The sequence below is a fragment of the Palaemon carinicauda genome, chromosome 44 (assembly GCF_036898095.1).
Source record: "Palaemon carinicauda isolate YSFRI2023 chromosome 44, ASM3689809v2, whole genome shotgun sequence".
Lineage (NCBI taxonomy): Eukaryota > Metazoa > Arthropoda > Malacostraca > Decapoda > Palaemonidae > Palaemon > Palaemon carinicauda.
Window position 1 is genome coordinate 40,589,487 of NC_090768.1, and position 72,089 is coordinate 40,661,575.

Here is a 72,089-nt window from a genome sequence, read left to right on the forward strand (position 1 = left end):
CTTGGAGTTTCATTGTGGTGGTTAAATTATTTTTGGATGTAAGCCCAATGGTGAAAATGTCTGAATTTTACTGGAATTTCTTATAGGCCACAGCTTTGAGTTGCCCGAATTAACCTTGAAGAGTTGGTACAGTCAGGAGGTTGAGGTTGACGATAAATACAGCTATTGCAATGTCATGTTCACGAAAAGTGGTAACCTTCAAAACTTTATTATATATAAATTTGTTTTTTTGGGGGGGGGGATTTATACTATTTGTAAAGATTCAAAAAGGGATTCTCATTTCATAAAGAAGTCGGGTATAATTTTACGTGTAAATCTAAAAGCTTTTGTTACAGCAAACAAGACAAAGGCTAAATCAATCACCAGTATGCACAGATGGACTAGATATGAAGTAAATACTAAGTCTTTCCTTTGCTTTTGAGAGATTCAAGAAATTCCATTTTAGCTGTAACTAGAATACGGAATATTTTCCAAGCACTTCACCTGAATCGATGAAACTTCAGAAGTTAATATACCATTTTATAGGAGACTGGTATGGGTAACTCCTTAACACTCAAATAATTGTTCTTATTTTCTTACATAAATTAATTCTTACTCTTATAGTTTAGTACAAAGAAGCTTGTTCTTCCGAAACCCTTGGTCCTATAGCATTTAAATCACATGGCAATAACAATAATAGTATAAAAAAACGATACAATTGCTAATTAATTTGTAGCCAGGTTTTTTTTTCTTTTTTTTTTTACAGACAACTGAATAATAGTAGTTTTTTTTTTTTTTTTTACAAAACTAACCTTGGTCTAGTCATTAAGTACAGTACATCATTATCAAGGGCTTATCATCTAAGAAGATCCACAAGGTCAGGATGATTACACTATACTGTACAAGAACGCCCCTTCCACTGCATGGTTGAGTTGGTCTGCTGAACTCAAATGAGCCTGTAAAACCTTCAAAAATGATCCTTGTTAATTGAAAGCCTACTAACATCTGACAGGAAACCATTAACAAGCACACACCAACAGTTAACTGAGAATTACATTACAGTTTATCTTCATAAAAGAGTCCAAGGTATTACCTACAATGGCCTCCAAATAAATGAAAGTTTTGGCAGGTTTAAAAACTTTTTGGACCTAATCAGAAATTGCAAGTCTTCAATGGCAATCTTGGATACTGTAGTTTTGATACTGATCTCTACGGATTTTTCCCGTGACTTAAGACCATACATGAGACTTTTATTCACCACTTTTAGCAATCTTTTTTGAGATGGAGATGGATTACATCGCAACGGGAGCTTACTATGATAATCTCTCGAGCCATCAACAGGAAACAATTATCGTGTTCACCTATGGCTACGCCCCAGATCACATATTGCAGAGGCACTTGCTGTTATTCAATTCTGTAGCTTCAACCTTATTAGAATCCTACCTATTCACTAGATTTGGGCCCTCAAACTTCTATCTATTACCAAAGCTTAAAAAAAAATTGTTTAATGGTTAACATACTGTAGTGTATACTATACAAATTATAATGATGCCACTGATATTGCAAAACTATTCAGAGCACCTAAATGAGTGATTCTACAAAATAGTGATCGTATGTCCACTGAACAACATACATTTATGAGCGGACTATATTGAAAAATAATGATCAATATACAGTATTGGAATTACAATTAATATTGAAAATAAATCTTTGTACCTTGGACTAACTTATCAATAATATCTGTTAATAATACAGTATTTATTTTAGGAAAATATCACAAAAATTTCCTAACAATCCATTCGTTACTTGTCACATGCATATACTAAATGAAAATGAAACTAATTGTATTTTAATGAATCTTTAATCATTAGCGAGCAATACAATCGATGAAACCATCTGTATTGGGAAACATGTGGACTAGTCTGCTGTGGTGCATCTGAGAAATAATAACAGCAAACCTTTTACGTGGCTACAAGAGTCTGGAAAGGGATACAGGAAAATCAAATATCTTTAACTATACTGAAGAGAAAATTACCTTCCAAGTTATCCAACAAAAAAAGTGCCAAAGTTTTCAAATTCATAATACCAAATTATGGAATTGAAAAAAACAATTACAATATGCTGACATAGCTAAACTAAAGAAAAAACTAAGTCACCAAGACTATTGAGAATTATGGTATGCTGACAAAACTATAATAAACTATCAAGAGAGTCAGCACCAGCATATAATACACCCATGAGAGTCAAATAAAATTTTTCAAGAAACTGTGAGGGGCTGAAAAGGAAAGTACTAAACTGACTAATCAATATCTACTATGAACCAAATGAGAAAGTATATAAAAAAAATTTGTGACATCCAATTTTAGCTTTATGTATTCATAAGAAGCACCTGAAAATTAAAAAAAAGGCAAAAAATTAACTACACAAACAGCCACGTTGCTAAATATTAATACAATGAGCAACAGCACAGGAGAAGTTTTTCTTGAACAAATACAGATTTCACTGGCAAGTGGTGGAGGAAAAAAATGCAGTGCTTTGGCACCCACAGAATAATTTTTCCATCTAATTTTATATAGGAAGCTGTGATGTACTCCAAAAAAATACTGATACATCTATAATCCCACACAGAATACTTTGTTTGCTAAATCATCTAATCATTGTAAAATCTATTCCAATGATAACAAAACAGTGATTTAATCAATGTTAATACCTGAAGACGTATCATTGGTATCAAAGTTCTATATTGCAAGAATATCATCATGGCAGGCACATTCAGTATGTAATCCAAACTTTACTGTACATATAAATCAGTGAAAGCAACTAACCCTCGTTAGAAGCAAAGTGGAGTTAGCTGCTTTAATAAACCAATAAATTATATTTTCCCAGAGTTTTCCTGCATACCATCAATTTTATGATCAGCTGATGACTGACACATTTTCCATACTTTATATAACTCAAGTGACACTGAATATCACTTAAGACTACTTATTACATAATTAAAGTATAGTACAATCCATGTACTTGATAAGTCACCTACAATATTCCCTGTCATTGAAGGTCTGGGTAAAGACTTAAACAATATAAAGGTACCTTACATCTATTATGATATATAATATTGGCTGTCTCCTACTCAAAGATATTAAGTGTATGCAACCTGTGTGTTACATTTACTTTCAATTACTTCAAAAGTTGGGCTGTTGGGTATATGAGAAAGTTTACAAAATAAACATTTGCTGTATCCTTCTGAGTAAAACTCCCTTGCGTATGAGCAGTCAGTGCCTTAGTCCTATCTACATAAAGTTTCAAGGTACTTTTATAATGGAAAGATCTGTAAAAAACTATCAATATTTATATATGTATATTTTGAATACCTGTATTACATTTTAAATTTACAATGGACCCTCAAACTCCCTTTTCATTCACTCGGTTCAAATTTGCATTGGAAATGGTAATAGCCTACAAACCAATAGCAATGTGTATGTAACAAACTTATAAAAAAAATTCCAATAGCGTAATATGATAATATACATCCTAAAGCACTTTGTATAGCCCTATCATTTCAAAATGAATACTATTATTCAGTAAGCTAACAATTGCATTCCCAGTGATGCATTGCATCTGACTGATTAATATATGAACTCTACTACAACCCAAAAGTGCACCAAGCAATCATAGCCATAAGGACATATAAAAAAAAGCCTTCCATCGCAGTCCAAGAATCCCAAGAGCTCAAATGTGGAATTGCTGATAAGTATTTGTTTACTTCATAATCTGGTAGAGCAATTCCAAGAGAGGTAGGATAAACACTCAAGTTATATAACGCATCTTGATGGAACAAAAATTTATATTATAACAAAGGGCACACAGTGAATACTTCCATGTAACTGGAAATATTAATCCCACTAGAATATAAAGGAGGCAATAGATATATTTCATGTTGAATCAACAGGAGAATAAATGCAAACTGAAACGTCTGATATTAAGAATTCACCCGTGAACAACATCTAAGAGTGATTTTATCCATTAATGTAGCTTCTCTCTCTCTCTCTCCTGGTAAGTACTTATAAAATAATTCAAAATGATCAAAGGATGTAAGAGAAGACATGCTTTATGACTGCCAGCAGTTGCTATAAATGTTACACATTTACTTCAATTTGAAGCCTACATCCTTCAGACAGAAATAAATATATTCTTTCAATGCTAATCATAATTTTCTGTGGTTAGCAAACATCCATGCTTGTTTCACCTTAGTAGTTGAGTACCTATGATAAAAATCTTTGGCTCTATCCGTAACTAATAGACAATCAGTTAGTTATTTCATGAATTAAAGTCACTACATCACCAAATAAATATAAAAAAACACAAAGAAAAATACTGTATTTCAATTAAAAAAAAAAAAAAGTCCTTGGCCAGTATTCATTTGATAAAAACCATGTTAACGAAAAAGAAGTATGCTGCCATTTCTATAAACAGGAAATGTGCATCTCAATTTATTGAAATCTTTATTCATGGAATATAAGTTAATTATCTCATTAAAACTGCCTTAACTGTGCATAATTCATGACAAAAATCATGTGATTTTATGAATCAATTGTAACCAAATAGAAAAGGTTTTATGCTATAGTTCATTTCTTTTAGAGAGGCATATTTGCACCGACTCGCAACAGTGCCCTTTTAGCTCGGAAAAGTTTCCTGATCGCTGATTGGTTGAAAAAGATAATCCTAACCAATCAGCGATCAGGAAACTTTTCCGATCTAAAAGGGCACCGTTGCGAGTCGGTGCAAATATGCCTCGCTAAAAGAAATGGACTAGTATTAATACTTCTGTCTATTATATAATTTCACTAAAGTATTTAACATTATAAGTTACTACATCTGTGGACTATGAAAATGAGTAAATGACGCAAATACTAACCACTTTTTTTCTCTTAAAATAATTTTACGGAATATGAGCTATTATAAACAAGGAAAAATTTAATCTAAGGTCAAGATCCTTGAATTTCAACTACTGTAACCCTATTGATCAAAATTGACCTTGATACTTTCATAAGGAAAGATGAGCGTTTCATCATTATTCTAAGTTACCATGTGTGTCAAATAAGAAATGTACTGTATTTGATGATGAAGTATAGCCACAAGCACAATAAGTTTAAAGAAAAACAAAATGCTCAAGAAAAATACTCAAAAATTCACTTCCTGATTCCAACTTGCAAAAGAAAAATTGGGAACTATTTCAACAAAAGTCTGACAATAATCTGGGTATGAATTAAAAAGGAATACCAATGAACATGAATAAAATCAGTTAACAATTACAAAAGAAATTATCAACGAAAATCACCAACACAAGAATAATTTCATGATATGGATATTGTTTATCAAACTATATTTCAGATTTAGCTCTTAATAAACAGAAAAAAATGTTTACTGTAAATGACTGAATTGCTTTTATTTCCACACAAAGAAGTTCCTGATAACTGATAAACTAAACAGAAAAACAACAGTCCACATTGACAATATATGCAAATGTACCATTAACAAAAAGGAGAGGAACCGATATAAAATTAAAGATACATAATATACTGGTAAAATTCTCTTGCTAATAAGACTGACAATAAATTCACCCTTCCTTTCAGAGATTTAAACCTCACGGGTATAAATAAGACTATTGAACAAAATTCAATGTCAATCTCTTCCCCAAGGTCAAATTATGTACTGTATATGAACACTTACCTAGCCCCACATCACAAGAGTTGAGGAGTTGACCCAACAGTAACAGCTCATTCTTGTCTTGTAACATTGTCTAGGGAAATTCTTAAAATTAAAGGTGCATTCTCCAAAAATAATCAATACAAATACTGGATAAAACTAGTCAACTTAAGATATTCCATATTATCAAATTATGAAATCTATAGTAATCACTTATCTGCTTTCAATCTAGTATTTTAACTAAAGATACTAATTCCATTTCATAAGTTCTCCCGTCATAAATACTGGGATCTGTATAAACTAATTCTCGTCAAATGACTTTTATTTTAAGCAGCAGAGCACTATTCTTGCCTTCACAAACTATAATCTATCTGATTACTATGTTGAAAGTCTAAAAACTTGCTTAATAACTTCTATATTGGGTACAACACTGAAATAAACAGAAAAAGGTTTCAAAAGATTAATTAATTATGGGTTTGTAACAGTAACCTAAAGATATCTACCTAAAAGAAAATCAATAATGATAAAATTACTTCCAAAAAAGAAATAAAGTCCAGTAAATATTTACAAGTTCAAAAATGCATCATACAACCACAGTTGAAATAAATAAGAATTTTGGCATGAAAATTAACATGCTGATGATGGGAGAAGCTTTTCCTGATACATATTTAAATCAATAATTCATTTCAAATTACTTCTAAATTGTAATGAAAATGGCAATAAAGCAAAAATTTATCATGGGTAATTTTCATTACTAAACAAGTACACAATATAAGTTCACCGAACTCTGTCTTATACACAAAATAAAGACCCTGACAAAAATATCATGAAATAACCATACATTCGAAATAAGCTAAGGTCAGTAAAAATAATCCTAAAGGTTGTAACCACTGAACCCTTCCTAAAAAAAAATATTACAAAAACTACTTTTTTTGTGATGCATTCTGTACGGAACATCAAATCTATTAATTTACAAAATGAGTTTTAATACAAATGATGAAATTCAAGGTTAAAAAAAAATAAATTCTGGTTGAGTTCCAGATAATAATTTATTTCCATTTAACCCGAAACCTCACTGAAGATGGTACTGAAGGTTCTAGATCCCTACTTTCAATATCCCATCTTAATAAGCTCTCTGCTTTTCTTTTCTTTTCCAATAGTATATTTCAGTATGTTCTCATCTACCTGTATAGAGTCCTTCATTTTACCTCGATTCAATCAGAATTTCCTACTCAAAGGCAACTCACTCAGGCAAGTCCCATGAATCAATAAATGATTCAGTAGTGATATGAAAATAATCATTCCTAATAATAATAATAATAATAATAATAATAATAATAATAATAATAATAATAATAATAATAATAATAACAACAACCAATGGGATGCAATGTGCACCACAAAGTGGGCTTTCTAACACCCCACTGGCACTGCTTTACCATTTCTTTTTTTCCTAACATCTGACTGGACAACTTTCACTTTCTTGCTGAAATTTCCTCTCCTAACTTGAAGAAAAATCCTTTGGACTTGTACAAAATATATCTCAAGAGGCTGACAAGAACTATGGTTTTTCAAAACAACAAAAATAAGTTTAAACAGCGATGAACACAAGTGGAAATAAAAAAGAGAGAGAGAGAGAGAGAGAGAGAGAGAGAGAGAGAGAGAGAGAGAGAGAGAGAGAGAGAGAGAGAGAGAGAGAGAGAGATCCACACAATTTATTTCTCATAAACAGATTGGTATTAACATTAGCTAAACCTGCCATGAGAAAATATGCAGCAAGTATGGAGGCTTCCCAAGCATATACTCATCTATTCTTTTGTACTTTTTCAATTAAATTTAACATTCAGTGAAAATTCAATCATAAATAATTTTGGATTTAAGAGAAATTAATCTACTTCGAGTCCAAACTAAATTGGAGTATCTGCACATACAATCAACATTGTGTAAGACTTTTTTGGAACTTTATAAAAGTAGTCTATAAGAACTAAATGTAAATTCTTACGTCGCAGAGAATAAATACGATTGGATAAAAATTATAACAAACCTAAAAAGGAAAAAATTATGGCTATCATTACTTGGGGAAACACTTTTGGATAATGTGGGAGGGTGGGCTGTGACACCCTAGCAGTACCAGCTGAACTCGGTTGAGTCCCTTGTTAGGCTGGGAGGAACGTAGAGAGTAGAGGTCCCCCTTTTTGTTTTTGTTTCTTGTTGATGTCGGCTACCCCCCAAAATTGGGGGAAGGGCCTTGGTATATGTATGTATGTATCTAATAATTATATAATTTTGTTTAGATGGAATATTCATTAGCCAAGAGGAAACCCTTATTTCAGGAACACGACATTTTACTTAAGGTGGGAACAAGAAGTGGTTCATCACAAGCAAGCAAAAATTAGTTTTCTAAGCTTAAACACTTTCCTACATATAACAAAATGTAATTGGATTCCAAGCATATTCAGGGAATAGAAGATACGTTACATTCACCTTTCATTATCAAATATCCCCAGTTGTATAAAATAGCATCCTCTAGTGTGTTCTGCCATACACATGCATACACATACACAGAAACATAATTTGGTTAGAAAAATAAATTAGAATTGAACAATAATAAACATATCTATGCATAATACATGATATATAAATCCCCACAAGATTATATCACCACATTTTCAATTTGCACATAGTTATTATATGCTGCGTAATATATTCAATGCATGAATACTCCTAAGAAGCAATGAGAACAATAAAGTCATTGCACTTAAGCCAAAATATTATCTTAGATGGCCCATTTTTTTTTCCAAAACCCTAAATACATTTCACATAACACTCACAAATGCAGTGACACTAAAGGCCCAGGTAATCATTTCCTAGAAGGAGCACTATAAGTTCTGTTCTCACTGGGAACAAAGCAATATTAAGACTTTCAAAGACCTATTGCATTAAGAAAATTTCAAGGTTACTGCATTAAAAAATTTTGGTGATAAGTTAAACTTTCAAAACAGCAATAATTATGATTCAATCACATTTTTCAGGTTAACATCTTGCCTCCAATTTCCGGGAGAATTTCCTTTGATCATCGCCGTTGAATGGTTTCGACCCACAACTCATATACACTGAGCCAGGCAAATAAAGCACTGGCATTTTCACTCTTTACCATGATACTGTAAAGTCTGAAAAGGAGTTTCTTATCATCCATCAGTCCCATGTATACTGTATTTCCAGAGAGCAATATGCTACTCTTATGAAATTGCATCCTCTTTCTTAATCAAAGGATGATAATATATCCCATCCATTAATATAAATTAAATATACATAGATGAAACAAAGTACAGTATTACAAAGAAAGTGAATGATTCTATACAGTGAAAATGAAGTTAATGTACATGACTCAAAGTCTAACAGGTTTGGCATTTCAGGTTCGATTTTTATTCTATCATATATTAAACAAACCAATAACTCCTAAGGAGCAACAAATAACAAATGTGTTGTACCAAAATTTTTACGGACAACGGAATCTCGCTGACAGCAATCTTATCCAACACATTACCGGAATAGAAGGAATGCTATCCCATTCACACACAAGATTTCACTTAATTGGTCGATAAAATAATACAAGGTCTTGAGAAGTGTTACCCCAGATGAAGTGCTGCACTGTTCTGAGGTCCATGTTGGGGTCTAAAACCTGAAATTGAAAAACCAAAATTAGCATTAAACTTGTATAGCATTTCCAGTACACAGCAAAAGCTACTTAGTAATGACTTCAGGTGTCAGTGGCAAGGTTAAATTGTATGAACTGACTCTCATCTTAAATTGTTAGGCAAACCTTTCGCGGTTTATTAAATTCCTAATTCGCGACCTGGATATTAATCTTTGAAATGGTGATTTCATTTAATCCTTGTGCATGCTGTATACAATTTTTCATAATTCTGACCATCCCCAGGATTCAAATCTAACCAGATTATACAATCCACTTTTAATATTCAGTTAATTCTAAATCTTTTTTTTATGAGAATGAATGTTATAGGGTATTCTGGAAGTTTTATTCCAGGTGTGACCAAATGGTGGGATGGTCTTTCTAATTAAATAGTTTAATCCGTGACATTTTTTCTGTTGCTTAGGTTAACATACCACTTGTTTCATAGTTGATCTGTTATTTATTCAACTTAGTTACTTATCTTAATTCTTTTTCAATACTTCACTTTAATAGTTTACCCTTTAATTTTCCGTTTCTTTCCTGCACTGGAATACGATCTTTATTGGGATGGAACCCTTAGGTTTGTATTATTCTGTTTTTTTTCCCCGGAAATGTCAGTCAACCTGTTCCCATAAGGGAGCAAAGTAGGAAAAATCATTACCTTATCATTACAAAGTAGCTGAACACGATCTTCAGCAATGGAAGCTGTCTCAGCTTTGTCATCGCTACCTCGATCATTATTGTTGGTTGTTGAGCCAGCATCACTGCCACCTCCAAGAACCTTTTCATACACATGTTCCTGAACCTTCCTAATCTGAATGAAATCATTAGCACTCAGACGATCCCTGAAAATGAAAGCAAAATTTTAAAAATGTATTTATACAAGTAAAACATGTGAAAAACTTCAAATACTTTACCTAAAAATTTATGCCCATCTAATAAAACATGATGGTACAACGTAAAAGCAAACAAATATTTATGTATCAGTTCATTTGTTATTTTCCACTGTTATGTTATTCTTGCTCTCATGGTTTTTATATCTTTTACCACAATGGTGATTTTATTCAAAGAAATGTCTACACATATCAAATTATTCAAGCAAGACAAGTGTAGATTATTACATTTCACTAAATTTACTTAACACTTTCACCTTCTGTAACTATCATATTTTTTATCAAATTATAAAAATATATACAATTATCAAGTTGCAAAGCAAGCTTACAAGAAAAAAATAAAGTTTGAAGGATTGTGTGCTTTTACCACCAGTAATGCAAATGATACAGAACAAAGTATCATAATTTATTACAGAAAAAATTCTTCTAATGAAAAGGGTCTTAAATCATACAGCAGCTAACTCAAGACTTGAAATCAATCTATTACACTGCATTAATGGCTTCTTAGACTCATTTCTAAAATATATTTCATAAAATCCCCTCTAGTCCAGATATACCAAGGAGCTTGAATTGCAAAATACCTAACCCCGACTTTACTCGATTCCATTGACAATGAATTTACCAATTTTCTTAATACTTACTTCTTTTCTCTTTTAATCCCCGATGATGCATGAGGAAGCAGAAAAAAGTATACTTTGTTTTTTGGCTTAGGAGTATTCTTCTTTACAACGATGTCCAGTACCCATGGTGGAACTGATTCATTTAGGAGAACTCCTTCAGTATCCCCACCAGCATCACCACACAGCAATCTATATAATGTGCGACCTTGAATTTCACTGAAAAATTTAAACGGTAAAAATTACTAAGGTTTAAAGTAACACACACTGTATAATTTGTAATATAAATGCTGTAATTCAAACAAGAAACAATAAAAAACTTTTGGTTTAAAAACCCCCATCATCATCATCATTTAAATTGCACTCAATCTTCCTAAAAAATGAGGTGTGATGATGAAATGTATGATTAGGACTTGGTTCACATAAAGACTGCAACTAAACTGGATGAACCACTGAATAATACTTAGGCTAAATAAATTTGTATATGCATTTTGAAATTGTCTCATGCCAACAGCCCACACAATGACATAAAGCAAGCTATGCTAAATAATCATTGCCCACATATTTTAATGACTATAAATATTGTAACTTTACAATAGAATTTTATACAGTATAACATTAACAGAATGAACTTACATAATAATGCAGTAAAACACAATATCAAACTAAAATAAAGTTAACAAAGAATCACTGAATGGTTGGCACAAAACATAGGGAATGATAAGAGCATGGGAGAATAAAAGAAAAAAGAAAAGAAAAAAAAAAAATTAGGTGACTCGGGTAACAAATTTATCTACACCTCATTCATAACTTGTGTCCCATGCAGCTAGCTGCTATGTTGACCTCAGTGTTCATCATGTTGCAGCCCATTCATTTTGATGTAATGCTGCTCAGAACTACTGATGGCTCAGAAAGGTTGTGCAGCAGATAAACTGTCTTGAAGGCAGACCTCACACCTTGGTCCTATGGTTGTCATAAGAATGTTTTCTCGGGTGACAATGTTTGACCTTCATATTTTCACATCATATAAATTTTTTGTTCTAACCCAATCAATGTGCAATTGATAGTCCACCTCCAAGTCTCCCTTTCCATTTGTTGGTTGGGCCCACTTGCTACTATTAACCAAATATGTTATTTTTATTAATAAAATAAATTTTTGAATATACTTACCCGGTGATCATATAGCTGCAACTCTGTTGCTCGACAGAAAAACCTACGGTCAAAATACGCCAGCGATCGCTATGCAGGTGGGGGTGTACATCAACAGCGCCATCTGTCGAGCAGGTACTTAGTACTCCAAGTAAACAAAGAACCAATTTTCTCCTCGGTCCACTGGGTCTCTATTGGGGAGGAAGGGAGGGTCCTTTAATATATGATCACCGGGTAAGTATATTCAAAAATTTATTTTAATAATAAAAATAACATTTTTCAATATTAAACTTAGCCGGTGATCATATAGCTGATTCACACCCAGGGGGGTGGGTAGAGACCAGCATTACATGTTTACATTATTATGAGCTAAGTATTTTGTATTTCATTTTAGCAGTTATTCAAAATAACAAACATAAAATAAATAAGTACCTGGTAAGGAAGTCGACTTGAACAATTACTCTGCCTTTTTAAGTACGTCTTCCTTACGGAGCCTCGCGATCCTCTTAGGATGCTGAGCGACCCCTAGGATCTGAAGTATCAAGGGTTGCAACCCATACAACAGGACCTCATCAAAACCTCTAATCTAGGCGCTTCTCAAGAAATGACTTTGACCACCCGCCAAATCAAGTAGGATGCGAAAGGCTTCTTAGCCTCCCGGACAACCCAAAAACAATAATAAAACATTTCAAGAGAAAGATTAAAAAGGTTATGGAATTAGGGAATTGTAGTGGTTGAGCCCTCACCCACTACTGCACTCGTTGCTACGAATGGTCCCAGAGTGTAGCAGTTCTCGTAAAGAGACTGGACATTCTTAAGATAAAAAGACGCGAACACTGATTTGCTTTTCCAATAGGTTGCGTCGATTATACTTTGCAGAGATCTATTTTGTTTAAAGGCCACGGAAGTTGCGACAGCTCTAACTTCGTGTGTCCTTACCTTCAGCAAAGCTTGGTCTTCCTCATTCAGATGGGAATGAGCCTCTCGTATTAACAGTCTGATAAAATAGGATAAAGCATTCTTTGACATAAGCAAAGATGGATTCTTAACTGAACACCATAAAGCTTCAGACGGGCCTCGTAAAGGTTTTTAAAATAGAACTTAAGAGCTCTTACAGGACATAAGACTCTTTCTAGTTCATTTCCAACCATACGATAAGTTTGGAATATCGAACGATATTGGTCAAGGCCGAGAAGGCAGCTCGTGTTTGGCTAGAAAACCAAGTTGAAGAACATGTAGCCGTTTCAGATGAGAATCCGATGTTCTTGCTGAAGGCATGAATCTCACTGACTCTTTTAGCTGTGGCTAAGCATATCAGGAAAAGAGTCTTAAAGGTGAGATCTTTCAGGGAGGCTGATTGTAGCGGTTCGAACCTGTCTGACATAAGGAATCTTAGTACCACGTCTAAATTCCAACCAAGTGTAACCAAACGACGCTCCTTCGTGGTTTCAAAAGACTTAAGGAGGTCCTGTAGATCTTTATTGTTGGAAAGATCTAAGCCTCTGTGACGGAAGACTGATGCCAACATGCTTCTGTAACCCTTGATAGTGGGAGCTGAAAGAGATCGTTCTTTCCTCAGATATAAGAGAAGGTCAGCTATTTGAGTTACAGAGGTACTGGTCGAGGATACGGATACTGACTTGCACCAGTTTCGGAAGATTTCCCACTTCGATTGGTAGACTCTAAGGGTGGATGTTCTCCTTGCTCTAGCAATCGCTCTGGTTGCCTCCTTCGAAAAGCCTCTAGCTCTCGAGAGTCTTTCGATAGTCTGAAGGCAGTCAGACGAAGAGCGTGGAGGCCTTGGTGTACCTTCTTTACGCGTGGCTGACGTAGAAGGTCCACCCTTAGGGGAAGTGTTCTGGGAACGTCTACTAGCCATCGAAGAACCTCGGTGAGCCATTCTCTCGCGGGCCAGAGGGAAGCAACTAGCGTCAACCTTGTCCCTTCGTGAGAGGCGAACTTCTGCAGTACCTTGTTGACAATCTTGAACGGAGGGAATGCATATAGATCTAGATGTGACCAATCTAGTAGAAAGGCATCTATATGAACTGCTGCTGGGTCCGGGATTGGTGAGCAAAATATTGGGAGCGTTTTGGTCATCGAGGTTGCGAAGAGATCTATGGTTGGCTGGCCCCAGGTGGCCCAAAGTCTCTTGCATACATCCTTGTGGAGGGTCCATTCTGTTGGAATTATTTGTCCCTTCCGACTGAGACAATCTGCCATGACATTCAAGTTGCCTTGGATGAACCTCGTTACTAGTGAAATGTCTAGACCTTTTGACCAGGTGAGGAGGTCCCTTGCGATCTCGTACAATGTCAGAGAGTAGGTCCCTCCTTGCTTGGAGATGTACGCCAAAGCCGTGGTGTTGTCCGAGTTCACCTCCACCACTTTGCCTTGAAGGAGAGACCTGAAGCTTTCCAGGTCAGACGTACTGCCAGTAGCTCCTTGCAGTTGAAATGCATTGTCCTTTGACTCGAGTTCCATAATCCCGAGCATTCCCTACCGTCTAATGTCGCACCCCAGCCTACGTCCGATGCGTCCGAGAAGAGAACGTGGTTGGGAGTCTGAACAGTCAGGGGAAGACCCTCTTTAAGGTTGATATAGTCCTTTCACCAAGTCAGACAAGACTTTATCTTTCCGGAAACCGGGATCGAGACCGCTTCTAGCGTCTAGTCCTTTTTCCAGTGAAAAGCTAGATGGTATAGAAGAGGACGGAGGTGTAGTCTTCCTAGTGACACAAATTGATCCACGGATGACAGTGTCCCTACCAGACTCATCCACAGCCTGACTGGGCAGCGTTCCTTCTTCAGCATCTTCTGGATGGATAGCAGGGCTGGGGGTTGATCGTCTTGTTCAGCAACGTCCTCATCAGAGGGTTCCTCATCCGAAACTGATGAGGAAACGGCAACGGAGTGGGCAACGTCTGACTCGCTGAATCCGGTCGCACTGGTGGATGCGTGACGGAGCCGGACGCAATATCATGGCACTGCTGCACAGTCTGTGAACTGTCAACAACCATGGGTGCGCGAGGAAGTACAGCGTCAACCCGAAACTGTCTAGACTGTCTGGGTTGTGCAGTCAACACCCTCCCGGGTTGCTGAGGTTGACGCACTGCGTCACAACAAGTCACCTCTGCTGGTTGTTGAACGTCTTCCTAGTGACACACTGAACGTCAACAACCACCTCCGAGCGTCGCTTAACGTCAACGTGCGACTGGCAACCCACACTGGGTCGCATCGGTGGAGGAACCACCTCAACTGGCAGACGCGAGTAGGATACCTCAGCGTCAACAAGGCGTACAACCAACCGGTTGGAAGGTTGTTGGCCAGAAGGTTCTTCTCCGCATTTAAGTCCTCTATCAAGGACACAAGCTTGGACTGCATGTCTTGCAGCAAAGCCCATTTAGGATCTACGGGAGCAGGTGTGGCAACAGACGGGGTTAGCGACTGAGGCGGAACCATTTACCATCCCTGGAAGCCTTGTTATGTGTGACATAATAGTACAGCAAAACTTCAAAGGCTCGACAAAAGTTGAGAAGTTAACCTGTAAACAACTTGGAGCGTCTCCTGGCTAGGCGCCAGGGCGAGTCTACCAGAATTGAGAAGTCTATCTGGGCAGAGGCATGAACTCCCAAGCCGAGAACTTCTCTCGTGTCCTATCAGACTCTCGCTCTATAAGCCAGTTTAAAAGAAGGGAAATCAAAGGCTGTATCCCTAAAACTCCTCCTGGTACAAAAACCAGTCGCCTAGCTAACGTAACGCTCTCTAGGAGAGCGAGAGAGCACTAGCTTAACAACAATGGCTTCGAAGTAGCTAGGCCTAGTGTAAGTTCTGACGTTTAGGCGAACGAGGAGCAGCAGTTACAAGATCCGGACGAAGATCCTTAAAAAATCATCATGATTTAATTAAAGTCCATAGGAGGCTAAGCAGCTAAAGGCTCCTCTCCAAATGACAGAGTCCTCAAAGGAATATCAGTAGGAGGGAGAACAGCACTTTCTCATCTACAGGAACCTTGTCCGATAAAAGCTAGGTTATCTCAGTGAGTCTCTCACTGGTGCATTAGTAGCAGACCAGAAGGCAACGTCATGTAACTGCTTGACAGTCTGTGAACTGTCAACAACTGAACTGTCAACCACAACAGGTGCGTGAGGACATACAGTGTTCACTCGAGACTGCTTTGACTGTCTATACTGAGCAGTCAAAACAACTCTAGATTGCGGAGGTTGACGCACCGCGTCAAAACAAAACAACTTAGGTTGTTGTTGTAACTCGCGAACGTCAACGGAGGGTTCCGTGCGTCGCTGAACGTCAACATGCGGCTGGCAGGGTACACTGCGCATGGGTGGCGGGACTCTCCCAGCTGGAGTGCGGGAGAAGGTAGCCTCAGCGTCAACTGAACGCACAACCGTGGTTGGTTGTAGGCTAACGGGTGCAGCGTCAACCTTCTCCGCACGAAAGTCCTGCATTAAAGATGTGAACTGTGTCTGCATGGTCTGCAGCAAAGACCACTTAGGGTCTACAGTAGCAGGTGCGGCAACAGACGGTGTTACTGCCTGTTGCGGTACCGCTTTGCCTCTCTTAGGAGGTGAGCAGTCGTCGGAAGACTGCAGCGAGTCCGAACTGACCCAGTGGCTACAACTGGGCCGTTGGACTTGCGCGGAAGGGACCGACTTGCGCTTAATAAGCTGCGAGACCTTGGTCCATGGTTTCTTACGAGAAACCTCTTCCGCAGACGAGAAGTAAATGGGCTCTCTCGTCTTTGTGTGGGTGGGGCGATCTTGGGTAGATACGCCCGAAACCACGGAGGGAAACGTCTGTTCGTTGATCAAGGCCTGACGAACCCATAAGTCGTTCGACATTACTTCTCCCCTGGGCTTGGGAGCTTGCAAGAGGTCCCGGACTAGGTGAACGACAGGCACGAACAGACGAACCCTCGGACGCAACACTGTAACACTTTGCGCATATCACTTTATCACTTCGATTTTCTGTTTTGCACTTATTTCACTGAAATCGAAACTTTTACTGATTTCTACCTGAAACACGCAATTCTACCCTTCATTAAAAGGTAGTAATTGCGAAAACAGTCGTATAATGCAGCTCATTAATACTAGCAAAAACAGAAAACATATATAAAGATAAAGAATTCAGTGGCTGGGAAAGAGACTAAGCACTAGTTCAAATAAACTACGTTTACAATCTCTCACCGCACATAGCCTGGGGACAAGAATAAAACCCTAGAAACGTTTTACCTTCTTCCCCGTACAGCGACTAGGGAGGAGAGTAACACGAGAACAACGTTACCCGCTTGAACGGAACGTTTTTTCTCCTCTCTCTCCCTCCGTCTCTATCTCTCTCTCTCTTTCTCTCTTGATTTCGCACCTGAGAGAAGAGCCCAATTATATATCGTCAAAAAAACATGTTATTTGGCTAAAGGAAAAAACTGAAAGGTTTTCCAAATAAAAAGTTCCTTTAATTTAGAATTTAAACCATTTAAGCTAAGAAAGAATGAACGAAACGTCAGAATCGATTTACTCTTACTGCAAAGTGAAACCGTGATACACTCTCTCTCTATCGTAACGATAGAGCGCATGTTGAACGTCCTGAACGTCAACAACTGCGTAGTCTAAAAAACTAAACGTTAGTTCATCTTTGAAAACAGTACGAAGACTATCAAAGAAATTCTTTCATAAAACATTAAATTTAAAAAGTTTTAAATTCTTTAAAGGCTAAATACGATATAACGGGCTCAACGTTGATTAACTTCGGTTCCAAGTTAGGACCGCCTACTATCAGGAAAGGTCGCATATAAACAAAACATAACAATTTATTTTTATATGTTTATAATAAATGGAAAGTTAATCGAAGAGGCCTAATAAAGGCGGAGAGATATAAAATATATAGATCTATAACGTGTTAAGCAAAATTACTAAAAACCTAAACACACTTCCGTCTAAGGGAAGGGTCGGCCATTTAAAAGTGAAAGAGAGTCCATACTCTCTTTGTCACCATAATTAAATCTATCCAAAACGAGTTCAAGTTTTGAGATGAAGATAAAACCCCTGCATAGCGAAAGCTCAAAACTAGAATAGTGTACTTCACCAAATAGTTGTGAAAACAAATCCAGTTAGTAACAGCGTATTAGTAGGTCTTGTCAGTAGCCCGACAGAGAGAAAATTGGTTCTTTGTTTACTTGGAGTACTAAGTACCTGCTCGACAGATGGCACTGTTGATGTACACCCCCACCTGCATAGCGATCGCTGGCATATTTTGACCGTAGGTTTTTCTGTCGAGCAACAGAGTTGCAGCTATATGATCACCGGCTAAGTTTAATATTGTAAAATAACAATTACTGTACTTTACCTAACACAAAATAAAACCTGATTGAGGTATCAAGTGTGGTCACTGATGCAGGTAAGTGGGAATTAACACAATCAAAAGGCAAAATGGGTTGATTTGAGGTAATGCACACTACAACTCACCATGTTTTCTTACCTGCATATTCTAAACTTCTACCATGGTTCGTATTATTTATATTTTTTAGGTAATGATTTTCCAGGAAAAAAATGTACATGAATTATGTACATCAAGGTCTGATTATATGGAAGTGCATTGTCTCCTTACTTGGCAAATCATATACCCAGAGCAAATTTTTTTTTAGACTATACAAATTGTATAAATATAGAGTACCTTATTATAACAGGTGTGTGTGGAGGAATGGAGAAATATTCGTTGCCTGGTCGGGGAGTATGGCCATTGTGATTTGCAACACCCCCTTCTGCTTCATCACCGCTTTCACTTTCTTCAGCAAGATAAGTTCTTGGCCAGTGTTCAAATAAGGCTTTCAAAAGCAGTTCTCCATAGTTTACTAGAATAAAAAAATAATTAAAATACAGTATGGTCTTGACAACAGCATTAATGGAACATCAAACAAATCCTCAATTTTTTCCCCAACATAATTTAAATTATTTTTATGTCAAATGTCCACCTTACATATTACATTCTGTTTAATTTCCATGAATGTAGTTAAAATTCCCATCAAGCTGTCTTAATTCTTTCCCTTTATTTCAAACAATTTTTTTACCTTGTACTCAAATCACATCCTTTGGGCTACTCTATTTCTAAAAATGAGACTCGGCATTATTAAACCACTTAATAAAGGGTGGTGAAGTTACTTTCCTGGAAGGAAACAGGCTTACTCTAAGGTTCTGATGCAGATTTATCATCTAACATAGAAAATCTTAACACACAAATAATAAAGAAAAAATGCCAACTTTTACTTGGTGTTCAATATGATATTTTAATTATAAAATAAATTTTTGAATATACTTACCCGGTGAATATATAATAGCTGAGCCTCTGGCGGCTCGACAGAAAAAAACACACAAAAACTCGCGAGTGATCGCTATGAAGGTTGCGGGTGTGCCCACTAGCGCCAACTATCGGCCAGATACCGCATATACATGTAAACAGACCCAATTTTTCTCATCCCGCTGGGTCTCTATCGGGGAGGAAGGGGGGGCCTTTAATTTATATATTCACCGGGTAAGTATATTCAAAAATTTATTTTATAATTAAAATATCATTTTTAAATATTTAACTTAGCCGGTGAATATATAATAGCTGATTCACACCCATGGTGGTGGGTAGAGACCAGAGTTAATTAAGTTTACAGCGTATATGCTTAGAGTTTTTGACAGTTATATCATAACAAAACCCAAATATATAAAGGTACCTGGTAAGGAAGTTGACTTAGACGATTACTCTGCCTTATTAGTCTGTCTTCCTCACGAAGCCCAGCGATCCTCTTAGGATGCTGAAAGACTCCCAGGAGGTGAAGTATTAAGGGCTGCAACCCATACAACAGGACCTCATCAAACCCCTAATCTGGGCGCTCTCAAGAAATGACTTTGACCACCCGCCAAATCAACCAGGATGCGAAAGGCTTCTTAGCCTTCCGTACAACCCAAAAAACAATATTAAAAACATTTCAAGAGACAGATTAAAAAGGATATTGGAATTAGGGTAATGTAGTGGTAGAACCCTCACCCACTACTGCACTCACTGCAACGAATGGACCCAGTGTGTAGCAGTCCTCGTAAAGAGTCTGGACATCTTTTAAGTAAAATGACGCGAACACTGACTTGCTTCTCCAAAAAGTCGCGTCCATAATACTTTGCAGAAATTTATTTTGCTTGAAGGCCACGGAGGTTGCTATAGCTCTAACTTCGTGCGTCTTAACCTTAAGCGAACATCGGTCTTTCTCATTCAAGTGAGAATGAGCTTCTCGTATTAAAAATCTGATAAAATATGACAAAGCATTCTTTGACATAGGCAATGATGGTTTCTTAACTGAGCACCATAATGCCTCAGATTTACCTCGTAATGACTTAGTACCAGCTAAATAGAACTTAAGAGCTCTAACAGGACATAATACTCTTTCCAGTTCGTTGCCTACGATCTCTGATAAGCAAGGAATATCAAAAGATTTAGGCCAAGGACGAGAAGGCAGTTAATTTTTGGCCAGGAAACCAAGTTGAAGTGAACAAGTGGCTTTTTCTGTAGAAAAGCCGATGTTCTTACTGAAGGCATGAAGTTCACTGACCCTTTTAGCCGAAGCCAAGCACACTAGGAAAAGTGTCTTGAGGGTGAGATCCTTCAGGGAGGCTGAATGTAATGGCTCAAACCTGTCTGACATGAGGAACCTTAGGACCACGTCTAAGTTCCATCCAGGAGTTGCCAAACGACGTTCCTTAGAGGTCTCGAAAGACTTAAGGAGATCTTGGAGATCTTTATTGTTGGAAAGATCTAAGCCTCTATGTCGAAAGACCGAAGCCAACATGCTCCTGTAGCCCTTAATCGTGGGAGCTGAAAGGGAGCGAACCTTTCTCAGATGTAAAAAAAAATCTGCGATTTGGGCTACAGAGGTACTGGACGAGGACACAGATGCTGACTTGCACCAGTCTCGAAAGACTTCCCACTTCGACTGGTATAATCTAATGGTAGAAGCTCTCCTCGCTCTTGCAATCGCACTGGCTGCCTCCTTCGAAAAGCCTCGAGCTCTTGAGTGTCTTTCGATAGTCTGAAGGAAGTCAGACGAAGAGCGGGGAGGCTTTGATGGATATTCTTTACGTGGGGCTGACGTAACAGATCTACCCTTAGAGGAAGACTTCTTGGAAAGTCTACCAGCCATTGAAGTACCTCGGTGAACCACTCTCTCGCGGGCCAGAGGGTAGCAACCAACGTCAACCTTGTCCCTTCGTGAGAGGCGAACTTCTGCAGTATCTTGTTGACTATCTTGAATGGTGGGAATGCATATAAGTCCAGAAGAGACCAATCCAGTAGAAACGCGTCTATGTGGATTGCTTCTGTATCTAGGACTGGAGAGCAATAGATTGGTAACCTTTTGGTCAACGAGGAGGCAAAGAGGTCTATGGTGGGTTGACCCCAAGAGCCCAAAGACTCTTGCACACGTCCTTGTGGAGGGTCCATTCCGTGGGTATCACCTGACCCCTCCGACTGAGACAGTCTGCCAAGACGTTCAAGTCCCCCTGGATGAATCTCGTCAACAGGGAGATGCCTCGATTTCTTGACCATAAGAGAAGGTCCCTTGCGATCTCGAGCAGCGTGAAGGAGTGTGTGCCTCCTTGCTTGGAGATGTACGCTAAAGCTGTGGTGTTGTCTGAGTTGACCTCTACCACTAAGTTTTGAAGAAGCTTTCGAATATCATCAAGGCCAAGTGGACTGCTAATAGCTCCTTGCCGTTGATGCGCATGCTCTTCTGACTTGAGGTCCACAGACCCGAGCATTCCCGACCGTCCAGGGTCGCACCCCAACCCAAATCCGACGCGTCTGAGAACAACACGTGGTTTGGGTTCTTGACTGCTAGGGATAGTCCCTCTCTCAGACTAATATTGCTGTCCCACCATTTCAGGCATGCCTTTACTGGTTCGGAGACTGGGAATGATACCGTCTCTAACGTCTTGTCCTAGTTCCAGTGAGAGGCTAGATGGAACCGGAGAGGCAGAAGGTGTAGTCTCCCTTGTGAGACAAACTGCTCCAGGGATGAGAGAGTCCCTACGAGACTGTTCCAACTCCTGACTGAACAAACGTTCTCTTTTCAGCAGTAGGACTTCGAGCAGGGCTTGTTCTATTCGGATGGCAGACGGAAAAGCCCGAAAAAACTGGACTGCGAATCTCCATCCCCAAATATAGAATAATCTGGGATGGGATCAGTTGGGACTTTTAGGTTGACCAAAAGTCCCAACTCCCTGGCCAGACTCAACGTCCAATGTAGATACTGCAGACAGCGAAGACTGGACGATGCTCTGAGAAGCCAGTCGTCCAAGTACAGGGAGGCTCGGATCCCCGATAGATGGAGGGATTTTGCCACATTCCTCATGAGCCTCGTAAACACGAGAGGAGCAGGACTGAGGCCAAAGCACAGGGCTCGAAACTGGTACCCCACATTCCTGTAAACAAACCTCAGAAACGGTTGGGAATCCGGGTGTATAGGAATGTGGAAGTATGCCTCCTGAAGGTCGAGAGAGACCATCCAGTCGCCTTCCATTAATGCTGTCAAGACAGCCTGGTAGACTTCATCGTGAAGTTTGTCTTGACAATGAACACACTGAGCGCACTTGCCTCTTACGTACTCCTGCAGTGAACATGGCTGCCAGATCATTGGAGCCATCCCTGAGGGACTTGTTCCTGCAGAGAACGTGGCTGTCAGATCATTGGAGCCATCCCTGAAAGCCTTGTTTATGCATGACATAATTGTACAGCAAAACTTCAAACGCTCGAAAAAACTCCAGGAGATGGTCTAGCTCTGGAGTCGACCATAAAAACTTGGAGCGTCTCATGGCCAGGCGCCAGGGAGAGTCTATGAGGTTTGAGAAGTCTATCTGGGCAGAGGCAGGAACTCCCAAGCCGAGAACTTCTCCCTTGTCATATCAGACTCTCGCTCTATAAGCCAGCTTAAAAGTAGGGAAAGCAAAGGCTGTCTCCCCCAAACTCCTCCTGGTGATTAACCAGTCGCCTAGCAAACGTAAAGCTCTCTTAGAAGAGCGAGAGAGCACTAGCTTATAAAACAACGGCTTCGAAGTAGCTAGGCCTAGTGTAAACTCTGACGTTTAGGCGAACGAGGAGCAGCAGTTACAAAAAGATCCGGACAAAGATCCTTAAAAATCAGCATGATTTATTTAAAGTCTATAGAGGGCTGAGCAGCTTTAGGCTCCTCTCCGTCTGACAGAGTCCTCAAGGGAATATCAGTAGGAGGGGGAACAGCAACTTCCTCATCTGAAGGAACCTTGTCCGACAATAGCCGAGTGTCAAGCAAGGGAGAGACCTGCCGTGGTGGCAATGCTTGACAAGCAGAGTCCACACGCAAAGGAGCAACAGTAGCAGTCAAGGACGCTATGTCATGTAACTGCTTAAAGGACTGACCAGTAACAACAACAGGTGCGGGAGGACGTTCGACGTCAACTCGAGACTGCCTTGACTGCTTAGACTGAGCAGTCAAAACAACTCTTGACTGCGGTGCTTGACGCTCAACGTCAAAACAAGTCAACTATGCTGGTTGGTGAACGTCCTGAACGTCAACAAGAGCAAGCGGCAGCGGCTGAACGTCAACAAGAGCAAGCGGCAGCGGCTGAACGTCCACAAGCGGCTGAGAGTCAACACGGGACTGCATCGAGTGAGGCTCTACAAAACACGACTGACGTGACTTTGTAACGTCAATGTCAACAGGACGAGCAAAGGCTCGTTTGGGCGGCTGACGGCCAAGATCTCGATCAGCTAAGCGGCGAGGATCATCGTGAACCTGCTCAACAGAATAGTCCTCCATAAGAGAGGCAAGCTTATTCTGCATGTCTTGCCGTACAACCCATTTAGGATCAACGGGAATGGTTGCGGTAAGAGACGAGGGTAACGTCTGTGACTGCAAAACCTTACCTACAAAAAGACTCTCGGAGCCTGTGTTACGCTTTTGTTTAGGCGGCGAGCAGTCTTCCGATGACTGCATAGGGTCAGAGCTGTCCTAATAGTTAAAACCAGGACGCTGGACCTGTCCTGAAAGGACTGACTTTCGCTTAAAGGGCCTCGAAACCTTGTTCCACGGTTTCTTATGCGAAAAGCCTTCGGATGACGAGGAGAAAATCGTCTCGCTCGTCTTATGGCAGGGGCGGTGTTGATGAGACACGCCTGAAACCATAGAGGGAACGTCTGTTCGCTGATCAAGTCCTCTCGAACCCATAAGTCGTACGACATTACTTCTCCCCTGGGCTTGGGAGCTTGCAAGAGGTCTCGGACTAGGCGAACGACAGGCACGAACAGATGAACCCTCGGTCGCAACACTGATAACACTTTGCGCAATTATCACTTTATCACTACGATTTTCTGTTTTGCACTTACTTCACTGAAATCGAATTTTTTAACAATTCACATTAGGTATGAATAAAACTGATTTCTACCTGAAGCACGCAATTCTACCCTCATCAAAAGGTTATAATTGCGAAATCAGTCGTATAATGTAAGCACATTAATACAAGCAAAAAACAGTAAACATATTAAGATAAAAAGATCAGTGGCTGGGAAGGAGACTAAACACTAGTTCATTCAAAACTAAGTTTTCAATCTCTCACCGTACAGTGCCTTGGGACGAGAATAAAAACTAAAAACATTTTATCCTTTCTCCCCGTACAGAGACTAGGGACGAGAGTAAAAAAAAACTGACTCGAGAACAACATTACTCGCTTGGGACGAGAATAAAGATCGGAACGTTCTCTCTCCTCTCTCTCTCTCCGTCTCTCTCTCTCTCTCTCTCTCTCTCTCTCTCTCTCTCTCTCTCTCTCTCTCTCTCTCTCTCTCTCTCTCTCTCTCTCTTGATTTCGCACCGAAGAGAAGAGCCCACTTACCTTTCGTCAATAAACAGGTTATTTGACCAAAGGAAAAAACTGAAAGGTTTTTCAATTAACAAGTTCCTTTAAAATAGTATTTAAAACATTTAAGCTTTGAAAGAAGAATGAACAAAACGTCAGAATCGATTTACTCTTTCTGCAAAGTGAAACCGTGATACTCTCTCTCTCTATCGTAACGATAGAGCGCAAACTGCGTAGCATAAATAAACTAAACGTTAGTTCATCTTTGAAACAGTACGAAGACTATTCAAAGAAAATCTTTCATAAAATATCTACTAAAAAATATTCATTTAATAAGTTTTAAATCATTTGCTCTGTAAAAGTTATTTACGATTGAAAGGGCTCAACGTTGTTTAACTTCGGTTTCCAAGTTAGGACCGCCTACTCTCGGATTAGAGGAGGAATAGGAAAGGTCGCATATAAACAAATCATTAAAATTTATCTTGATGTTTATTATAAATGGAAAGCTAATCGAAGAGGCCTAATAAAGGCAGTTGAGATATAAAATATATAGAGGAAAATCTATAATTAATTTATAACGTGATAAGATAATTGCTAAAAGCCTAAAACACACTTCCGTACTAAGGGAAGGGTCGGCCATTTAAAAGTCAAAGAAAGTCCAAAAAACAATCCAAAGTCATCAAAAATTAAATCTATCCAATAACGAGTTCAAGATTTAAGTTGAAGATAAAACACCTGCACTGCGAAAGCTCAAACCAAAAGGAAGTACTTCACCAAATATGTTGAGAAAACTCCAGGTTATACAGCGAGTATTGATACGTCTTGTCGTTAAGGCCGACAGAGAAAAATTGGGTCTGTTTACATGTATATGCGGTATCTGGCCGATAGTTGGCGCTAGTGGGCACACCCGCAACCTTCATAGCGATCGCTCGCGAGTTTTTGTGTGTTTTTTTCTGTCGAGCCGCCAGAGGCTCAGCTATTATATATTCACCGGCTAAGTTAAATATTTAAAAATGGCAAGATGGAGGAAGTTTTTCACATTTATCTTTTATGTAGGCTGCACAGTTGACTGCAATGCTATGCCAAGCACCAAAATCTGGATAAATTTACTACAGAAGCACAGAATTAAATTAAAGATAATTCTTTTCCTCCACAATCCTCATTAGAGTTTTGATAACAATCATCAATATTTTCATTCTTTTTCCTATCACAGGGATACATGACAGTTCTTCTCCAAGGTCTATCTTGTTATTTTACTGGTTAAATTTCTTATTTATAATTTTCTACATTTTTCTTACTTAACTTCATCCTAACATCTTTTACTTCCAAACTTACTGCTCCTAACTTCTCATTACAAGTTCTTATTATCTCAACATCAAGATATGAAGTACTGTAAACTTCCATACTTCTTGATATATATTTCAGCAACATGTTCCTTAATATTATCTGTAGTAAAAATGCAACTATTTCCCTAAAATACTGCATATACAAGGTATGCAACATTCTATTACTACAGTAACCCCACAATTCAATAAGTACATTAGCAGCCAAGCCTTCTGATAAGTGACAAAGACCTTATATCATAACCTATACTTCAAGAATTTTATATATATTCTGTCACTAACAGTAATTTCACATTGTTTCTAACAAAAGCTAAATTACACCTTATTCTCAACATTAAACTTAGGAGATTCATCCAAAAGAGCATCATCTATTTTCAGTGGCCAAGCAAAGAATTACTGAGTTGATGCATTAATGGCCAAATAAGACCTACATGACTGATATGCATTACCAGAATATTTTGAGCTACATATCTGTACTATAATAATTATTACTTTTCTGATCAACGCCGTCTTGTGTGGGGAAATCTGCATCCTTAGCCGATACCCATGCAGAAAGACAATCCACTTCATCTCTCTTTTCTGCTAAATGAATCGTCAGCATCTGAAGAAAAAACAAATTAGAACTTTTCTATAAAAATTACAAGTTCATAACATTTTTCTCACACAAATAAATCAATCATACTAGCCCTCATTTATGGTTACAATGTCTCCAGATGCATTTAGAGACATAAAAAGCAGCAGAAGCACTTATAGCTACAGATCACATATGTATGCCTGTAACCAATCAGCAGGTATATCTATCCTGCTAAAGGTTTGAAAGAGCACTTTATATACTATTGATGGATTATTTGAAAATTTTTATATCTAATAAAAAAGTCAATTTGTTTCATAGAAACCTATCAATCATATAGCCCTATTTACAATTTTACTACGTCATGAAAATTAGATATTCCCAGACTCACTAAAGGACTTCAAGACTATAAGTTTGAAATCAGGGATCAAAAGGTGTTCTCATTGGGTACAAGAAGTAGCAGAACACCCCAGAGTGTTTAGCAAAACATTTGTACTGCACTCTGCAGATCAATACATACATCATACATATACCAAAGGCACTTCCCCCAATTTTGGGGGGTAGCCGACAACAACAAGAAACAAAACAAAAAAGGGGACCTCTACTCTCTACGTTCCTCCAGCCTAACCAGGGACTCAGCCGAGTTCAGCTGGTACTGCTAGGGTGCCACAGCCCAACCTCCCACATTTCCACCTCAGATGAAGCTTCATACTGCTGAGTCCCCTACTGCTGCTACCTCCGCGGTCATCTAAGGCACCGGAGGAAGCAGCAGGGCCTACCGGAACTGCGTCACAATCGCTCGCCATTCATTCCTATTTCTAGCACGCTCTCTTGCCTCTCTCACATCTATCCTCCTATCACCCAGAGCTTTCTTCACACCATCCATCCACCCAAACCTTGGCCTTCCTCTTGTACTTCTCCCATCAACTCTTGCATTCATCACCTTCTTTAGCAGACAGCCATTTTCCATTCTCTCAACATGGCCAAACCACCTCAACACATTCATATCCACTCTAGCCGCTAACTCATTTCTTACACCCGTTCTCACCCTCACCACTTCGTTCCTAACCCTATCTACTCGAGATACACCAGCCATACTCCTCAGACACTTCATCTCAAACACATTCAATTTCTGTCTCTCCATCACTTTCATTCCCCACAACTCCGATCCATACATCACAGTTGGTACAATCACTTTCTCATATAGAACTCTCTTTACATTCATGCCCAACCCTCTATTTTTTACTACTCCCTTAACTGCCCCCAACACTTTGCAACCTTCATTCACTCTCTGACGTACATCTGCTTCCACTCCACCATTTGCTGCAACAACAGACCCTAAGTACTTAAACTGATCCACCTCCTCAAGTAACTCTCCATTCAACATGACATTCAACCTTGCACCACCTTCCCTTCTCGTACATCTCATAACCTTACTCTTACCCACATTAACTCTCAACTTCCTTCTCTCACACACCCTTCCAAATTCTGTCACTAGTCTGTCAAGCTTCTCTTCTGTGTCTGCTACCAGTACAGTATCATCCGCAAACAACAACTGATTTACCTCCCATTCATGATCATTCTCGCCTACCAGTTTTAATCCTCGTCCAAGCACTCGAGCATTCACCTCTCTCACCACTCCATCAACATACAAGTTAAACAACCACGGCGACATCACACATCCCTGTCTCAGCCCCACGCTCACCGGAAACCAATCGCTCACTTCATTTCCTATTCTAACACATGCTTTACTACCTTTGTAGAAACTTTTCACTGCTTGCAACAACCTTCCACCAACTCCATATAACCTCATCACATTCCACATTGCTTCCCTATCAACTCTATCATATGCTTTCTCCAGATCCACAAACGCAACATACACCTCCTTACCTTTTGCTAAATATTTCTCGCATATCTGCCTAACTGTAAAAATCTGATTCATACAACCCCTACCTCTTCTAAAACCACCCTGTACTTCCAAGATTGCATTCTCTGTTTTATCCTTAATCCTATTAATCAGTACTCTACCATACACTTTTCCAACTACACTCAACAAACTAATACCTCTTGAATTACAACACTCGTGCACATCTCCCTTACCCTTATATAGTGGTACAATACATGCACAGACCCAATCTACTGGTACCATTGACAACACAAAACACACATTAAACAATCTCACCAACCATTCAAGTACAGTCACACCCCCTTCCTTCAACATCTCAGCTTTCACACCATCCATACCAGATGCTTTTCCTACTCTCGTTTCATCTAGTGCTCTCCTCACTTCCTCTATTGTAATCTCTCTCTCATTCTCATCTCCCATCACTGGCACCTCAACACCTGGAACAGCAATTATATCTGCCTTCCTATCATCCTCAACATTCAGCAAACTTTCAAAATATTCCGCCCACCTTTTCCTTGCCTCCTCTCCTCTTAACAACCTTCCATTTCCATCTTTCACTGTCTCTTCAATTCTTGCACCGGCCTTCCTTACTCTCTTCACTTCTTTCCAAAACTTCTTCTTATTCTCTTCATATGACTGACCCAGTCCCTGACCCCACCTCAGGTCAGCTGCCCTCTTTGCCTCACGTACCTTGCGCTTTACTTCCACCTTTTTCTCTCTATATTTTTCATACTTCTCTATACTATTACTCTGCAGCCATTCTTCAAAAGCCCTCTTTTTCTCTTCCACTTTTACCTTCACTCCTTCATTCCACCATTCACTGCCCTTCCTCATGCTGCCTCCAACAACCTTCTTGCCACATACATCACTTGCAATCCCAACAAAATTTTCTTTTGCTAACTTCCACTCCTCCTCTAAATTACCAGTTTCTCTCACTCTCACCTCGTCATATGCCATTTTCAACCTTTCCTGATATTTACTTTTTACCCCCGGTTTTATTAGCTCTTCAACCCTCACTTGCTCCCTTTTACATCCACCTACTCTATTCCCCCACTCTTTTGCTACAACTAATTTTCCTTCCACCAAGAAATGATCAGACATACCGTTAGCCATACCCCTAAACACGTGCACGTCTTTCAATCTTCCAAACATTCTTTTAGATCAATGATTGATGCAAACCTCCCATCACATACAGGGCCACAAATTATCTCATTGGGGTATTACGCCCATTTTCATTATTTATCAAGCTAATCATGTGCTTTACGCTAAGGTTTTACAGCAGCCTTGCACTGCCAAGGCAGAGCATTATTTCCTTCATTATATTTCATAGTTCTCTACATCCTTTTTGGACATTATAGTGCAATCAAGAGATAGGTTATGTATCAAACTGCATGGTAATTTAATATGGTGTTATATTTTACAGAAGTTTTTAGTATTATTCCAGTTAAATGATCAAAATAAGGTAGCTTCTTCCCAACCCTATTTATAAAATCTTGACAAATATGTCAGTAAAAAATTATCATCATCAACTAAAAACTTTAAAACTATCATATTTCAAAAGAAAATTATAAAAAAAATTTAATATTCAATGAACAGTAGATATTTTTAATCATCTGATTTCATCTACACACTTTCTCTAAACTCATCTAAAAATGCAAATTACCATGATTTATAAGTATTTTGCAATAACTATTTTATACTGATTTTATATATATAAAAAAAATGATAATACAGCATGACTACTGAAAACCCACATATCAATCATTCTTGATTAAAAATGCCATAGAAGCATACAAACTATAATACACTTACCCCAGTTTTCAGATCAACTGTAAACCAACTAGGAACGTATATGGATTTATTTCGCTTTTCTTTTTCACTGTCAAAATCAATTTTTCCGAGTTCTTCTACTTTTCCCGCCTGCAAATGAAAAGAACGTAATTAGAAAATTAACCATAATTTCACCATAATGTATGCAAATCTATCTATGCATTGTTAACTAACCTATTGGGACATTATATATCTGGAACAGTAGATCACTCAACAAGAGAACCAATAAACCACAAGATACCAGGTGATAAGTTTGACATTTTGCACAACATGCAATCACTGCAGGACAAATACAAATGTTTACACAATCTTATTAAGATTGTATAATGTAGTATTATGCACAATGTACTTCACATAAGGCCATCTCTAAAGGTGAAAAGAGCACCTCAACGGTTTACTGTACACTGCTGGAGATTGGTTCGGTTAGAACTGTTCACCTGCTATTGATGAAACAACAGTGGCTGTGACACCAGGCTCACAACTGCTAACCATTCCTGAAGTTACCAGCCGATGAATGAGCGCCATATCAGCAGAAGGCAGAAGAACCAACAATACTCCTATTGGCTCCCTTTACAGTCCTTGCGAACATCCTGTGTAGGACCATTCACTTGCAACTGATTAAAAAGCAGTGGCTTTAACACTCAGGACCCAACTAAAAAGGTACCAATCTGTGGGCTAGTCCTGTATGTCAAAGAGCATGCACCTGGGTAAGGAACAACCCTTCACATAACAACAGGAATGAGAAAGGTGGGTGCATACGATCCCACCCTCTCCTGGCTTACAGTACTGATGTTTGGTCCATGGAGGATCGCTGACCTGTTCCCAGTGCAACAGCAATAACAGTAACACCAGTGAGTACCATCACTCTCCTGGAGGAGGATAGCAATTGTTATAAGCCCCAAGGAACTTTTAGTGAAAGGCCTTCCCACTCAAAATCTTCTCAAGGATAAAATGTCTGACAAAGGGAATGATGGAGGGAGAAGAGATTGATAGAGGAGCAAGATAGAGATGGTAACTCTCCTTCCCCTTACCAACAATTCTTTTTTACTGTCATAAAGAAGTCAAGGTCTGGGAAACTAAAAATGACTGGTAATAATAATCATAACAACAGAGGATCACCGTCCATGGAACATTGCTGCCGCCAAGTGAGAGTGCTAGACGAATGATTTTGTCTATTGCAAATGCAATTATGGGCAAGTCATTCTAAATCAAGCAACTCTCACACAAGGCAAAACACTACCATGAAGCTTTGAGTTCATAGTCTACCTCATCATACGAGCAAGAACAGTACTTCAAATGGCTGGGGGAGGGGGGACTAGTGCTTACAATCATTCCACAAAGGTATAATACACATGGGGTTTCAAAAGGTTTGTTTGTATCCCCATCGGAGCAATATTCACTTTACCATATGCTTACTTATCACAAACAAATGTAAGAAAATATCCAACAGTTGATAAAGAGGCGTGATGGTATGCTTGTACCCTTTGCTAACAAAGACAAAAGTGGGCGGGGATCAACACTGCACCACCTGTCATTGACCAACTACCTTGGTAATGACTCGATAAACATTCCAGCCCCACAAGAGACAGCCTATCTTAAATAATTCCTACTCACTCCTTCCAAAAGCCTTCCCCAACTAGCATGCTATGGTTGGGCACTCTGTGGTACTCAATGGTAAACAATTTCAGGGTGGGTATGCTTCATTAACACGAGGGACAATTTAATACTAGCGCAATAGTCACCAAGATATAAAAGGGTTTGACCTTGATGAATTAAATGGAGAACTTATGTCTGAATTGATTAAAATGTTATTTTTATTAGTAAAATAAATTTTTGAATATACTTACCCGATAATCATGTAGCTGTCAACTCCGTTGCCCGACAGAATTCTACGGGAGGGATACGCCAGCTATCCCTATACTAGAAGGGGGTGTACTCACCAGCACCACCTGTGGCCAGGTACTACAGTACTTCTTGTTGACACCTCCTCAATTTTTCCTCGGTCCACTGGTTCTCTATGGGGAGGAAGGGAGGGTCAATTAAATCTTGATTATCGGGTAAGTATATTCAAAAATTTATTTTACTAATAAAAATAACATTTTTCAATATTAAACTTACCCGATAATCATGTAGCTGATTCACACCCAGGGGGTTGGGTGAAAACCAGTGTACATGACTAAAGGATAGCTAAGTATCCCGTATTTCATATAATCAGTTATCTCAAAATAACAATGAAATAATAAGTACCTGGTAAGGAAGTCGACTTGAACCGTTACTCTGCCTTTATTAAATTCGTCTTCCTTACTGAGCGCAGCGTTCCTCTTAGGAGGCTGAATCAACTCTAAGGTGCTAAAGTATATAGGGCTGCAACCCCTACTAAAGGACCTCTACACAACCTCTAACCCAGGCGCTTCTCAAGAATGAATTGACCACCCGCCAAATCAAAAGGATGCGGAAGGCTTCTTAGCCTACCGTAACAACCATAAAAACAACAATAAAAGCATTCAAGAGAAAGGTTAAAAAAGGTTATGGGATTAAGGGAATGTAGTGGCTGAGCCCTCACCTACTACTGCACTCGCTGCTACGAATGGTCCCAGGGTGTAGCAGTTCTCGTAAAGAGACTGGACATCTTTAAGATAAAATGATGCAAACACTGACTTGCTCCTCCAATAAGTTGCATCCATTATGCTCTGCAGAGAACGGTTTTTATTAAAGGCCATCGAAGTGGCTACGGCTCTCACTTCGTGGGTCCTTACCTTCAGCAAAGCAAGGTCTTCCTCCTTCATGTGAGAATGGGCTTCTCTAATCAGAAGCCTTATATAATACGAAACCCCGTTTTTGGACATGGGCATCGAAGGTTTCTTGATTGCACACCATAAGGCTTCTGACTGTCCTCGAATAGGTTTTGACCTATTAAGATAATATTTCAGAGCTCTGACAGGGCAAAGAACTCTTTCTAGCTCGTTACCTACCATGTTGGAAAGGCTAGGAATTTCAAACGATCTAGGCCAAGGACGTGAAGGAAGTTCATTCTTAGCTAAAAATCCGAGCTGTAAAGAACATGTCGCAGATTCGGATGTGAACCCAATGTTCTTGCTGAAGGCATGAACCTCACTGACTCTTTTAGCTGTTGCAAGACAGACGAGAAAAAGAGTCTTGAGGGTAAGGTCCTTGAAGGAAGCTGACTGGAGAGGTTCGAACCTAGGCGACATAAGGAACCTTAAGACTACGTCTAGATTCCAGCCTGGAGTGGGTAAACGACGTTCTTTAGAAGTCTCAAAAGACTTAAGGATGTCTTGAAGGTCCTTGTTGGAAGAAAGGTCCAAACCTCTGTGGCGGAGAACTGAAGCCAACATACTCCTGTACCCTTTAATCGTAGGAGCTGAAAGGGATCTCTCATTCCTTAGATGTAATAGGAAGTCAGCTATTTGGGTTACAGAGGTATTGGTAGAGGAAACTGCATTGGCTCTACACCAGCTCCGGAAGACTTCCCACTTGGATTGGTAGACTCTACGAGTGGATACCCTCCTTGCTCTGGCAATCGCACTGGCTGCCTCCTTCGAAAAGCCTCTAGCTCTAGCGAATCTTTCGACAGTCTGAAGGCAGTCAGCCGAAGAGCGTGGAGGTTTGGGTGCAACTTGTCTACGTGAGGTTGACGTAGAAGGTCCACTCTTAGAGGGAGAGTCCTGGGGACGTCGACCAGCCATTGTAGTACCTCTGTGAACCATTCTCTTGCAGGCCAAAGGGGAGCAACCAGCGTCAGCCGTGTCCCTTCGTGCGAGATGAACTTCTGAAGGACTTTGTTTATGATCTTGAACGGTGGGAATGCGTAAAGGTCGAGATGGGACCAATTCAGCAGAAAAGCAACCACATGAACTGCTGCTGGGTCTGGAACTGGGGAACAGTACAAAGGAAGCCTCTTGGTCATGGAGGTGGCAAACAGATCTATTGTCGGCTGACCCCACAAGGTCCAAAGTCTGTTGCACACGCTCTTGTGAAGGGTCCATTCCGTGGGGATGACCTGATCTTTTCTGCTTAGGCGATCTGCTGAGACGTTCATGTTGCCCTGAATGAACCTCGTAACTAGGGTGAGGTTTAGACTTCTTGACCAAATGAGGAGGTCCCTTGCTATCTCGTACAGGCTCCTCGAATGGGTCCCTCCCTGCTTGGAGATGTAAGCCAAGGCTGTGGTGTTGTCGGAGTTCACCTCCACCACCTTGCCTAGCAGGAGGGACTTGAAGTTCAATAGGGCCAAATGAACTGCCAGTAGCTCCTTGCAGTTGATGTGGAGCGTTTCCTGTTCCTTGTTCCACGTTCCCGAGCATTCCTGTCCGTTCAAGGTCGCGCCCCAGCCCGAGTCTGATGCATCCGAGAAGAGATGAAGATTGGGGGTCTGAATCGCTAACGATAGGCCCTCCCTGAGAAGGAGATTGGTCTTCCACCACAAGAGAGTGGTCTTCATCTCTTTGGTGACCGGGATAGAGACTGCTTCGAGCGTCAAATCCTTGTCCCAATGAGCTGCTAGATGGAATTGGAGAGGGCGGAGGTGGAGTCTCCCTAGCTCGACGAACAGGGCTAACGATGAAAGGGTCCCTGTGAGACTCATCCACTGTCTCACCGAGCAACTGCTCCTCTTCAGCATGCTCAGGATGCAATCTAGGGCTTGGCTTATCCTTGGGGCCGATGGAAAAGCCCGAAAATCCTGACTCCGAATCTCCATTCCCAGGTAAACAATGGATTGGGAGGGAATGAGCTGGGACTTTTCTAAGTTGACTAACAGACCCAGTTCCTTGATCAAGTCCAAAGTCCAGTTGAGACTCTCCAGACAGCGACGACTCGTGGAGGCTCTCAACAGCCAGTCGTCTAAATAAAGGGAGGCTCTGATGTCCGATAAGTGGAGGAACTTTGCAATATTCCTCATCAGATGCGTAAACACCATAGGAGCTGTGCTTAGGCCAAAACACAGGGCTTGGAATTGGTAAACAACCTTTCCAAAAACGAATCTCAGGAAAGGTTGGGAGTCTGGATGAATAGGAACGTGAAAGTAAGCATCTTTCAGATCCAACGAGACCATCCAGTCCTCCTGCCTGACCGCTGCTAGGACCGACTTCGTCGTCTCCATAGTGAACGTCTGCTTGGTGACATAAGCATTGAGCGCGCTGACGTCCAGCACCGGTCTCCAACCTCCTGTCTTCTTGGCCACCAGAAAGAGACGGTTGTAGAAGCCCGGGGATTGATGGTCCCGGACTATAACCACTGCCTTCTTCTGTAACAGGAGCGACACCTCCTGGTGCAACGCTAGCCTCTTGTCCTTTTCCTTGTAGTTGGGAGAGAGGTTGATGGGAGAAGTGGTCAGAGGGGGTTTGCGGCAGAATGGTATCCTGTAACCCTCCCTCAGCCACCTGACAGACTGGGCGTCTGCACCTCTCTTTTCCCAGGCTTGCCAGAAGATCTTGAGTCTGGCTCCTACTGCTGTCTGGAGAGGAGGAGAGTCAGTGTTTGCCTTTTGAAGTCTTGGAACCTTTCCTAGACTTGCTCCTGGAAGAGTCTGGACGGGAGCTTCCTCGGCTGGGGGCTCTACCACGAAAGGGCGGAATAAACCTCGTAGCAGGAGTATCAGCCACTGGGGTGCGATAAGTCCTGGGGACTGAGGGAGCAACCTTAGTCTTACGAGCTGAAGAGGCCACAAGATCATGAGTGTCCTTTTGAATCAGGGCCGCAGACAAGTCCTTGACAAGCTCTTCGGGAAACAAGAACTTAGAGAGCGGAGCGAAAAGGAGTTGAGACCTTTGACAAGGTGTGATGCTGGAAGAAAGGAAGGTACAAAGTTGCTCCCTTTTCTTAAGAACTCCTGACACAAACATTGAAGCAAGCTCGCCAGATCCATCCCTAATTGCTTTATCCATGCAGGACATTAAAAGCATGGCCGAGTCCTTGTCCGCAGGGGAGGTCTTCTTGCTAAGGGCCCCCAGGCACCAGTCTAGAAAATTGAACATCTCAAAGGCACGAAATACACCCTTTAGGAAGTGGTCTAGATCGGAGAAGGTCCAGCAAACCTTAGAGCGCCTCATTGCTGTTCTACGAGGAGAGTCGACCAAACTTGAGAAGTCAGCCTGGGCAGAGGCAGGTACTCCCAAGCCTGGTTCCTCTCCTGTGGCATACCATACGCCCGCTTTAGAAGTGAGCTTAGTCGGTGGGAACATAAAGGAAGTCTTTCCTAGTTGCTGTTTAGACTGCAACCACTCCCCTAAAATTCTTAAAGCTCTCTTAGAGGACCTAGCAAAGACGAGCTTAGTATATGTTGACTTAACAGGCTGCATGCCCAGCGAAAACTCAGATGGCGGAGAGCGGGGGGTAGCAGAGACAAAATGGTCCGGGTATACCTCTCTGAAAAGAGCCAGGACCTTACGAAAGTCAATAGGTGGAGGAGAAGACTTGGTTTCTTCCACGTCTGATGAGGGATCCAGGTGCGCAGCTTCCTCCTCAGAAACCTCATCACCAGAGTGTAGCGAAGTGAGAGGTAATGGAACAGTGGTATGCTGAACAGCAGAATCTGAACAAGCGGGTGCAAAAACGCTTGTGGTTTCATCCTCAAGTCTCTGTTGATGAGTTAAAACCTGAGGTTCAGGCTGCAAAGGCTGGTCAAAAAGAGTAGCGGAAGGTAGGCGCATGGGTTGAGGAGGCTGACTCCTGGCATGAGTGTCTTGTCTCAAGAGTTGCGCTTGCTGTAAGGGTTGCGGATGCGCAGTAGCAGGTTCCTGAGGAACGAGTTGAGGTTCCTGAGGTGTGAGCTGCGAGAGTTGAGGTAGCGGCTGCGCAGAACGCAGTTCTTGTCTCGCGAGTTGAGGTTCCTGAGGCGCAAGGCTAAGGTGTTGAGGCTCTCGCCTTGAGGAGGGTTGAGGTCGCTGCAGCGAGAGCTGAGGTGTCTGCCTCATGGATGGAAGAGGTTGTCGTACCTCAAGAGAGTGTTGCCTCACTGGTGGAACCGCAAGCGGAAGCGGAGGAAGTAAGGCATAAGCTTCCTGTTCCCATTGCTGAGGTTGCCTTAAGGAAGGCGGAGGTTGCTGCACACCGCTGGAAACTGGCAACTCAGTACGCGGTAAGGTATCCTGAGGAGCCTCAACTTCGTACGCCTGGCAGACTGGACTGCGGTTAGGCGGAGCGATCGCAGGAGGAGGTGTAACCTTCTCAGCCTGACACTCACGCATTAAGACCGCAAGCTGTGACTGCATGGACTGCAGTAAAGTCAACTTGGGGTCGACAGACGCTAAGGTCTGCTGAGGCAAAGCCTTAACAGAAGATGAGGTCTGTTGCGGCATAACCTTACCCCTCTTAGGAGGTGTGCAGTCACCTGAAGACTGCGGAGAGTCAGAGCTAATCCAATGACTGCAGCCAGGTTGTAGAGCTCTTGAGGTCTGGACTTTGCGTTTGAGAGGTCTTGAGACCTGAGTCCAGCGTTTTCTCCCTGACAATTCTTCAGCAGACGAGTAAAAGACGGGCTCAATCGTCTGCGGGTGGGAGTGACGGTCTCTGTAAGACACGCCCGCAACCACCGAGGATACTTCTGTGCGCCGATCAAGGCCTGCCGAACCCTTTTGCCCTTCGACATTGCTTCTCCCCTGGGCTTGGGAGCTTGCAAGAGGTCCCGGACTGGGAGGACGACTGGCACGCACAGAAGTACCCTCACGCACCACACTGACACTGACACTAGCACTTGGCACTGCACTGACACTAGCACTTGTCACAGCACTGGCACTATCACCTCCCACTGCACTTTTGACCTTAAGTTCTTTGACTTCGGCCATAAGAGACTTATGATCACTAACCACCGATTCCACTTTGTCACCTAAAGCCTGAATGGCACGCAAAACAACAGACATATCAGGTTGAGTACAAATAGTAGGTTCGGGGGTAGCCACTACAGGGGGAGGAAAAGGTTGGGGATCATGAGGTGAGGAAAAAAGTGAAGAGCGAGAAGAACTCCTCCTAACTCTCTCTGTCTCTAACTTGGTTGAATATTTCAGGAATCGGACAAATTCAAGTTCCGAAAGTCCGGCGCATTCCTCACATCGATCTTCCAACTGACAGGGTCTTTCCCTACAGTCAGAACAAGCGGTGTGAGGATCTACCGAGGCCTTCGGAATACGCCTATTACAAGACCTACATCGTCTATGGGGTGGGGCTTGTGAAATGTCAGACATCTTGAATCAAAGAGTTAGTCAAGGGGGATTCCAAATCAAGCAAAAAGATCGTTAACCATAAATAAGAACTGAATAAAAGCTATCTAAGTTAATAGAGAAGTTTCCAGTATAGCGACAGCCGAAATCTGAGAGAAATACTTCACCAAAAGCCGTGAACAATACTCCAAGATTATAAGCGTATCCCAGAACGTCTTGCCGGAAGCACGACAGAGGAAAAATTGAGGAGGTGTCAACAAGAAGTACTGTAGTACCTGGCCACAGGTGGCGCTGGTGAGTACACCCCCTTCTAGTATAGTGATAGCTGGCGTATCCCTCCCGTAGAATTCTGTCGGGCAACGGAGTTGACAGCTACATGATTATCGGGTAAGTTTAATATTGAAAAACAGATTGTATGGTAGGAATTATTGATAAAAATGTGGAAATCTCATCCCCATATATCACTTTAAAGGTAGTGGAGATTCCACATATTCAAGAGCTTATCCCCCCTTCAGTGGTATAGCTATTCCAGATCTCATACAACAGCATAAAGTCGTGGTTCTATCATTATAGTAATGCTCTATCTTAGTTCCAAATGGCAATCTAGCAAATAGTTATACCAGTGGAAATGGTATGTACATTTTGATTGGTGCAAATACAGAGGAATTTTAGTGACCAAAACCTGTTTGTGTTTCCTCCTTTATGATAAGAAAATCTCTTTCAGGTATCAAAAGCTCTAAGTCAATTCGCAAACATGCAGGATTGAATTTATCCTCTTCAGGTGTTGTCACAGATGTTTTCTAGTCTTTTGCTATTGAACGAACTCTTTCATTAGATCGGCACATTGGAATTTAGAAGTGGTATTACAGTATTGAAAAGGTCTTCATTTCAAACTGTTGGTTGGACTGTCCTTCAAGGATCTTACAGCCCAGAAGCTATAGCATCTGCTAAAGGTATTATTAAATTGAAAGCTCATTCAAAATATGTGGGATTTACAACAAATATGATGGTACTATCACTTATGCTAGGTTTTAGAGCCAAGAATGATTTCAAGACAAAATTTTTACTACATTTTTTTATATCATCTCAAAAGGTAAGGAAGTAGGAAGTGAAAAGATAGATTTTAGTCTGATTAAAGCAGTTAAGGTGTATTTAAAGAATACAGCTAGCATTGGGAAAGAAAAGCCTTGATTAATTTGGTGGGGGTTCGATGTACTGGGCACACCCATAAATGCCCATAAACCTTCACACACTAAATAAAATTGACAGCTATTTTCGAAAAAATTGATTTTACTACAGATATCATAACGTACCTTAAGGATATCCCATAATACTACATTCTCCTCCGTATCTCTAGTTAAAAGGTGGCGCTTGTCATTGAGCACAGCATACTGCTTGATGGACGGACCGCCACGAATGCTCCAGTCAGGTTGTGACATCACCGGACGAATTTCTTGTTCATCTTCATTATCACAATAATCTTCAACGTGTGATAACCTATTGTTCAATGGCTGAGGATGGCAAAAGAAAATTAATTACCTAAATGTGTAAACGATTCAAACCACTTCTAAAAATCTACACTCACTTTTTTCAACATGAAAAATATCTGATTTTAAAACTTACATTCACGAGTCTTCAACTTTAGTATTACCACAGTTTCAGTCTCAATAAGTTTTGTTTGTCTTCATTATGTACAAAATTAAAGATCTTACTGTACATTGTGATTTTTTCTGCTTACTAACAGAATAATTTTACCCGCTATTGCTCTCAAAATCACAATTTCTAAAAATAATTTGCCTTACCATTTTTCATCTTATAAACCTATCAGGATGTCTTATTCATCAGTGTACACCTTACATTCAACATCATCATTATTCAAGTTTTTATGTCCGATTTCATCCATACTGGAGTCGGGTCAATTTCTACCAGAATTCCCATCAGACCTACCTTATCCATACCATTATTTTCATGATATTCTGGATCTGCCTACTGGTTTTCATTATGCCACTTACATATTTATTTGATTCTAGCCCCTTCTCTTCACAAACATTGAGATCTTGATCTATATTTCCACTGCCAGACCACAACCAACATAATCTCCTCAACTTAATATATATTCCCTTTTTTAACAGTAACAAATGTTTTATTACTTCTTCTATTCCTTTTAAATTCTGCTATTTTACATATTTTCTTTCTTTCTTCATCATTCTCTTTGCAATATAAAATGGTTGTCTCTTATTTGCTGTATCAAAACTCTCACTCAGTCCATTCATTCCACATCTTCCTTCTTTATACATTTGGCCAGGATTCTCCACACTTCACTGACCTCTCAAACCCTTTCACAAAACATAACCTTCAATACTCAACTTCATATATGGCCAACTTCTAAAGAAAATAGAGAAAAAATATAAACATTCTGATCTTTATTTGCTAGAATGACATACTGTAGATGTAATTACTTACTTAGTTAAAAAACTTCTTACATATCAAATTTATGCTTCCTTTTATTTCTATGTAAAATGTTGACTATCTATATAACTAATGGCATATTTGTCATTAGGAAAAGATGTTACATTGAGAGATCCTGACAATAATTAAAACTAACACTTTCTACTTACCCAGCACTTAATGGCAGAGTTGGTCGTAGCTACATACAACGATGAATTATCTGGAGTAAGAAGCATTTTTAATATTGGTGCCGACTCTTGACAGAGGAACACATGCTTATCTGGTGAACGAGTTTCACACATGTATATTCGCTTATCTCGGCCACCTGAAAACACTGTGCTAAATGATTCATTGGCCTGTAAAAAAAAAAAAAAAAAACATGAAAGTGATAATTTATCATACAAACAATTCACAAGTAATTAAACCTAAAAAATATAAAAAGGCAATCCGTAAAACACTTCAGGAACATATCATTACATAGTTAACATTATGACCTATTGAAATGTAACATATGATAGTTGTACAGTAAGTCCCCTATTTATGAATGATATCTAAAAGTGGGTTCTTTTAGTTCAAAAGTTCTCAAGTCTAATATCCTTAACTTAAGCCTCCAGCTCATTTTAGACATATAATCACAGTGTTTTACTATTATTTAGAATAAAACAACAACAAAAATATCTAAAAAAAACAAAACAATGAATACAAAGGTTTTTCAAAGGGAAAGTACATGAATGTGCCATGATTTTGTTACAGTAGAGTAAAACACAATAGAAAAAGAAAACTTTTGAAAAATTTATTCTGTAATCAGCAGTAAAACAAATAAACATGGATGTATAAGTTATCATAGAATAAGTTTGCATACTGTATATATCCAATGGTGACAAATCTCATATACAGCTACTGATCTAATGCCTCAAAGTGAAGGCAAAGTGAAGGGGTTTAAAGGTTTAAAGGTCGCTCATGAGTGGCAGAGGCAAGGGACAGTGACACTGCCCTAGCAAGCAGGACAGTGCCCTAGAGACTAACCAAATATTATATGATCAGCGCCCAAGCCCCCTCTCCACCAGAGCTGGACCAAGGAGGGCCAGGCAATGGTTGCTCATGACTCAACAGATAGACCTATAGGCACCCACAAACCTTAGCTCACAAGGATGGTAAGGTTGCAGACACTAAAGGCACTAACGAGTCTGAGTGGGACTCGAAACCCAGTCTGGCAAACACCAGGCAGAGATGTTACCAATCAGGCCACAACCACCCCACAAATATGATTAATTGAAAACTAAGTGTCAGTGACATTGAAATTTGCAACATTCATAGGACAAACTGGCTTTGATAATTCCTACCTGTAATGCCCAGATGCCTTCTTCATGAATCCGGATTGTAGTGATACAACGTTGTTGACCCAGAGACCATAACTTTATTGTACCATCTGAGCTACCTGATAAAACTTGCGTGCCATCCCGATTTACTAAGAGTGCTTTAACATTATCTGTGTGGCCTGGAAGAAAATAAATTTGATATTTATGATGCTTAATGGATACATAAATGGTAATTATCTTGCAGCTCTGCTTAAGGATGCCACAGTGAAACTGCATTTAATTGGTGGGGTCCCAAACTACTGAATAGTTTTAACAGAAATAAAATAAAGTTTCTCCAGTTAAAAATAACATAAGTGAGTTTTCAAGATACTGATAACATAATGTTATGACGATTGTCAAGGGATTCATCTAGTATTGTCATTAAATAATGAGTAAACCTAGAATGTCTTAAAATTCATAAATTTCCATCAGAATTCATTCAAGTTCAAAGATTTACATATGACATAATTCAATATATTACTGTCTTTTGACCAGCACTCTTCTCTTGCAACAATGTACAATGTTATATCAACTTCATCTTTTCTTTTTATTATAAACCACAACAGCATATTTGCCTCCACTACATTACCATAGGTCCAATCCTGTACCACTCAGTTTTTTCATCAATATATTCTTCCTTTTTATATAGGTATGATCTTTTGTTGAAAGTTTTTTATTTTATTTAATTAGAAAAGCCTGAACCCAGAGCTAACCTAAGCTTTGTTTACAGGATTATAGTGGTGTTTCACAGATAGGGCATACAAGGGCTTTAGCCACTACCAGATCTCAAGTAATAGTCTTGACAGTTTCATTAATCCATAGTACAGGTATACTTTGCCTTTCAATTCTTTATAATTCTATGTATTTTCATCAACGGTGGGAATATAAACGTTAAATTTGTAATCATTCTAATTTTACTGTGCTTTCTTAACTATAACTAGTTACTTATTGTTATAATGTGTTCAGCAGTACAGTAAATAGAATTTATTTTTGTAAAGCGTAAAAACATGAACAAAAGGTCATATACTAGGTAATCACAGCAAGTTATACATAATAATTTCACACACACGAGAAGCTCGAACTGTATGTGTTACAGATAACAAGGTCCTTGGTTGTGGAAAATAAGATACAAAACCCCTTAACCACAGGACATTAATATCATTACAGGGATACATCATGCCTTACCAATTTCGAAACCTCACAAGAAAAGTAAGAATATTCTTTTAACTAAAAAGTAACAACTGTCTTCACATATATGATTATATGCCATAGAAAATTCAAACAATAACCAACTGCCAAACTATCTTTAATAAAGCTTATGTCTGAATGATTGAAAAATGTACTGCTGACATACCTTTAAGTTTCATCAATTTATTTCCAGTGCGGGGATCCCAAACTCGAAGCTGCTTTTCAGTACTACCACTGACAATGACTGTGCCTGGGGCATTCATTGCCAAGCTATAAATGGAATCTTTATTGCCATTGAGTGAGGATGCTGCAACAGAAAATTTCCGTGATCTACAATACTGCTTGAGTGAGAGCTTTCCTTCCTTATATATATTACAATCAGTATTTTCACTATGCTGTATATTACTTTACTTATCTTTGCTGATACCAGGTTAATTAGAATTCTATTATTTTACTGGAACTATTTTACATACTGGCAACAATATCATTACTTACTGTATAATTTTGTAACCATTATACTTACTTGTGACAGTATTATTACTTGCTGTAAGTGCAGTTAATGTTTGAACATCCCATAGGAAGATGGCTTTGTCTAACCCTGCCGAAGCAACTTGCTCTCTATCACGCGCATAGGCCAGTGCTTTCACATAATCTTTATGGGTTCTCAACGTTGACATACAAAAACCCTGTCAATGAAAAAACTCATATATATTTCTTTATTGGTCTTAGAATTAAGATGATATAAAAGGAGTTAACAGTTATGCAAATAAAACCTACATTTGATAGCAGAGAATTTATTCATTCTAAACAATAAAACTAACATCCATATACCTATACTGTATTGAAAGGCAGAGGCAAGGGACAGTGACATTGCCTGAGCAAGCAGAATAATGCCCTAGAGACTGACCCTATATATATATAATCAGCACCCAAGGCACCTCTCCACCCAAGCTAGGACCAAGGGGGCCAGGCAATGGCTGCTGATGACTCAGCAGGTAACCCTATAGGCTCACCAAAACACCCAATCCTTAGTTTACAAGGATAATTGGTTGCAGCTACTAAAGAAACTAATGAGTCTGAATGGGACTTGAACCCCAGTTTGCCAATCACCAGGCAGGGCCATCACCAATGGGCCACTTCATGATCTCATACTATTTGTGTTGACGTGCTTCAGTCAGCCTGAATATTGCATTTTTGGGAGCATCTAGGTATATCTACATTTGTGGATTATAATAACTTTGGTAAATAATTATTAAAGTATGTTTCAAATCTTCCCTGTGATGTGTTTTGTAATACTGTATAAGTAACATCATATACAAATTATGGTTATGTTTCTCACCTCTCCATGTACACTGCAAAGGGGAAGCAGTCTCATAGAGCAGGTAAACTGTAGTATTGAGAGGTTAGGGTTTCTTTATTTCTTTCTGAGAAATGTGACAAAATTATATGTTAAAAAATAAGTTCATAAGATAAAAGTAGATCAACATTTGCAATCTATCAATGAGGCAGGCAATAACGAGTTGGAAAAGCAATCGTTGATACGAACACCTATTAAACAAAGGCTAAGATGTAATATCAATTCATAACTAGGAAAAGTAAGGTTATTGATTAATATATGTTTGAGGGCGGGAGGGAATGTACCTAATGAGACAACCCTCTCTTCTTTATGTCTGACAGATGAAGAATGGTGACCCTTGCAACATTTGGGACAATATGAGTCTCAAGTTTTAAAAATCAAGGGTAAGGATAGAAAGATAGCAGGACGATATGTTTTGGAACCATGGTTTAAAGTGATGAGAATATTAAGTTGGAACAGGTATGGGATATGGTTGAGGTATGTAGAGGATGAAGGATGGACATAAAATGGAGAGAAACATGGTATTCTATAATTGGATAGTAAGGAGGGCAATAAGCAAAATATACAAAGACCTGCTACTTGGTAAAAATGTCATACCAAGATGGAATAATAGAAAACATTAACAGCACTTTAAATATAATAAACAAATCATATTACCTTGTGAGCATTCCAGACCTTAACTGTTGTATCCGAGCTAGCTGATATTACTGAAAGAAGATAAATGAAAAATAGATTAGTAAATAAATGAAAAATAATACAAGTACCTAGTATATAAAACTACTAAGGATCATTATCATTGACATTTGGTCCTCATAAAGATATCAAATATAGTTGGAAGTTTTATCACCTCAATGCTAAGTTTTCAATATCTCTAAAAATATAAAAACTCTATCCCAAAAATTATTTACTCTATTCCATTATAATGTTTATAATCCACACTCCTTGGTCTAAAATCATAATGCTGAAAAATACAATGAGATAAAATTACTAAGATTCAGAACATCTAATTTCTTTTATTTGAATATATCTGAAGGGGTGCAACTCCCAACCTATGCCTGGAATTTTGTTAATTCAGATATTGCATTTTTGACAAGGAGAATGTCAAAATTTCATATTTCAAATAGATTTTTTTAATGAAAACAATTTGTTCCATCTCTGAAACGTCCTTTTTTCTATATTTACCCAAGTGTATTTGGTCCCTTACACAACCATTTTCTGTCCAGGGTACCTATTTACTTACTTTTCTTCAAGAATTTGCAAATAGATACTTATCTGAGTATCTCAGACTCAAGCAACACAATTTTCTGATTCCATCAAAAATCGAAGGTAATTTTCTTCTTCTGCGATAGCATCATAAATAAACGTTTGCTGTACTTTTCTGTTACATTCATCATTATTTTTTATCTGCTCGTTTACATATTTACAATTCTTAAGTTATGTTTAAGCTGAAAGATGCCTTAAGCATTAAAGACAATAGCTAAATAAGCCTAAAGCATAAATAAGAGAATGTATTATGCTAGCACTGTCTTACTCATGTGTAGACATTTGGTACAGGGATTCAGCATTATGAAGGTTCATCTGTGGTGGATAATGTGGGAGGTTGGGCTGTGGCGCCCTAGCAGTACCAGCTGAACTCAGTTGAGTCCCTGGTTAGGCTGAAGGAACGTAGAGAGTAGAGGTCCCTTTTTTGTTTTGTTTCTTTGTTGATGTCGGCTACCCCCCAAAATTGGGGGAAGTGCCTTTGGTATATGTATGTATGTAACTTATATAATTCTAGATTTGAGGGAAGGGGCTTACCACTGCTTAGTAAATAACCCTGAAATATTATTATTATGTCCTTATGATCCCGTGTTGAGGGAAATTACTGCTTAAAAGGCCATATCTATAATAAGAAAATTTCCATTGTAAAACTCTTAATCTGTTCCTAAATGAAATAAATTGTTCGAGAAATAAAATAGTAGTATGAGTTTTTTTTTTTTTTTTAAAGTTGGTGTGTGTTGTGGCAACACTCTCACCAACACATATACAGTTTTAGTAAGAAATTTGCAATAGTTTAGATTTTATGGCCCCCAAAGTTTCCCCTACCTTCCCTTTGGATATTTTAATACTTGAAATATTCTAAAGAAAAATTAAGAAAATTATATAACTTATCCATTTGTCATCAAAATACAGTACAGGGCAACTTTTCATTCTTTGAAGTGTTCGAGGCTGAGAGATTTATTACCATTAGTAAGCAATTAGCCTTCAATAAAGAAGGTAATTTTGCGCTCCTAGAGTTGACACTCGATTTCATGAGTCTTGCTACTTAGCTGTATATTTTACTGCATTGTATTTATACAATATTAGGTATGCCTTTGCCCTCCAAGAACAGCAGCCTAAGCAAGATAACACTAAGATGGGATAGTGTTCTTTTCAGGGCTTAGAAAAAGGGGGACCAAGAGCATACAATTACATCAATATAAAACATAATAAATTGTAAAATAAAAAGTAATCAGAAAGAAAAACAAAATAAGCATCATAAACATATATAAATACTAAACATCATATCATTCATAAAAACTTTAACATGTAGGATAAGACAACAGACAAACAATAAAAAGTACCGTATTTGACGGCCTATAAGATTCACCCTCATTTCAGCAGGTCAGAATCAGGAAAAGTTTTTAGTGTATTTAAGCATATATTGTTGAAAATAGTCTAGCTGTTCATTACACAAGCAGAAACATATCGTATATTTCCGCGCACATGACGACCATTACTGCATAGGCTATCTTTTGTTGTATACTTTAAAATCCAAAATAAATTAAATAAAAACCATTTTATGTCATGCTTTTGCTAAACACGCAACAATAAACCAAAACCATTGCTTTGTTTACATTTCATTACCCTTCATAACGAACAAAAGAACGCATTTACACATCTGTATAAGTTAGCTTTTGCAGCAACAGATATCTTACCAAGTATTGGTTATGAAATAATAATCTTATTAATTTTATTTTACTTACTTTGTCTTTAGTAATTCAAAATAATTGAAATAAGAGCGTTTATATATAAAGTTTTTCCTAACAAACGCTGCCTAGAACAGAAAACGTTTTGGTTACGTTTCATAGCCGAACATAATGAACAAACAAACTCCTTTACACATTCGAACGATATCTAACAATATTAAGAGCTTTTGGTAAAGATGTTATTACAAATATTTTACTCCCCAAAAAAATTTACACGGCGCATAACAGAAAAGCCATTTTGATTGTGTTTAGTCAACAATAATAAAGTACCGCTAATGACAATATGACGTGACAGAGAAGATGGTGACTGATTGGAAAAATGGTGAGGATAATTCGAATCATGGAGGATTTTTAATGAAAAATAAATATGCTAATCAAAATTTGAGGACTACCGTTATGAACAATACCATTAAAATTATCAAAGGCTACGAAAACAGAAAGTTAAAAGATTACTGAAAATGCAACCATAACTCGATGTTTACATTTTGTCAGCTAATGTTTATAAAACAAAAGTCACAGCATTTTCAGTTTAAATTGCTTTCATTTTAACGAATTCATTTTTAAGGCACTGGATATAATAAAATAATACCAGCAATAAAGATAAAATAAGGATGTATGGAGTTTAGTACAGGTAAAAGTATCTAGCGTAAGCTGGGTTAGATTACCCTAAGCCGACGGTAGGTCTCAAACTTCACCTACGATATATAAGACGCAGGGCGATCTTTTTAACCAAAATTTTGGGAAAAAAGTGCGTCCTATAGGCCGTCAAATACGGTAATTCATAAACTACCAAAGGCCATAACTCACAACTATAGTTTCTGATCATCTAATCCTAATACCTCCAAAAACTGATCAATCTGGATGAAACAAAAAAACCAAAAGAATGGGAATTTTTTTTCTAACAATGTATAGTTTGGGATTTCTGATAACAGCTAAAGTTTTTTTCTTTTTCTTTAACTAAAAATCACCAGACAAAATATTAAAATATTCTTAACAACAAAATTTTTCTTCCCCCAAAAAAAGAATGAGCAGTACTCAGCGACTTACAGTTTTTCCCTCCACAGCAAAGAACAATGTCATTGACCCAGTCCGTATGATGTTCCATGGACTGGATGTAAGGCTCCTTCTGGTTTTTGCAGTTCCATATCCGTATGATGGAATCTCTACCAGCAGAGTATAGCCGTTGGAGATAAGCATCATACTGAAGGGAATTTACGGAAGAACGGTGAAATTTCTCTATCTCATCTCGGATCACGAAAGAAATCTGAAATATGACAGTCGAAAAATATTAATCATATTCGAACTGCTGATGCAGAATTATTATTGCTTTCATCCATGACTTCATTTTCCTAAAACATAGCAATTAATATTCAAAACACAATTAAATTGCTAACTAAACAAATTTTCTTTAACATATTCTTACTTTGAATAAAATAAGTTTCAGTAGGCTATACTATATTTTCCCAGTGTACAAAAAAGGCCACACAAACTGACTACATATCATAGGGCTATTGTTTGTAGTGCAAAGTGAGAATGAACCACATGCCGTCATGCAACACACACTTGACTAGCCTGATTTTTCTATTTTTAATTTACAGTGATACCTCGGTAGTCGAACGACTCTATACTCGAACAATTCGGAGTTCGACCAAAATTTTCGAGAAATTTTTGCTGCGGTGCTCGACCAAAAATTCGGTACTCGACCAGCCGAACACGTGACGACCGCATGGGCTTTGTGATGATCGCGCCATCTCGGCCACTCTCGCTTGTTCGGGAAGCATCAGTTCTCTCGAGAGCGTCACTCAGACAACGCGCGATCAGCATTCGTTGTGATTTAGTGATTTTCAGTGCTTTTAATTGCTTTTTTAGCTTTCATAATGAGTCCCAAGAAAGTAATGAGTGTTAAGGGGAAGGAGAAGAGGAAAACAGTGCGAACAACGATCGAGTTGAAGAAGGAAATTATAGCGAAATATGAGAATGGTGTACGAGTGTCCGATTTAGCGGTAGAATACGGAATGGCGAAGTCGACCATTTCTACGTTTTTAAAGCATAAAGAAATGATTAAGAAGGCGAATGTTGCAACGGGAGTTACGGCGGTAACTAAGCAAAGGCCACAAGTGATTGAGGAGATGGAAAAGTTGCTTTTAATATTTATTAAAGAAAAACAGTTGGCCGGGGAAAGTGTTAGTGAAGCGTTCATTTGTGAAAAAGCGTTGCATATCTATGAAGAATTAGTGAAGAAAAGTCCGAGTACCAGTGAAAGTGATTCATTTACATTTAAAGCGAGCAGGGGTTGGTTTGAAAAGTTTCGTAATAGAACAGGTATTCATCGTGTTACTAGGCATGGGGAGGCAGCTAGTTCGGATCAAATTGCAGCCGATAAATACGTGGGGGAATTCGATCGGTACATAAATGAACAAAATTTGATCGCACAACAAGTCTTTAATTGTGATGAGACTGGGTTATTTTGGAAGAAAATGCCAGCCAATACGTACATTACCAAGGACGAGACGAAGATGCCAGGTCACAAGCCAATGAAAGATAGGCTAACATTGTTGCTGTGTGCAAATGCAAGTGGCGATTGCAAGATCAAACCCTTGTTAGTGTACCACTCGGACAACCCCCGGGTGTTCAAACGAAATAATATTTGTAAAAGTGCACTACCAGTTATGTGGCGCTCGAACACTAAATCTTGGGTCACAAGACAATTCTTTACTGAGTGGATAAACGAAGTGTTTGCCCCCCAGGTTAAGGCTTACCTCATTGAAAAGAGCTTGCCAATGAAATGTCTTCTGGTTATGGACAATGCTCCTGCACATCCTCCAGGTCTCGAGGATGACTTGAAAGAAGAATACAGCTTTATCAAAATCAAATTCTTGCCCCCCAATACTACTCCCATACTCCAGCCCATGGACCAACAGGTCATTTCAAACTTCAAAAAACTCTATACCAAGGCCCTTTTCAGAAAGTGTTTTGAAGTGACCAGTGACACGAAGTTGACCCTAAAGGAATTCTGGAAGGAACACTTCAGCATCCTCAACTCTGTTAACATGATTGACCAAGCTTGGCGAGGTGTGACCTATAGGACATTGAACTCTGCCTGGCGTAAGCTGTGGCCATCATGTGTCACAGAGAGGGAGTTTGAAGGTTTCCAACCAGAGGCGGGTCCAAGCACTGCTACCCCTGTAATTTCTGATGACACTGATGTCGTTGAGGAAATTGTTGTCATGGGCAGGAGTTTGGGGCTTGAGGTCGACAAGGATGATATTGATGAGCTTGTAGAAAGCCATTCTACCGAGTTGACTGTGGAGGAATTGTTGCACCTGCAACAACAACAGCAGCAGGATCTGATTGTGGAGCAGGAATCTTCAGAAGAGGATGAGGTAAGGGAGGATGTTCCAAGTTCTCTCATCAATGAAATTTGTTCCAAGTGGGCAGATGTGCAGGCTTTTGCTGAAAAATACCACCCAGAAATTGCAGTAGCAAACCGGGCAGTGCATATGTTTAATGATAGTGTCATGTATCATTTTCGAAGAATACTGCAGAGGAGGAAGAAACAATTAACAATAGACCAGTTTTTCACAAAAGAAAAGAAAGCTGCTACATCAAAGCCTGTTTCTCCTCCAAAGAAGAGACAAAGAAGAGAAGAAACCCCTGAAATAGATCTGCCCACCCTTTCATTGGAGAGAGAAACAACTCCTGAAGGAGAACTACCCCGCCACATCATGGAAGGGGACTCTCCTTCCAAGCAGTAACCTCCCCCTTCCATCCTCTCCACATCCATCCCTGTATGCCATCGAACCGCTGCTCAAAGGTATGTTCACTACAGTACAGAAAATGGTTTAAAATTGTTTTATTTTAGTACAGTAAATGGTTTAAAATTGTTTTATAGGATTTTCTGACCAATTTCATACACATTTAGATAATTATTGTTGTTTAGGTACACGTTTTATTAATATTTTGGGCCTGTTCGAGTGCTTGGGAACGGAATAGAATATATACCATTATTTCTTATGGGGAAAAAAAATTCGGTACTCGAACAAATCGGAGGTCGAACACGGATCTCGAACGGATTATGGTCGAGTACCGAGGTATCACTGTATATATAAACTGCTAGAAAACCTTACAGTGTTATTGTTTAAAATAAGATTCAAATTCATTCCTACATATTTAAATAAACTTATATCTCTTGTTTAATGAATAGCATATTAAGGTCACCTGCAATTTTGAGATCTTCTCTACATTGATCAAAAAGAAATAGCCACTAACACGACCTACAGCTATAAGTTGATGCTCTTATCTCTAATAACAGGTTGGAAGTACAGCTAAAAAACAACTAAAAGCAAATCCTATCATAGCACCTAGAGCCTACAATAGATGATTTATTGTGGCTGCTAACTACTAACTGACTACATACAACATAATACAGTACCTGGCATTTAAAGCTCTCCCCTTAAAATCAATATAAACAATCATTGGCACAATTACTACATATGGATATTGGCTAAAAACTAATTTCTCTATATGCAAGAAACTACAAAATAAAGTTCACCAAATTGGGATTTTTCAACTATTTCCCATAAAGATGAACAGAAATTGGCCTTTCATAGTCATAGAATTCACTTTCCCAAATTTGAAAACTTATGAATGGAAACAAAAACAAAAATGTGCCAATTTCCAAAATGACAAAATGAAACTTGTTGTGCATCATGCACACTAAACAAATAAAGATGACCAGAGAACGATTTTACCTTAATAAACAAAAACATTGTTGATAACTGTTATTATTTCCAAAGACATATGGTAGCTACAAACATTTATGTAAAAGTTAGGAGCAGGACTAGCTTCAAATTTAATATAAATCCAGTTAAATTTTCATTTACATAAATGAAAGCCAATTGCAAGAGGATAAATTTAGATGTCTATACAATATTTACTGATCTACTTTTTCTATAATACCTACAATAATTCTATGCCTAAAATTTATGTTAATACTACTGATATCTACTACAGTATATACAAAGATACGATTAAGAAGGATGAATAACTATGTACAGGCTTTTTATTACTATGGATTTCTTAAACGGAACCTCTTACCAACTACATTATAACTTGTCTATTGATTTATGTATTATAAGTAAATTAGATGATTTATGGTACATACTCTGTACAGTACTGTATACAAGTGGATGTGCATATGTTAAGCATACAAATGCAAATACCCTTTGCAGTGTATTATGCCAATTTGTATAAGGGATTTCATTTTATGTCATCTTTTACTCAGTTATAAACTCCCATATTAGTTGATGGACAATAGTATTGGGACCTTTCCCAAAACTGGAGCACATTTTATAAGTTTTTTTTTTTTACAAAATTATATTTACAAACATGAGAGGTAATAGAGTAAGGTAATTTGATACTTGTTATGAATGCTGGTAGCCAAATATAGAAACTGGCTTCCCAACAGCCAGCATGCCTTCAGAAAACAATTAGGTACGTGAGATGCCCTCTGATATCTAACTTGTTACATCCAAAGACAACCTGGAAATTAAACTGGAGTAGAGACATGTTCAAGTTCCTTTTAAAACTGCATCCAACTATATAAACTTAACAACTTACATCTCAGTGAAAATCAAGCATGATCCTGTAGTAAAGCCTCATACTGGTCAAATCTCTAAGAAAGGTGAATGTTGTGTAAGTGCCTTCAACACTTATCCATCTGTGCTCATCATCAAAACAGGTAAGCTTGGATTTAATGCATGTTAAAACATTTGAATAAAATTTGTCTTGAGGGTCACCTAACTTGCCTGGTGTGACACCTTTGCCTTAGGTCATCATGAAAACCCCACCTGTTTAGTAAATGTTGACTTTTAACTAAATTTTAAAGGGTCAGATCTGACGCATTTATGATAGAAAACTAATGAAATGCAATTATTTTCCTTTGTACAAAACTCATTCTTTGGAGTCCTCCCCCTGTTCCAGTTAAGTTAGCATCTGCTACTGCTTTATTTCTTAACCTCTAGGGGAAACTAAATGTCAATGCCAAATTATTGAATAAATTCTTATTTGTATTCATGATGCAAGATAATCCCAATCAAAACAATCAATCATTCATACACATTAACTACAGTGTAGTTATCCTCTTAAATGTTAGCTAAAAGGAAGAATCAATATTTATCCCCTTCAACTACCAAGCCATGCCCAACTAAGAAATGGGCTCAATTGGAGAGTGAACAGACAGCAATGACAATTGTTCTCAGAAAGTTTGAAAATTAGCAAATAAAAAATACAACTAAAGGTAGCTGAAATGGAACCATTCTAGTTACAGTACTGAACTCTAGTTCCTTTTACATCTCCCAATAAAAATGCTTTAAGCTTTATATGTGAGATGAAGCTTAAGCTCATATCATGATCTACTCATTTAAATTTTAAGAAGAAAGTTTCACAGGTAAAGAAAGAAAAGACTAGGAACAAAATCCAAGGGACCTTTCATTTGAAAAAATAAATCTTTCCGAGATTATTGCTTAAACAGCGAAGGCCCCAAGTGACCAACTACTCTACAAGGATTAGACGTGTTATGAATTCTCTACCATTTTCTGTCTAACCCACTTCCAGCCAAAATTCACACTTATACAAAATCTTTCTCCTGGTCTCCTGGTAATATCTGCATGATTTCCAGAAAATGCAACTATTCTTTGCAATGCTACCTCTGTATAAAAAAAAAAAACTTCCCTAGCAATACTTATACTGTATTTCCTTTTCAACAACCTTTAACTATTGCCAACTGTCTTAACCTAATGTATTCTTTTAAATTCATAAGATGAATAAGTTATTAACAGCCAAGTACTGTATAGTACATTGAGACATCTATATTGGTTTGTAGAGTACTGTAACTGATGTCTCTTTGTCTCTTCTTGAAATTAATAATGACTTAGCCCTTCATGATAGGCTGCTACAGTACCTAAAAGTTGACTCATTCAAAATGCATAAACAGTTTTCCAACTACCATCATAATAAAATGCCCTATTTCCAGGAAGAAAATCCCAATGAAACTAGGCTACAGTAACTTGTTCCGATCAAGACCCTCTTCTATATATGTCAAGACTCAGTGATGAGGCTATACACCATAATCCATCTCACTTAATTCTGCAACTTTGCATTGCATTCAGCTGACCTGAATGACACTCTCAATTTTGTCAGTTGTGGCTTTTACCAGTGCCATCATTTCTCTCTGTAAATTGTTATTGATTCTAATTCTTAGAGTTTTGCCTCCTTTATCTTCTTAGATTTTGATTATTACAGCGTGCAGTTAAGAAATGGTTCATAGCCCTTTTCTTTTACAGGTCACTAAAAAAAAAAAAATATTTTCTGTCACATTTCTGATTTTTATAAATCAACTACTCAACAATTTTTTTCTTTTCTACCAAAATGTGTAAACTTTTCCCATGGACTGAGATGTAAGTTTAGCATCATTTACTTTAACTCGTTTATTCTCATTAGTGTAGGCTATATTACCTCTAAAATTAGTTGAAAAAAAAATATTCAGTAGTTTGTGAGATAACCTGTATTACAAGTGAATGTGAATAACCAAGGTACAGTACACAGGTAAAACTATTGCCGTCCTACTGAAACGGAAAAATAAACCAACCTGAACCTTTTTCCGTGTAGAATGAGTACTATTTTGTCGGTGACCTGCAATCATGGACATCTTGTAGAGGTCTTAACACCCTCCTCGACTACGTTGCACCCGCTGTCATAATTACTTCCTGTAATAAACAAACTCATTAAAGCCAAAAATTACCTTCATATAAAACTGTTCATAGTCATCTATCATAATCTATTATTATGTGAATTAAAATGAAAAGGCCTTAAGAAGTAAACAAAAAATAATAAGATAGTCAAGAAAATTTATGGTCTATGATAATTAAATATATTTACATCCACAGTAAATATATATCTTTTCCTAAGAACTCTAGTAAACTAATAAAAACATTAAGAACGTTAGAATTGATGTACGGTCCTATCCAAAAAAAACACCAAAACTCACAGGCCACTCCTATACTTTTAGTGTCGGAAGGCTTTTGAATCTGATACCAATGTTACAAAGTCCAACTCTGTGATTGGGAGTAATCAATAGAACTAGATACATACTTTAAAATATCACAAATTTTAAGTAATTTGTATTTTTCCTGGTGATATAAAACTGAGTCCTTTATATAGGGAGATGTTTTTACCGCGAACTGGACAGCAGTTGAAATCATTTAACAAAGTACTGTAGTTCAATGACAGGTGGTGACCAAAGGCATGTAGCCCCCCCCCCCCCCCCCCCCCTCTCTCTCTCTCTGAAGAGGCTCATTTTAGATTTTGGCTGCAAACTACTACAGACGTACTTCTTGCGCTTTGAACGAACTTTTTCTATTCTCTTTTTCTAATGGGAAGTGAATGTTGGCTGTTGGTTTCGCTTGTAATGGAAGTGAAGCAAGAGATATGTACTTCCTGGGGGAAACGGACATTGCCACTGATTTATCAGTAAATTTGCTGTAGATCCACACACTCTCTGTCCATCTTGTAGGGGATGTGATTGTTCACAATCATCTGTGTATCGAGAGCAGGTCGTGACCTGTGCAGTGCCAGGTCTACACCTTTTCTGATGTATGTCTTGGTAATGCCCAAGAAGACACCAAAGAAGTCTTCTTACTCCAATGGAGTAAAAAGAAACAGGGGTCTTCACAAGCAGCAGACATCATCAATAGATGCCACACCCTTCAGCACCTCCACAGGCAAAGAAGGAGTATGAAAGACACCCCAAGGGCAGCCTCAGAGGTCCTAGCAAAGGGAAAACCTTCTGCCGCCGAGGAAGCACCAGCGATACCCAATGAAGACTAACTTTCTTAGGTTTCTGCTGTTGCCATATAGGCCTAAGTAGCTGTAAGTTAAAAGGCACAAGAACAATTAGACTAATTGCTGGTTTGCACATAAACAGTCCAGGCATTTATGGCTTTACTCAGAAAATACAGCATATCAGTGTTTAACTAAACACAATAACTTATCTGCACATTTATCCATTTATTCTAGAAAATGAGTAGCAAAAAATTAAAATAGCCAAAATCTTAGAAGCAACAAGAATGTGTGCGCTACTAGCTGCAAAAGTGAAAAGTGGATGCCTAGCTGACTGACAAGTGAGAAGGGTTTACCCACCATCTGCCATTTCGGCTCCACTGAAGTTACGCACCTACTAAAAGGACAAAAAAATGAGAATCATTCCTATCCTTGTCTGTCGTCAACCACACTAACAATTGGGGGTGTATGTATGATTGCGGCCACCTGTATGTATTATTATAGCTAATTTAGAATAGGGCAGTGTAAGGGGGTCACAGAGGGCTTAGCGCCCCGTTAGGTAAGTAGGTTAGGTTATGGGAGAAAATTTAGGTTAGTTGATCGTTCATTTTTTTATCCACGCGGGAGGGACTGGCCCCTGAGATACAAAGGCTCGAACAAGTGTATTGACAAGTTGTTGATCAATAAACTAATACTAGCTATGCATTTACTGGTCTTGGGGTGTATGTATGATAGCGGCCACCTGTATGTATTATTATGTCTAACTTAAAATACGGCAGTGTAAGGGGGGTCGCAAGAGGGCATTAGCCCCCCGTTAGGTAAGTAGGTAAGGACACGGCTTGTAGGTTAGGTTAAGTCAGGGGGAAGTTTAAGTTAGTTGATGTCCATTTTTAATGAAAGCATGAGGAACTGGCCGCTAATATACAAAGGCTCCATGGTCTTTACAGCCGTGGGTCACTTCACTCGCAAATAAACATGATCTCGCCGCTCCACTCTTCAGGCTGCTGGTAAGTGTTGTGCTAGGCACGTTAGCCAAGTGGGCGAGTATTCTGGCAGAAAAAAAAAGTTTGGTGACCAAAATACCTACACATTCCCCCAGTATTAAAATGTTGCTTAAACAGGTACTAAAGTTTCTCGTCTGTCACAAGCAGCCATTCTATAATTCTACCCAGACTCCTAGAAACCTTTCCTAGTTTCTAGTGACATTGTATAATGCGTATGCTAATTTAGATGTAGCTTGAGATTAGATAGTAACCTTAATCTAGAATACTAAATGCTTTAAGTAATGCTGCCCATATCGTACTGGCATAGACCTGACATGAACTTTGCCTAGATCTACTATTTATCAAATTAAACAGCGTCGTAACATAGGGGGGAAATACAAGTAATAATAACATTGTAATAGTTTCAGTCATAAGGCTACCATTAACGTAACTAAATTTCTAGTCTCGGGCTGGGATAGGCTACAGTAAAGGCCGATGGCCTAATGGAAACGCTGAAGCAGTTTCGAAGATGATACGCCCGGCATTTTCGCAGCAGCCATAACCAATTATATATTAAACCTATAAGATAATAATAAACTGGTTACATCACCAGTTCTATATTTAAATGTAACAAGGTTGTACCTACCTCCTACACTTAGTAATTTGTTAAGTTGTCAGCAATTCAGCCAGCTTAGAACTTGTTTGTTTACCATGATAGCCTGTGGCTACTAAACTCTAAAGTGACATACGAAAAGCGCAAGAATGAAACTTGTAGATCTATGTAAACTTTAATTAAATTATTTAATACATTATATCAAATGGCATTTTTATATCATTAAATACGCATATCTTATTATGTAATTTTTTCATTATTAATTTCCCTGGAAAAAAGGTACGCCATATTATCAAAACTTTACTACTTGACCCATCGTCATTTGAAATGTTGGACTAAGATTAACAAAAAATGCTGTGATAAGATTGTAATTATATATTTCACACTGTATCTTCTGGTACTTTACCCCTTCGAGACACAGACTGGATAACCATCTGATTTAGGCAGCAGTAAAACACTAAAATTAATGTGATTTTTATATTGCAAATTTCTGTCATTCCTGGCGTTGTTTGAAACGATTTAATTACAAAATCTTTAGGCCTTCGCCACCAGGTATAATTTTGGATGTACTAGGCCATTTCAATTACAATAACCTCTCATTTTATCAGACCTTAACTTATCATATTTCACTACTTATCAGATAAACATTATTATAGTTTCTTACAGATTACCTCTTTAGAAGTTATATGTTTGTACATGAACATTAGAGGCCGTCACTATAACTTATTTAACAGCTTTGCCTATTATCCACAATAACATACACTTATTTTACATATTTTACACTTTATATATATATATATATATATATATATATATATATATATATATATATATATATATATATATATATATATGTGTGTGTGTGTGTGTGTGTGTGTGTGTGTGTATATATATATATATATATATATATATATATATATATATATATATATATATATATATGTGTGTGTGTGTGTGTGTGTATATATATATATATATATATATATATATATATATATATATATATATATATATATATATATATATATATATACCAAGGCACTTCCCCCAATTTTGGGGGTAGCCGACATCAAACAAATGAAACAATAAAAGGGGACCTCTCCTCTCTACATTCCTCCCAGCCTGACAAGGGACTCAATTGAGTTCGGCTGGTAATGCTAGGGTGCCACAGCCCAACCTCCCCTGTTATCCATCACAGATGAAGCTTCATAACGCTGAATCCCCTACTGCTGCTACCTCCGCGGTCATCCAAGACACCGGAGGAAGCAGCAGGGCTTACCGGAATTGCATCACAATCGCTTGCCATTCATTCCTATTTCTAGCACGCTCTGTTGCCTCTCTCACATCTATCCTCCTATCACCCAGAGCTTCCTTCAATCCATCCATCTACCCAAACCTTGGCCTTCCTCTTGTACTTCTCCCATCAACTCTTGCATTCATGACCTTCTTTAGCAGACAGCCATTTTCCATTCTCTCAACATGGCCAAACCACCTCAACACATTCATATCCACTCTAGCTGCTAACTCATTTCTTACACCGTTCTCGCCCTCACTACTTCGTTCCTAACCTTATCTACTCGAGAAACACCAGCCATACTCCTTAGACACTTCATCTCAAATACATTAAATTTCTGTCTCCATCACTTTCATTCCCCACAACTCCGATCCATACACCACAGTTGGTACAATCACTTTCTCATACAGAACCCTCTTTACATTCATGCCCAACCATCTATTTTTTACTACTCCCTTAACTGGCCCCCCAACACTTTGCAACCTTCATTCACTCTCTGACGTACATCTGCTTCCACTCCACCATTTGCTGCAACAACAAACTCCAAGTACTTAAATTGATCCACCTCCTCAAGTAACTCTCCATTCAACATGACATTCGACCTCGCACCACCTTCGCTTCTCGTACATCTCATAACCTTACTCTTACCCACATTTCAACTTCCTTCTCTCACACACCCTTCCAAATTCTGTCACTAATCGGCCAAGCTTCTCTTCCGCGTCTGCAATCAGTACAGTATCATCCGTAAACAACAATTGATTTACCTCCCATTCATGGTCATTCTCGTCTACCAGTTTCAATCCTTGTCCAAACACCCGAGCATTCACCTCTCTCACCACTCCATCAACATACAAGTTAGTATATATATATATATATATATATATATATATATATATATATATATATAAATATACATATATACACAACAACAAATGCAGGTATTTCTAATCCACTGCAGGACAAAGGCCACAGACATGTCCTTTCCTTATTCATGTCTGGCCAATAATTTTCATCACCACGCTAGCTGCTGAAGATTGTGTTTGTGCGTGTATATATATATATATATATATATATATATATATATATATATATATATATATATATATATATATATATATATATGTGTGTGTGTGTGTGTGTGTGTGTGTGTGTAAGTGCATGCAGGAGAAAGTTACACAACTAAATGTCGACATTTCTTACACTGCTAAATTGGACCACGTACACCCAATTTAGCACAGGTTACATAAGTTAGAATCGTGTAAACTTTCGCATTCCCGGACAAAGTGCCAAATTGACCGAGAACTCTCTCATATAGGGAAACTACATTCAAATCCTTCTCCTTGTATTGACTCTAAGCTTTCACGCTTCTTGGGGATCGTGGCATAATTTTACATTTCCCGATATAGTATTTTCTTTTATAATTTTGATATATGAGTATCATATGTTAGATTTTCTTTATATCATTTTGATTATATTTCCTGTCAATATATGCATAATTACGGTTATATTATAATCTATATTTTTTTAATCCTTTATTATTATTATTATGCTAGCGAAATAACTGATAACGATACAGAGCAAAATATTAACTGGAAAGGAATTATTTTTTCATACACCAAGGCCCGCCTGAACAGACCTTTAGTGTTTGATGGAGGGCGAGAAATAAACCTCTAAAAGTAAAAGTAAGTAAGTATTCTTACTATTCATATCGTATTATAATAAGTCCCGCTTGAATCCTATTTTGAATGAGAGACGGAGTAAGTAATTTAGCTGTATATTTGATTAAGGAATATATATTTCTAATCAAACTCATGGGGAATTGAAAAACGAATCCTGAGAAATATCAAATTTCGGGAGCTTCCTCGATTCAAATCGTGGTGTCGGTCAAAATTATCATCTTTATGGTTCCTCTTTTTCCAGCGCTGTAAATGTGAAATCCATCTGATACTGAATTATTTTCTTATATATATCTCAAGAGTTTTTCTTCACTCATTTATTTACTCAATATAGAGTAAAAACGGTGCATACAATTCAGATGTTTGTTTGTCTTCTGTTTTCTCTTTTGTATTGAAAATTAAAAGCTAAAAGTTGGGAGTAGTAGGTTCAGTTGGAGTGGAACTTTTGGCGTATTGTGGCTGCAAAACTCATTTAATTGGATTGGTTGAGAGCAAGGTGGAAGAAGAATATGTGAAAAGAAGGCTTCTATGTAATTCTGCCGTGGACCATGAATAAGGAACTGTGAGGCGTTATAATGCCTCTGAATTTAAGAACCTTTGAAAACGAAATACATCTATATAATGTTATCATCATAACATAAAAAAAAACAATCTTTACTGTCTTTGAGGGAAAATGGCATCGTATAGATTAATAGTTTGTAATATAGGTTAAAATTTGTATAACATTATCACTCGAACTCGCCACAGGCGACTGAATTCGTTTCATATTCGCCGTTTTCAGGTAAAAAAAAATGCAAAATAGGACATGAAGGGTACGCCCTCTCTCTTGAACCTCGGATTCTTTCACTTCAATCACTAACATGGACCTTGTCTTTCATAAGTAGACCTTAAAGGAAGCAAAATCCTATTTTGGACCTGGTAAAAATTTAGAGGCCCGCAAAGAGCAGGTCCTCTGGCAATAAAGACCGACTGATTATTGTTTTTTTTTTTCATCGATCTCTAATTAATATATTATGATGAGTGTTGAAAAGTGTTTTTCATTATGGAAGTTGTGTATGGCGTTATAATCGTCCCTAATTTCTTTTTAGTTACTGAAAAGTGTTAGCACTTGCAAGCACTTTCTTTCTTTCTTGAGAGAGAGAGAGAGAGAGAGAGAGAGAGAGAGAGAGAGAGAGAGAGAGAGAGAGAGAGAGAGAGAGAGAGGGTTCAACTAAAAGGTAACAGTGAAATAAAAGCCACAAAAAGCATAAAAATCAATTGAACAATCGAAATATATCATTCACGGGAAAGACTTACAAGTAGAATTTGTTGTGCCTATATGATAGCAGCCTATCAGTGAAGATTCGTGATACAATAATCCTGAATTATGACATACTCTTGCCCGTTCCAATTTTATCCTTATGTACCAATTCCATACTTACTATAACTTATAGAGAAGTGCAGATCTTAACATAGATACTACCGCTGGAGAGTTATTGGATCTTTTGACTGGCCAGACAGTAGTACATTGTATTCATCTCTCTGGTTACGGCTCATATTTCCTGTACGTATACATACACCTAATAGCTTGGCCTATTCTTTCCACATTCTCCCCTGTCCGCATACACCTGACAACACTAAGATTAACAAACAATTCTTCTTCGTTCAAGGAGTTAACTACTGCACTGCAATTGTTCAGTGGCTACTTTCCTCTTCGTAACGGTAGAAGAGACTTTAGTTATGGTAAGAAGCTTTTCTAGAAGAAGGACACTCCAAAATCAAACCATTGTTCTCTAGTCTTGGGTTGTGCCATAGCCTCTGTCCATGGTCTTCCTCTGTCTTGGGTTATAGTTTTCTTGCCGGAAGGTACACTCATGCTCACTATTTCTCTTCTTTTTGATATTTCTTGAAGTCTTTATGGTTTATATATGAAAGATATTTTCTAATAGTTACTCTTTTTAAAATGATTTATTTTAATTGTTCTTTACGTGTAATGTATCGATTTTCTTGATTTCCTTTTCCTCACTGGGCTATTTTCCCTATTGGAGCCCTTGGGCTTATAGCATCCTGCTTTCCCAATTAGGGTTGCAGCTTAACAAATAATAATAATAATAATAATAATAATAATAATAATAATAATAATAATGGTATTATTGTACTGTATTATAGGGTAATGTAAACTAGGGGAAAAACTACTTATTTCTAAAGAAAAAAGTCCGTTCTTTTCGAAAATGTCACACGTTCCTGTCGGAAATTAATAGTTTCATATATATATATATATATATATATATATATATATATATATATATATATATATATATATATATATATATATATATATATATATGTGTGTGTGTGTGTGTGTGTGTGTGTGTGTGTGTGTGTGTGTGTGTGTGTCCGCCGATAATGGGGGACCCCCAGTAATAATAATAATAATAATAATAATAATAATAATAATAGAGGGACCAGGGGTTTGTTATAAACGATGACTTTATCCCTAGGGGAATGGGGGAGGAGTAGGAGTAGGACCCTGCCACCTGGTTTCTGAGGCTATTGCCTAGGTGTCGTGGATTCGTAAACATTGGTGGTCGCTGTGTAGATTGGTTGGTTATCTAATTCATACCATTGCTAATAATTAAAGCCATGTCTACAATATACACTTTTATAACATGTTCAAGAGTGTGCCAATTAAAACCGTCTACTATTATTCAAGGTCTGAAACAATTGGAAACGAGTACAAATCGGTTCAGGGTCCCATTGAACTGTGTTTGGACTAACCCCCAAAGGTCCCTTCATAGCAGTGGCCCTTTGAAACAGCTTAATACACAGAGAGGAACAGAAAGGCGTTTGATACTAGAAAATGAATACGCCGTCGAAAAGGATACTCTGCTCTACAGATTTGATAATGCTAAATCTATAAAGTTAATCAACGTATTTGCCATATCACAGTTTGTTTTTTGGTCCTATTTAGGTCATTTTGCTTTTACAATGATGAAGGATGTGCCGGTGCCGGAAGAGGATAAAGCTAATCCTAATCTACCATGGTGGAGGAAAATGAATTTTGGCAAATATAGATATGGCATTACAACTGGATGTTTTGTCGTAGGTGGGTACCATAATAACGGTTCTAACCTAACTTAGGCTATTTGATTAATTTAATTTTTTACCAAATCATGACTACAGGAAAACCTATCTATTGTATAGGTCTTGCCCAAGTCATAATTACCAAGATATGTACAGTGTTTTTATATAATGTCTATACTTTTTGGGCTCGAGCCATCTCGCCTGACGGTAATTCTCTTGTAATATCACTCGCAGAAATATTATACAGTAGGAAGCTGCCGGAAGGACCTTCCATCAGGACGACATGGCTGTCTCGCCCAAAAATAGATTTTTCCTCCGTCAAATTCCATTTATTATATAGCTTTTCACATGTTCTTTTTTTGGTATTGAGTGCTGCATGCTTCTGAAGTTCTACTATTATAACTTAATTTATTGGGAATTCAAGCTTCGGTCCACTCCTGCCTGCATATGCCAAATATCCTTCCGTGTGGACATCGTCTTTGACTAATTTTGGAAGATTATGGAGGCTTTGCAGATTGGGGCGAGTGGGTTGCACTTAGCATTCCTCCTTACTCAATCAGGGGTGTATGTATGATAGCGGCCACCTATATGTATTACTATGTATAACTTAGAATACGGCAGTGTAAGGGGCTTTACAGGGGCGTTAGCCCCCCCCCCCCGGTTAGCTAAGTAGTAGGTAAGGACATGGCTTGTAGTTTAGATTAGGGGGGAAAGTTTAGGTTAGTTGATGTCCATTTTAAATAAACGCGTGAGGAACTGGCCGCTAATATACAAAGGCTCCCTCCATTAAAAGCAATATAATTCAACTTGGTGAATGCAACAGGCCCATTAACACCCAAGCCCTTTTCCTCCTTAGCTATGTTCAGGAGGTGGGTTTTAAGGTTCCATGGCCTTTTACAAATCACGAAGGTGTTAAATAATCACATTTTTCTTGTTTTTGTACACCCAAACCCCCAGGTTCCCAACCTGTGTCCACTGGGAAAGGGGGGTTCCATAACGGTAGAACGGCCTATTTACAGGGAAATTAAAGGTAAAACTCTATGAAAGCACACTATATACTGTAGGAAAAGATGTTTTTTTTTCTATAAAAATGTTCTCCCTTGTTGTTCTATAATTTTACCCCCCCCCACCCCTGTTATCCTTACAGCCTATACTAACAGAGATGTGTTTTGGCCCGTACCTCCTTAGCTCTATGGTACTGTACTTGGTTGTCTATCTCATGGTGATCCAAATATCTATGCTCACAATTTACTACTTAGCTATTGCTCTATTCCCTATCCACACAATCTCACTTTAAGCTCACTACTCTTAACATAATCCTACTCTCCCCCACTCATGTTACCATGCTAAAATCTAAGTTTGTCCTCACAGGTTATGGATCAGATCAAGAAAGTCTTTTTCTTGCCCCTTCCCCCTTTACCTTCTTCTTCTTCTTCTCCTTCATTCGCTCTTTACACCACCTTTCCTATGAACATCTCTCATTCATTCATTCCATGAACATCGCTCCCACTCATTCATCCTATGAACGTAGCTCCTATCCATTCACACTTTACACCAGCTCTACCTTGGGTTAGACCACATACAGTACTTGAGACTTGAATAAAATGACCATACCTTACTGATTACTCATAAACTGATATTTAATCTAAATTTTGTGAAGCTTGACACCTTCCAGAAGTTTTTTTTCTCTTAGAACATTAGTCACAGCCAATCAATGGACATAGGCTTGGATTTATAATTTATTAAAATGTAGCAATGCAAGCAAAGGTGGTTTGCAAGAGTGTATAGTCCCTCCTTGGTAGGTAAGGCATCGGTAATCAAAGTCAGGTTAGGTGGGGTACATCAGGCTATGAAATGTTCTCTTTATTTCCTTGTGAATCGAACACAGTAGCAAACGTGTTACAGAGACCTCCTCCCATCAAAGGATAAGTCTCCTTTTAAAGGACAAAGGTTTGTATCTATAAGAAAAAATTACAAATTTAAGTAATTTGCATTTTCCACTTCATCCACCATCAATCCCTAAGTAAAAGTCAAAGTGGCTACTCAGTGAGAAGGCAGGTTGTGGGGGAGGGTTTCCTGCTACCAATTACCCACATTTCATTGTAGAATTTTAACAACCGAGTTCCAACATTGCTGAAATTATACTTCTATCAAAAGATTCTTTTGTAGTGTTAGTAAAAATTAGAATTAATTAAAATTTTCTAGATATTTATGGACGTGTGGAACGTAGCGAGTGAATTTTCTATCCATAACCTTTAACTTGCGTAGAGAGGCCATTTTAGAAGTGGGAGTCCATTGTTGTAAATAGTTAGTTTTTCTGAAGATTTCTTGTTATATGCTTCTTCAATGTATGCCATAATATTTTTCTGTATTTCAGGGTGGGGCACTATGGCAATTGCATGGATGTATACACTTCGCTGCGTAAGATTTCTTGTGTTGAAGAAGGGTGGGGCAAATGTAATGTTTATTACATTTTCTCCATTTAATCGATACAAGTCCTTGACTGTTCCTCTAAAAGATGTAAGTTGTTACTGTTAAAGGGAGATTTTAGCATTAAGGTTCTGAACTTCGGACAAGAAAGTAATTAATGCTAGGAAATTTCCATAAGACAAATTATCTCAATAAATGATACTACAAAATTAACCCTAAGTTCTTGATCAGTTAAGGGTTTCAGCATAATTGAAGCATTTCCACTTCTAGTTAACCCTTTTACCCCCAACGCTATTTGGAACTTTCCAACCCGGGCATTTTCTTTTTCAAGCACATTTTGCAATGTATTTTTTTAAATTGCGCTAACAGCCCTAATTTTCGTCATAGAGAGAGGTCAGGTTGATCTCATTATTTTGGAAATTGCCTGAAGTTTCTCATAAACTTATCAAAAATATGCAAAAAAATGTAAACAGCAGTTTTTTGCAAGGACGTACCGGTACATTCATTGGGGGTAAAGGGTTGAGTTTTGTGAAATGTACCAATACGTCCATTGGGGGTAAAAGGGTTAAAGTTATGGTTAAGGCACAAATGCGATCTTCATATGTTTCCATGAACTGTATTGATTTCTTATTATCACCATTACTATTCATAATGAGCATAATATCAAAGGTATAAACAATAAAATAATGTAAGCTTCCTCAATGCTGTATACAGTATGTATAAGATGATCATCTGTAGAAAGAAAGGTGAAGGAATGAGTACAGTTCTGTGCATTTTTTTAAATATTCACATAAAGAGATTAAGTTACAAATGTAGTTAATACACTGGTGAAATAGAAAACAAATATATGGAAGGAATTGTCTTGGTGTACCCTGTGCAAGATTTGATGCCATTGGGATTGCAGCATTTACTTGACAAGCATTAGTGTTAGAGATGCTATTGCTTGTTGAGACTTTGTAAGTGGTACCCCTTTTCATGTAAAATGTCCTTCATTCTATACTGTAATAAATACTTGTTACTATTGATGACTGAAAACACACGTGGTTAAATAGCGTTACCTGATGCACATTATTTATCTGATAAATGTAGGGCATTTATTGGCGAATTATTTATTGACAACGTAACATTGGATTATTAAGCATTCTGTTGATTTTATTTCAGATATCCGCCAAGCAGAGCAGGATGTCAGCCACTGCTTATCTTCCATTAAAGGTGAAAGGGAAGTATATGAATTTTATTTTAGACATGAGAGGAGAGTTCCTCAATACCAAGTTGTTTGATTACTCTGCAGGACTTCAGAGGAACTGGTCGTAATAGCAAATAAACAACATTATTGAATCTTGTTATTTTTATTTAAGAAATTTTTTGAATGGATAATTATAATATCAAGATTTGTGCGTTATTACTCAGATGAACAGTTTTGAGTAATTCAAGTAATTTTATTTCAGCAGATATTCGAGAATTGTAGCGTTTGTCTTCATTGTAAATACCATCTTTTTAAAGTCTCATTTGTCATGAAAACCCTTTGAATATGAAATCATACACTCAATGCCATGGTTTTATTGTCATTCCACTTCTAGTTAAGGTTACCCAAGAGTCTTATTTTTATAGGTTTTTGGTTTGTTGCAGCTAGTTACTAAGATAGAATCTTAAATACATAAGTGTGCTGATATTTCTGGGTAATGATGGTGTGTTCTTTCAGTATCTCATACTTTACAATCATAGAATGGCAGAGGTTAACAAACATCAGAAGTCCAATGAGACAATATCTACCATGTGATGAGTAAATCTAAAGAAAAAAAAAATTTCTTATATTTTACTTTGTTGGAGGAATCTGCAGGTCTTTAAAGTAAATTGTTTTTTTAAATATTTAACTTAGCCGGTGAATATATAATAGCTGCAACTCTGCGGCTCGACAGAAAACACACTCAAAAAACTCGCGAGCGATCGCTATGAAGGTTGCGGGTGTGCCCACCAGCGCCAACTGTCGGCCAGATACCACTCTTGTATGTAAGCAAAACCTTCAATTCTTCTCTGTCGACGTTGACGACAAGACGTATTCATACTCGCTGTAGAACCTGGAGTTTTCTTAACATATTTGGTGAAGTACTTCATTTTGGTTTGAGCTTTCGCAGTACAGGTGTTTTATCTTCAACTTAAAATCTTGAACTCGTCTTTGGATAGATTTAATTTTTGATGACTTTGGATTGTTTTTTTGGACTTTCCTTGACTTTTAAATGGCCGACCCTTCCCTCAGTACGGAAGTGTGTTTAGGCTTTTAGCAATTATCTTATCACGTTATAAATTAATTATAGATTTTCCTCTATATATTTTATATCTCAACCGCCTTTATTAGGCCTCTTCGATTAGCTTTCCATTTATAATAAACATCAAAATAAATTTTAATGATTTGTTTATATGCGACCTTTCCTGAGAGTAGGCGGTCCTAACTTGGAAACCGAAGTTAAACAACGTTGAGCCCTTTCAATCGTAAATAGCTTTTAAAGAGCTAATGATTTAAAACTTATTAAATGAATATTTTTTAATAGATATTTTATGAAAGATTTTCTTTGAATAGTCTTCGTACTGTTTCAAAGATGAACTAACGTTTAGTTTATTTATGCTACGCAGTTTGCGCTCTATCGTTACGATAGAGAGAGAGAGTATCACGGTTTCACTTTGCAGAAAGAGTAAATCGATTCTGACGCTTTGTTCATTCTTCTTTCAAAGCTTAAATGTTTTAAATTCTATTTTAAAGGAACTTTTTAATTGAAAAACCTTTCAGTTTTTTCCTTTGGTCAAATAACCTGTTTTTTTGACGAAACGTAAGTGGGCTCTTCTCTTAGGTGCGAAATCAAGAGAGAGAGAGAGAGAGAGATAGAGACGGAGGGAGAGAGAGGAGAGAAAACGTTCCGATCTTTATCTCGTCCCAAGCGGGTAACGTTGTTCTCGAGTTACTCTCGTCCCTAGTCTCTGTACGGGGAGAAAGGATAAAACGTTTTTAGTTTTTTATTCTCGTCCCAAGGCAATGTACGGTGAGATATTGAAAACGTAGTTTTGAATGAACTAGTGTTTAGTCTCTTCCCCAGCCACTGATTTTTTTATCTTGAAATATGTTTACTGTTTTTTGCTGGTATTAATGTGCTTGCATTATACGACTGATTTCGCAATTACAACCTTTTGATAAGGGTAGAATTGCGTGCTTCAGGTAGAAATCAGTTTTATTCATACCTAATGTGAATTGTTAAAAATTCGATTTCAGTGAAATAAGTGCAAAACAGAAAATCGTAGTGATAAAGTGATATTGCGCAAAGTGTTATCAGTGTTGCGACCGAGGGTTCGTCTGTTCGTGCCTGTCGTTCGCCTAGTCCGGGACCTCTTGCAAGCTCCCAAGCCCAGGGGAGAAGTAATGTCGTACGACTTATGGGTTCGAGAGGCCTTGATCAGCGAACAGACGTTCCCTCTATGGTATCGGGTGTATCTTACCAAGATCACCCCTACCATAAGGCGAGAGAGACGATTTTTTCCTCGTCATCCGAAGGCTTTTCGCATAAGAAACCGTGGAACAAGGTTTCGAGGCCCTTTAAGCGAAAGTCAGTCCTTTCAGGACAGGTCCAGCGTCCTGGTTTTAACCATTAGGACAGCTCTGACCCTATGCAGTCATCGGAAGACTGCTCGCCGCCTGACAAAAGCGTAACACAGACTCCGAGAGTCTTTTTGTAGGCAAGGTTTTGCGGTCACAGACGTTACCCTCGTCTCTTACCGCAACCATTCCCGTTGATCCTAAATGGGTTGTACGGCAAGACATGCAGAATAAGCTTGCCTCCCTTATGGAAGACTATTCTGCCGATAAGTCCGTTGAGCCTAGCCGTTTATCTCATCGAGATCCTGGCTTTCAGCCACCCTAACGTTCCTTTGTGCGTCCTGTTGACGTTGGCGTAGCCAAGTCACGTCAGTCAGGTTGTTTAGAACCACACTCGATGCGGTCTCGTGTGGATTTTCAGCCACATTTGGACGTTAGGCCACTTGCTGATGCTCCTGTTGACGTTCAGGACGTTCGCTAACAATCGGAGTTGACTTGTTTTGACGCTGAGCGTCAACCTCCGCATTCTAGAGTTGTTTTGACTGCTCAGTCTAGGCGGTCAAAGCAGTCTCGAGTGGACGCTGTGCGTCCTCACGCACCTGTTGTTGTTGACAGTTCACAGACTGTCAAGCAGTTACATGACGTTGCGTCCTGGTCTCACGCACCTGTTGTTGTTGACAGTTCACAGACTGTCAAGCAGTTACTTGACGTTGCGTCCTGGTCCGCTACTAATGCACCAGTGCGTGTGGACTCTGCTTGTAAAGCATTGCCACCACGGTAGGTCTCTCCCTTGCTTGAGACTCAGCTATTATCGGACAAGGTTCCTTCAGATGAGGAAGTTTCTGTTCCCCCTCCTACTGATATTCCCTTGAGGACTCTGTCAGACGGAGAGGAGCCTAAAGCTGCTTAGCCCTCTATGGACTTTAAATAAATCATGCTGATTTTTAAGGATCTTTGTCCGGATCTTTTTGTAACTGCTGCTCCTCGTTCGCCTAAACGTCAGAGCTTACACTAGGCCTAACTACTTCGAAGCCGTTGTTTTATAAGCTAGTGCTCTCTCGCTCTTCTAAGAGAGCTTTACGTTTGCTAGGCGACTGGTTTATCACCAGGAGGAGTTTGGGGGAGACAGCCTTTGCTTTCCCTTCTTTTAAACTGGCTTATAGAGCGAGAGTCTGATATGACACGAGAGAAGTTCTCGGCTTAGGAGTTCCTGCCTCTGCCCAGATAGACTTCTCAAACCTCATAGACTCTCCCTGGCGCCTGGCCATGAGACGCTCCAAGATTTTACAGGTCGACTTCACAGCTGTTTTCGAGCCTTTGAAGTTTTGCTGTACAATTATGTCATGCATAAACAAGGCTTTCAGGGATGGCTCCAATGATCTGACAGCCACGTTCTCTGCAGGAACAAGTCCCTCAGGGATGGCTCCATGATTTGGCAGCCCTGTTCACTGCAGGAGTACGTAAGAGGCAAGTGCGCTCAATGTGTTCATTGTCAAGACAAACTTCACGAT

The 72,089-nt window shown here is 38.6% G+C and overlaps 2 protein-coding genes across 3 annotated transcripts; one reads left to right on the forward strand and one right to left on the reverse strand.

Annotated features, from left to right (window-relative positions):
* Window positions 1-6,356: 6,356 nt before the first annotated feature.
* Window positions 6,357-58,652, reverse strand: LOC137634151 (WD repeat-containing protein 48). Of its 2 annotated transcripts, none has more exons than XM_068366398.1 (15): window positions 58,566-58,652; window positions 55,753-55,864; window positions 49,146-49,362; window positions 45,748-45,797; window positions 44,257-44,419; window positions 43,900-44,040; window positions 42,531-42,685; window positions 41,358-41,543; window positions 40,053-40,250; window positions 30,545-30,652; window positions 26,748-26,856; window positions 18,725-18,902; window positions 10,914-11,108; window positions 10,041-10,224; window positions 6,357-9,367 (listed from the first exon to the last, which is right to left on the reverse strand). In XM_068366398.1, exons 2-15 carry the CDS (start codon window positions 55,804-55,806, stop codon window positions 9,272-9,274), a joined length of 2,034 nt encoding a protein of 677 aa, XP_068222499.1. In that variant the 5' UTR covers window positions 55,807-55,864; window positions 58,566-58,652; the 3' UTR covers window positions 6,357-9,271. The 2 variants fall into 2 exon arrangements, with proteins under 2 accessions (XP_068222499.1, XP_068222498.1); XM_068366397.1 differs by having other exon boundaries at window positions 55,747-55,864.
* A 5,383-nt stretch (window positions 58,653-64,035) lies between these two features.
* Window positions 64,036-68,544, forward strand: LOC137634474 (transmembrane protein 223). The gene is made up of 3 exons (XM_068366893.1): window positions 64,036-64,587; window positions 66,943-67,085; window positions 68,157-68,544. The coding sequence occupies exons 1-3, from the start codon at window positions 64,125-64,127 to the stop codon at window positions 68,307-68,309; spliced, it is 759 nt and encodes a 252-aa protein (XP_068222994.1). The 5' UTR covers window positions 64,036-64,124; the 3' UTR covers window positions 68,310-68,544.
* Window positions 68,545-72,089: the final 3,545 nt, after the last annotated feature.

What these genes read in the sequence shown, in the direction of transcription:
- LOC137634151 (XM_068366397.1), bottom strand. Translation starts at nt 55,806, where the DNA reads ATGTCCATGATTGCAGGTCACCGACAAAATAGTACTCATTCTACACGG. An exon ending in AAGTAATAATACTGTCACAA is followed by an intron (nt 44,041 to 44,256) that starts GTAAGTATAATG and finishes TTTCTGTTGCAG; the next exon opens with CATCCTCACTCAATGGCAAT. An exon ending in GGGATTAAAAGAGAAAAGAA is followed by an intron (nt 10,225 to 10,913) that starts GTAAGTATTAAG and finishes TTTCATTTTCAG; the next exon opens with GGATCGTCTGAGTGCTAATG.
- LOC137634474 (XM_068366893.1), top strand. Translation starts at nt 64,125, where the DNA reads ATGTCTACAATATACACTTTTATAACATGTTCAAGAGTGTGCCAATTA. An exon ending in AACTGGATGTTTTGTCGTAG is followed by an intron (nt 64,588 to 66,942) that starts GTGGGTACCATA and finishes TCTGTATTTCAG; the next exon opens with GGTGGGGCACTATGGCAATT. An exon ending in TGACTGTTCCTCTAAAAGAT is followed by an intron (nt 67,086 to 68,156) that starts GTAAGTTGTTAC and finishes ATTTTATTTCAG; the next exon opens with ATATCCGCCAAGCAGAGCAG.